Consider the following 72,089-nt stretch of genomic DNA (forward strand, 5'->3'; position numbering starts at 1 on the left):
TACCAGTAATAGTACCTCTTGCTCGTTCTCAACTAAAACAAAACACAAGAGTGTACCTTGTTAGCTAATGTTAGCTAGCTGACATTAACGTTACACATTACACTCGTGTTACTCACCGAAACCTTGTAAAAACATTCCCGCATGCTGGCTCTTACAGAAACCGACTAACTCCCCTTTTTCGTATGTACAGCTCTCAACATGCCCAGACTTGTAGTGATTTTCACTTCTTTTAATACTTTTCGCCTCATTCTGAAAGAAAGAGGTGAAATGTACTAACGTGACGGCCATCTTGGTGTTGGTGACGTGTGCAAGACCAGAGTTGTAGTTCATTGAGCGCTTCACACAAAGAAATGTGTAACTTCACAGTTTTACGACACATTTAAAAAAATTTGACTTGCAAAATTATCTTTTAAATTGACAAACATCATATGTGTAATTCGTGGCACAATTCAAGGGGGATCAAAAGATAATCTTTCTCTCTCCATTGACTTCAATATATTATTTTTCCGATATAAGGTCCCATGGAGGTCCACCGGAAGGGGAGGGACTTCGCCACTTTATACAGTCTATGGTTGATACATGTCGTCTTCTTCTGTTTGCTTTAATCGAGGCTACGTAGTTATGAAGCGCCCCCATCGTCAGTAAATGGAAGTACTACAAAGAACCCCGTTTAGTGCAGTTTTACAAGTTTTGTACTGCTCAAAAAAAATTACCGGGGTCCAGACCTGCGTGACCTCAATGGTGGATACGGCCATGGTGAAAACCGGCAATTCAAAGATGTACGGACTGAAAAATATCCGTTCATCCTCCCTCCAGCGAGCACCAAACCAATGTGCCTAATATGCAAAGAAACGGTAGCTCTTGTGAAGAGTGGCAATTTGAAACGGCGCTATGAAACGAAACACAATTATTTTGAAGCGACCTTTCCTCAAAATTCAGCGGTAAGAACCACAAAAATAAATGGGATGAAATCCTCATATCAAGCTGCAAGCAGGACCTTTGAAACATCTACATTACAACGAGAAAAGGCAACTGAGTCCTCACTCAGAGTGGCATGGGTGTTGGTTAAACACAAGAAGCCATTCTCTGATGCAGAAATAATAAAAGAATGCTTGACTGAAGTGATGGAGACCATGTTTGAAGGCAAACAAAAAAGGAAATAACAGGTCAAATCAAGCAAATCCCCCTCTCAGATTCCACAGCAACCAGAAGAACAGAAATACTGGCTGGTGATTTGATTAATCAACTTTGTGATGGAATCAAAAATGCAGGGTGCATTTCCTTAGCTGTGGATGAGTTGCAATTGTTTAAAAGTTTGAATGACCGTATTAAACTGACCTTTGTCTTATTGAACATTTTCTTTGTGGAACCTTTAAGATTTGTATTTGAGTACCCCTGCTCTATAGTAATACATCTCCCCGTCATTTCAGATGTAGCACCTCCCTCCTGCCCTGCAGTATCCAACTCTCCTGCAAGTCAAATCACCTGACCTTCCCACCCACTTAGTCACCGGCTTCCCATTTCCCTAATCAGCCTAGTAGTAGGCCTACATATGCAAGCTTGTCTCCACTTACCTGTTTTACAGCTTTGTTATGCTTGCTTACTCCATGGTTTGATCATCCGCGCCCTGCCCCCTCTAGGAAAGGCTTTTTGTCTGACTGTCCACCTGGTTTTGACCTTTGCCCGTTTACAGATTCAAGTAAACATGAATACCTAATGGATGTCCTAATGCATTCTGTTGCATTTTTCAGTATGAAAGCCTAAATCATGTTTTGTGTGGGCAATCAAGTTTGTAAAATCAATCTAACTGGCATTATTTTAATTTTATTGGATTAAAAAAAAAAAAGAAGTTTTTTTCATATGTTTTTTTTTTCAAACTCTTGATATAATAGTAGGAATGGTTCCTGTACTAGCTCGTTCTCATTAGACCTACGGGAGATAAACTGTAAATGGCGGAGAGGATGTGGAACTACCAAAAACCTGGCATGCGCTCATGAGCCATGTGCAGCTGCTCACTGAGCAACAGGAAGCAGGAGGAGTTCAGTGACCAGGACCCTTGGACTTTGTTCAACACTCAATGTCAAGGGGAGTCAGTTCGTTTTTATGACATGTTAACATAAAAAGTATTGGAGGGGACAAACTTCCACATTTCATTTTTGGGTGGGTGACATTACGCACTTGGACAGAATTGATTCGCAGGCATCAATCAAAAAACACTATATTTTTGAGTGTTTTTGAGTAAAGACTAGTTCTATTAATTGTACAGGAGCAATAAACCTCCCTAATGTGGAGAAATCAAAACTACTGTTATACCATGGTATGCTCTTTATTAAAATGGCAAAAAAAGAAATTAAATAAAAGATATAGGCTACATACACATATGTTAGCAGGCAGAGCTAATGTCACTTTCGTTTTTGTAATATGACTGTATAATATAACATATATTTTATTTAGGCAGTCGATGTGGAAGCTGACCCTACTTGAAATGAATCATGCAACATTCAAAGAAATGTTTCTCTTACAGGTGGGTATGTAATTTTGGAGAAACCAGCTCAAGTGCGCTAGAATTTGAAAATACACAACCGGAAAAAAATCTGCCACTTCCTTACAGAGCCCCTCCTCCAACACACACGAACATGCACATGACCAATGAGGGCACGAGATAAGTTTGTGCACAGATGGAAGGCTGACAGGCAGGTAGGCCATCCAGTTATCTTAGCCGGGCCGGCTAAAATGATTGGTCGTGCTTTTTACAGCGCTACGGCTTCCACAGATGATTTTTTTTGTATGTATTTATTGTCAAAGCATTTAATATATTCATTGTCACAGTTCATATTTTTGTCAAATTTATTTATTTGAAATATTGCACCCTCAGCTGCCCTGATTTGGAACTTTTTGTTTTTGTTGCTTTTACTGACATTCGAGATCGAGAAAGAAAGAGAAGCCCTGTCTGTCATTCCCTACTGATGGCTGCTTTTAGCTGATTCATCTTGTTGGGGTTATACGAAACCTAGCCTAGCAGGGTTTAAGGGCAGTCGACCCTCATTATTCACTTTTGCTTTCTTGACCAACATCAAAAAGATTGCTACTGAAAGCGTAAAAGTGACATTGCTTATTCAAACCGTTGCGATGTCTGTGTTTTTTTTGTAATCATTGTTACCTGCCAAGTATACACACACATGCTGTTAGTTATGGCAGTTTCAGTCGTGATTATAGATCCTTTTATGTAATCTTGCTTTGTGTGCCGCGTAATGGAGCCTGCAATATGCATACAGTGTTTCCTATAAAGAGTTCTGTCATATTGAAAAATATAAATTAATTTCACACTACCATGACATTGTGTCAGAGTGTAGCCTAGCTGGATTTGTGCATACGTGTCGAGGACAAAAGAGAGTTGTGCAACCTTAAGGCCCCTTTCTTTCAAACTACACTGGATAACTTTTTTCTGAAGAGCAAGTGACAGCAAAGGGTTAGGCAGAACACAGCTAACATCCCCTACTCCACAACAAGGACTTTGGACAAGGGACTGTGAGAGGACTAGCTAAGACACAGACTAAAATAGGAGTAAGGATATAAGTGAGGACAGGAACATGTCAACGCTTATGGTTACATCACCACGACTCACCCTCTGTTGGCCTCCTGGGGAACTACAAGTCTGATACACACAAGTGAGTCAACAAAATGGCTGACCGTACTGTGAAATGTCAGAAGAGGACTAACCATATTGTTAATATAATGGATTGGACTATATAAAAATATACTGTATGTCATGCCTTCCTGTCTTATTGTAAGAATCAATACAATCATAGAGCAAACATTAAAGCTTTTTTATTTGAAACCCTGACTAAAAGAAGAAGGATAAAGAACTGTACAATCACTAGTTGGTTTACAAATATCCATATAATATTGGGTAGGACTCTTTTCAGAATCAGAATCGGTTTTATTGATAAGTAGGTTTACACATAAAAGTCATTTGGTGTAAATGGTGCATACAAAGACACAGAAAGACGAATACGTTATTTTTTTAGAGAAAGGAGCAAAAAATAAAACTATCATAGCTATTTTAAATGCAATTATTATATAGAATAATTGTAACAACTCATATGATTGTCTTATGTTCAATTTCTAACTTAAAAAATAAATCACCATTGAAGCTAAACTCACTCAAGGTCACGTGTCAGGAGATATGACACATACAGTACCAAAATAAAACTCCCCCATACACTTCTATAATATATAAATTACAGTGACACTTTTGTCTGTAGTTTAAGGCAACAGACATGTGTTTTCAGACTTTTGTCTAACAGACTCCTCCTCCATTATTTAATCCCTCCCCTCTCTTTCTCTCCCTCGCTCAAAAATCACAAACCCCTCCCTCCCATGCTCTGCTCCCTGTTGTCCGACTCCCTTTTTCCAACCAACGGCTCAGTCTGTGTGAGCCTGTGTGAACGGCACTGCAGTTACTCCAAGCAGAGACTGAAATCACCGCCAAACAACCCCAAACAACCCCTCACATCCTGGAGCTGTTCATACCTACCTCACCGGCTTCAGCTACCGACTTCAACAACGCCGCAAATAGAGCGACTGAAAAAAAGAAGGAAGCAACGATCACACCGCGACGGTTGGTCAAGTGCCGACCAATGGCGGATTTTTTGTACTCAATAAGAGGCGGAGTCTATTTGTAAGCGAGAAGGGAGAGACTTGGTTGTTGTGGCACGGATCACTAGTTGTTCCCTGATAGCAACATCCTGGCTGCAAAGGGTTTTTACTTTACACAGCAAGATCCGGAAGAGTTCAGCTGCAGGAGGAGGAGGAGACCAAGTGCTACCCACCGACCAGAAAATCGCGGGAACATCGGTGACGCGAATAGTCGGTGAGTCATGGTACTGCAACTAGCATGCTAACTAAGCATAACCCTAACCCAAGCTACTCCCATTAGTGTTTTATATTTAACACTAAATGGATAATATGGATTTATGAATGTAAACATTAAGTCTTGAATTAATTTAAATAAAGTTAACTTTAGTTTTTGAATAGCATATTGCACAGCGAGCCAGGTATCTTGGATTGTAGCATTGGTCAGTTAGCAGCCGCTAATGTATTATTTTCCTTGATAATTCATTACATTAATGGCATTTTAATGACTTTTTACATTTTTATGATAACTTCAACACATTTTTTAAAAAGTTTAAAGTTATTGTTAAAAGACTATTTTCAAATGACAAGATTATTTTCTTCTTAAAGCCAGCCTAGCGAGTATTGCAATCGCATTAATGCTAATATAAAATTATTTAACACTGATTAAATGCATTTCAATTATATTACATTAAGCAAACTATTTTAGTTATGTGTCCTGTTTTGTTACATCAAAAAGATAAACCATATTTTAAACATTGCTGCTCTCACACTACTTCCCGCTCAACAGGTTAACACACTTGTTTAAAAAATGCTTGTATAAAAATGCACACTAACATTTAACACCATGACCTTTATTGGGTCTAGGAGGTGACACCTTCACAACACTCATATTTGCCTATGTCTGATACAAGTAATCAAAAAACGTTTTAATGTAATTCAGTCACATCTCCAATTTCCAATGGTACATTGGACTTACTTAAGAACTGTGATCTATCTGTACTAATGTCTTACCCCAAGTCCAACTAGTCAAGGCACTGTTGCTAAAAAATGAGCATCAAGCACATGCACATGAGGACTATAAAGGAGCGATAAAGAAGAGATATTTTTGACGTGATTATGCCTTCACTTAGATAATGAATATTTTGTGGGTGTTTGAAAAATAAAAACTTTGCCTTTTTAACTATTCCCTTTTGTAGAGCTTTAACAACACATGTGTGGCCCCTTTAAACAAAAGCTGCTATCATTTAATGCAAATTATGATATACTTTCCGCTGATTGAATATTAACAGTTAATGGAGGTCTTACTAGCACATCATTGAAAAATTGCCTAAAGTGAAGAAGAAGCTGCTGCATTGCCAACAGTGTGCAGTTAAATCCCCCTCTTGGTCTAAAGTGGTACAGTCCAGTAATTTTCCATGCACCACACTGTTCCACTGTGGGTGTGGCTTAATGTCTGGTAATACAAGACTTTAGCAGTTTTCCTTCTTGCCCTGTTCTATGGGTGATCAAAAGAGAGAAAAAAATATCCACAACTGAATCTTTGCTCCTTGACCCTGAAACCATAAGTCAGCCAGAGTTTGGGGAATTTAGCTGTTTTTTCTTTTTGTGTGTGCTTTTTTTAGTCCATACAAATTGACCTGTTTCAGGTTTGCTACACCTTTTGAGAAAATGGTCGATCCCTGCCTTTTAGTTTTACCTCTCCCAGTACACCCAGTGGCAGTGCTCACATGGTGCACTTTCATTACACAGTGCTTTTTGTGCTGAAGAGGAAACCACCATTGAAGGCTCCTCCCACATTTTTCAAAAGCTTTACTGTGGATGTTAGAAGGCTACATTTGTTTACCACTCAACCAACTGATTAGATCATACTATTCATCGCACAACTACAACAATTTGCAGGGCTAGCTACATTCAAATGTATACTTAATGATAAATGTAAGAAAAACACGAGGTTCTGCTTGGCTTTAGTTTTGAATTGCAAACTCCAAATGTCCTTCATGTGGAGAAAAAGAGAAGGTTATGTGCCCTGCAGTGACTCCTTTTTGAGTCCTGGTTTAAATACAGGTTTGGGGCCAAAAAGTGTGCCAGTGTTGTGAAGCTGTTGGCTCATGAGCTACCAAAAGTCCTCAGAAACCCTGGCCATATGAGTGTTTTACCTCTCAACTCAATCCTTATTTTATAAATGTGTTCATTTTAGCTAAATGTACACTAAGAATGTATTAGTTTGCATTTAATGTTAAAACAGACTGCACTCTTTGTTTCCCTTCTAAAATAAACGTAAACATAATACGTTTGTTTTTTTATTTCAGCTTAATGTTTTTTAATATGAAACATGTTTTTCAATTTGGGAGTGATATCAGGTTCCAATCATGAGTTTTTACTAACATTATTCTTTTGTTTTATTTTTTTCTTAAACCTAAACAAGTCTAAACCAGTTTCAACCAGTTCCTGCCGGTTTCTTTGCTTCAGGGTGTAAAGATGAGAGTGATATACAGTCATGGTCACCATATATATCTTAGTTGCTAGCTGATACTTTTAACTAGTATTTTTCATTTCACATATAGGCTTAAACGTGTGTGTATATTTTAGAAGTGACTTATTACAAATGCTATCCTTGTATGTGAGTTTAATTTAAAGGTCCCATGCATACTTGCCAACCTTTAGACCTCAGAAATCGGGAGCATTTCAAAATGCAAAATTGGGGGGGGGGGTGGATGCCGGAGTGGATCGCCGGAGCTGTTAGATTGACATTAACATGCTTATTGTAGTTGTAAGTGCACTGCCTTGCGGCCTGTAGCACCGTCCTTGATGGAGCATATGTGTGGGCAGGAAAGGAGTGAGCAGAGAGTAGAGTAGTTGTCGATCCTTGTTCGGTTTTCTGTGACTATATCTGCCTCACCCTGTCAGACTTTGTGTTGCGCGCACTACTAAAGAGACGTGTTACCATGGAAACCAAACAATGGTGTAGCTGTATTAAAGTCAGAGTGGAAACAGTCGTGTGTAAATCTGATTTTGTCAGAAATCGGGAGAAATATGACCCCAGGAGGAAACCGGGAGAGGGCAATGAAATCGGGAGGGTTGACAAGTATGGTCCCATGTCATGGCCATTTCTACTGATCATATTTCCATTGTTGAGGTCTACTAGAATAGATTTAAATTGTGCAATTTTCCAAAATCACATTGGTTTCTCATACAGTATCTCTGTATAGTATGTGTATTCACTCTCTGTCCTAAACGGCTTGTTGGAGCTCCTGCCCCATCCCCTCCCTGTGAGTCCAGTGTGCTCTGATTGGTCGGGACGTTGCGAGGCTCGTTGCGAGGCTCGTTGCGAGGCTCGTTGCGAGGCTCGTTGCGAGGCTCGCCGCTGCTGCGAGGAGCGGACAGGTTTCCGTGTCGGCGATACAGCGAGAACAAGCGAAACTCATCCTGAGCACACAAACACTCACAGCGGAAGTAAAAATAATAAATGTGGCTTGATATTGAGTAATAAAAAGGTTTATAACGCTGTGAGAATGGGTCTGCGGAGAGCATTTCTCCGCGATCCCAACTCGTCTATTACCAGCGTTCAGGGAGCTCGATGCAAGTTAATGGGGAATCCCTGTTAGTTAACCAAGGGATGTGTGGTGTGTGAGGTGCTCTGCGGATTGGTCCATTTGGGCCAATCCGGTCATTTGTTGTTGATTTGGTTGTTCTCACGTCACAGAACCCAGGAAGCAAACAATGGAAAATGAGAAATCTCCAACGAGGCATTTTGGGGCAGCATAGACAGGTCTTTTCTGTGTTAGAGTTTTACTCGCTACAGGGTGTACGTTGAGAGTTTTTGACTCTGCAGACCGTTTACATCAGAGGTGCCCAGTACGTCGACCGCGGTCGACCGGTCGACCGCGGGGGCAATGCTGGTAGATCGCGAGTCATTCATAAATAAATAAAAATCCAGCTCCGTTAAAATAGACAAAACAGGTTTTGATCCCTCCTCCCTTGGCCTCCCTGCCACTTAATTCAGGAGTTGACTTGATTGACAGAAAAAGCGACCTATTGCTTTCCAGTCTGTTAACCCAGAATGCAAAGCGATACAAAATCAGTCAAGTGCCGGGAGAGACAAACAACAAAATGAGTGCGGGAACGAGCAAAAAGCTAAAGACATACCACTTCCACACAGAATGGGAGGGAGAATATTTGTTTGTGTCACATTCAAAGGTTATTTGCCTTATTTGTAAAGCAAGCGTCGCTCTGCCAAAGAAAGGTAACGTGGAGAGGCATTATCGGAGCGTTCACAAGGCATATGACAGCGACTTCCCTCCGAGTAGCGAGTTGAGAAAGAGAAAGGTCATGTGTTATTTCTACACAAACATTATCTCTTAGTCTTAGTGTCGCCAACTCGTTTCTAACATGCAAAAAGACAAACATGCGTCTATGGTCGGTGTATTTTCTATCTTTCCAATCGAGACGAGATCTCTCTCTCTCGTCTGTGTGCGAGGGGGCGGGGCAGTTTACACACACGCAGCTGCTACATGCAGCAACACACGGAGGAGATGGTGGAGAGAAGCGCTCCAAGGTGTGGTTACATGTTACCCGTCTTGAGGTGGACAATGCTCCTTGCCAAGAGTGTTTATCATGTAAGGGCGGGAACACGAGCAATTTGTCTAAACATTTAGCAAAAGTGCTCCACATCCAGACGGAGGAATGCACCGGGTTCGACTGTCTTTCGAGAAGCTCTGTAGCCCCCCCATCCACGAGTAACGTTTCCACGTCAGGTGTTATGTATGCTAGCAGCAACACACGGAGTTAACTACATTATACAAACATGGGTTAATGATTAGAGGTAACTGAGTTATTTATTTTGTTAAAGTTTCAGCTATTCTGTTTACAGTTCTGTCATTACATTATTTAATAAGATTTGTTAAAACATTGTTGTTTCTTTTGATGTGAAATATTATTTATTTAATTCGAATAAAAAGCAATGTTAATTTTGTTCACAATTTGTTTAGTTAATTTAATAATATATGTATTTTTGAATCAAGTATTCATCTTTATTGTCTTCATTGTTAGTTTCCACATGCCTAAAACAACCTCAAGCTCAATCTAAAAGTTGATGGCTAAATAAGAGCGTTTGAGAAATTGTGCAAGGCACACAGCAGTAGTCCGAATAGTCGATTAATCGTTTCATTAATCTATAGATTAATCGATAATCAAATTAGTCGTTTGTTGCAGCACTATTGTAGTTATCCCATGTAAAAATAAAACGTGTTATTCAGCAACCCTTGCAATTTGGGATTTTATTTTTGGTTGGTAGACCTCGGTGAGCTGGTCATTTCAAAAGTAGCTCACCAGCCAAAAAAGTGTGGGCACCCCTGGTTTACATGCATAAAAACCTTCATAACACACTGGGGACAGGTAATAACCGGAAAAGCATGACATGGGCTCTTTAACACACAAATGCATGTATGCGTTTATACATGTGACAATTCAATGATGTCATCATGTCTTTTAAATAAATGTGTCACAGCAAAACTTTGATCAACATTTTTTATTCTCATATTCCACTTTAAAATATGCTATTGATATTATACGTTCAGCCTAAACAATTGCTGAGAGCGCGTTCAGGAGTCAGGCTTGCACATACATGCACCTATGTCTCCCACTCTCGGTTTTGTATTGTTCATTATGTTTCACTGAGTCCGTCTCAGTTTTGGGAGCCTGGTGTCTGAATCTTTTAGTGCTATTCAATCCCCTCTGTGCAATATTGCCCTATTTCAATTCAGGATTCAAAGTCTTTATTGTCATAATGCACAGTAGCTACAGTGTAGTTATGGTAATGGCACTTTTAAGTCAAAGCTCCTCCAACAATGCAACATAGTATTTAAAGAATATAAAGCAATAACACACTTTAAATGAATATATCTATATTTATATAGTTATAAATGCCGTTGGATTCCCGTAATGGGCATAGCATTGCAATGTGAAAAATGCTCATCTTGTCCAAGAAGAAAAATGAACACTCGGTTAGCCTTTTTGCCTACTGGGATTTAAATATGTTTTATACACAAACATTGTAATGGCTAAGTGCATTGGTGTGCGAAAACCTGACGATGGTTAAATCCAGATGGGTCATAGCAATCTGTACTGGTTCCATGCGGTAGCTCAGGTGCCAGAAGCGGCAGCATAAAGAGGGAGCTGCAGTCCTCCCGGCAGGGTTCCAAAAGCCCTTGCATGAAGACCTGACTCACATCAGTAGTAAATAGGATATTGAATAGTGGATTCTCCTGATGTTGGAAAGGAGGAATTACCGGATGTTTTAAATCCCAATGCTTGTCTTGACAAAACCCACCCCTGTGTGGCTTTTAAACACCTGGACTGGCCAAGTTGCCATCCCTTCATGAGGTACCAGTAATTTGTTCAGGACCTTTGCCCCGACCAATGGGGCTATCCTGACCTTCATCACTTAATTAAAAAGAATACGAGGCCATACACATGGGCTTCAGCACGTGTATTTCGGTTTATTCAAGGCATTCATTTTGTTATTCTACAGTATTGTTGTTTTATAGTTATTTGTATATAACCCAATTTGTGTTCTTTGAAATTGAAAAGGATATTGTGTTTGTTACTTACGTTGCAGTTGTATATGTCTTAAGTGTAATTTGGCTTGGCTTCCTATTTTGTATGGACATGCTTTTATTTTGAAGGAGAGTTAGCGCTGTTGACAGGAAGTTGTTGTTGCTATGGAAACAACGTGACGGACAAAAGGAGCGGAGATTAACGGAGAACAGTAATATCTAGATATAAAGACGGAGAAAGTAAACGATAAAGTTTATGGTTAAGTGTTAGTTAGCACCCCCCGAATAAGCACAAGCTCTTACGTTGATATTGGAGATTTCAATAAATTCAATTCAAAAACAAAAGAACATCCGAATAACAAAATTGAAAACCGAATAGTGGGCCAACGACCGAATGTTTGGATATTCGGGTACAGTCCTAGTGTTCCCCCCCCCCCCCCCCCGTAAAACTTTGAAATGTTTTGTAGAGCCGCCACTTCATTATCCTCGTATTAGCATTATTAGCATTAGCATTCGCCCAGTGTGCACAAACGCAGAGAGACTAACTTATGGCAACACAAAAGAAAACATGAGAGCGGTGGAGATGAGGAGGTGTCGGTGTTCTGGCGATTTACTCGGAAGGCTTGATGATCCTGTTGCTTTTATCATACGAAGCCAGATTAAATTAAATAACTACTTCTCAACCCTTATACTTTTCTCCAAAGTGCCGTGGTTCATTGTTAATGAATGTGTTTCAATAGCATTTACTGACCACTGCAGTGCTGCCCGCTGTTTGGCATCACAACGCTGTTATGAAAGTTTCTCTTGTATAAAATGGGTGATGTTAGCATAGCGACCAAAGCTAAACTGACTATCTTGACTACTTGTTGCTATCCTATTGTGGCATAAGCCGTTTTCTACAGGCAAAATTTACCGGCATATTTTTCATTATGATTCTACTTGTGATAGTCGGACATGGCAACCTGTGCAGCCCATGTAATGATTCCATCCGATAGCTGCTATAATAAAAAACAAAACATCTGCCTGCTCTCCACAATGATCAATGACAGCGAACGGATGGTCAAAGTAAGGTACAAATAAACGGAATCAAACTAAGCTTGGTTAGTGTTGCCTGAATTTATAAAGTGTTTTTTATATAACTGTGTGGTTGCGTTCTAGTCACTTTGGTCAGCGCTACTGCTTGTTACAACTTTCATTTGCCATACTCGCCATAAACTGTTATTGCTCAGGTTGATCCCGCCCCTGCCCCCTCCAACGTAACCGTGACGTATGCAGTTTTCGGTGCTTAGAGCCGGCTCCGCTGCGGTGTGAACAGGAAAAAACGTTGCTTATCAGGCTCTAGCTCCGAACCGGCCCTGGAACCATGTTGATGTGAAAGGGGCATGAGAGCTGTATGTGATTTTAGTGTGATTCAGATGCTATTCGACAAATTTGTTGTAAAACCTACTGACGCGGACGCCTGCCGACAGGTGACATTTGTTGCTTCAATGCGAACTCCTAGGGCATGAACCAGAGCAATTACAGCTGAGCGCTGAACCGCCACGTTTACTAGACAATGCCGTACTTCATCACAGCGTGGTATGCTACCTGCAGCAGGACAGACCAGATAGCTCAGACCAGACCTGATTTTGGAGCATTGTCTCCTACACATTACCATCCTTTACCAGCTTTCTCCCTGAAGAAGACAATCTGTTGAACGTGGTCTGACACAATGAATAGCACATTGAGTACTGCCTATATTTTGACTTTTTTATATATTGCTTTTGTTTTGCTTTGTATTGTTGTGTTGTACAGTAGTATACTGAAAATAAGGTGTCTTATTTTTTAAAAGTATGGTCCAGTGTTCAATGAAACTCGATGCTTCGAGACACTTTTAATTTTATATAATTGTATTTTATATAATTGCTAATTATAGCAATAAGTCAATATTACACAGATGTTTAAAATGACAATAGAATTGTATTGTTAAACAAGATGTTTCCCGTTTCAGATTTTAATTTTTTTTTTTTTTTAATTCAACAAAACAGTGTTTAACATTAGTTTTTTTACTAAATGGAGCAACACAGTGCAGCTTTAAGGAGTCAAAGTCAGCCGTTGTTGTGGTAAAAGGGATTATTTTAGCTGTAACTGCGTAAAGCAGCAGCAGCCATTTTGTGCTGTAGCTTTCACTGCAAGTAATTTATCAAAGGGGAAGGGGTGGGGGATGGGAAAGTGTTGAGTAGTTAGCTTGTTGACCAATTCAAATCATTAAGCTCAGGAAATGTATCTGTTTGTAATGCCAGTTTTTCACTGAAAATGTACAAAACCTTTTTTTTCTCATAACTTCTTTCTATAATGACCAGATGTGGGTTTTGGCAGAGAGAAAAAAGAAGCTTTATAGCATTTGGCTTGGCCTTTCACAAAAACATCACAATTTTTGCCTATATTTTCATGTAAAAAAACATCTGAGAAATGTGCCATGGTTAGGCTTAAAAGATGAGCGGTTGCTACAAAGACAGAAATACTTTTTGATCGAGTGTTTCCCAGAGAATGCGCTGCTCTTATAGGGCCAGGGATTTCTACCCATTTAGGAGACTAGAGGTCACCAAGAGTGTTTTCCTGTTCCATATTTGCTAAATTGGTTTTCAAGATATAACCAGTGTCCAAATCATTTAAGTAGTTTTTTGTACTTGTCATTTACCTCTATAGCTCCTCCCTTGTTGGTGAGAACCCCCTTCTACTGAAATGGTTTAGTCCATGCTTGGCTGTAGAACTCCAGACAAGCAGACTGCTGGTGTGGGGGAGGGGAATTAGCGCTCGGTGTAAAGCTGTGGACTTCAGCTCTGACTTATTGGTGCTAGCTATAGCTTATGCAATATGATTTAAACTGTACTTACTCTAAATGTCTTCTTTAGGTTATAAGAGTTTTTACCACAAAATGTTGTGCATTTAAGTTCTGAAATTACCTAAAATATTACTATTACTTCTGGTAACCTAGGCTACTTTTATTTCATGACTGGTGTTTTATGTTTATACTTTGGTAACATGTATTGTTTTTTGTTGCTTTGATAGTGACATCCCTGGTCTGCGCATGTCTAAAGTAAAATCACTATGTGCTTGCTTGATTCACATGGAAGATTCTGGTTCTGCATACCCACACCCCCTCCCTATATACCCCTCCGTCCCTCTGCTCAGCTTCTGCTAATATCCATTTGCTCAAAAGCAAAAAAAAATCTCAGTAGAAATCACACGTTCAAGTTTAGGCAATGGTAAGCTAAGAAGCAGTGCTTTTGAACGATTGATGAACAGGTTAACTACGTTTCCTTTTAATAGTAATATTTGGTGAGTTTAAATTGTTAACCCTCATGTTTGTTTTTGTCATTCCTATACTTAAAACACTGTTAGATTTCACAGATTCATACAGTGGCCTTAATACAACAGAGGAACTAATTTAGCTTCTAAAATGGATTAAGTGTCTTTCATTGAAATCAAAATTCTAAATCACATGTAGAAAGTAATATCTAAGACTAGTCTGGGTTTAGGAAAAAGTTGTCGGGGGGGTAATACCCACCATGAATGTACGAAAGACTGGGATATATATAACCACGAAACAATGTCACTGGAAGATCAATAATCAACTGCAGCTTGAAATAACTCAAAAGTCTTCATCTTGTTTCCTGCTTTTACGAATAGCTGCAAACATGAAGCCGGCTGATGGTATAGGAAGCAAAAGGTGATAGTTTACAGGATTGTGTTCAGAGTTCTTAACACCATAAGTGAAGATAAAATGCAATGGCAGCAAATTACTTTTCCTGACAGTTCACTTAGCTCGTGTATTTATACATATATTGATGATCGAGCTAAATCCTCATACAGCCTGCATTGGCACCACTTGCTTTATTCTTCCTACCTTGGAGACTGAAGCCTCTCTTTGCATGCATTGAGTGAAAGGCAGGGTATCCCCTTGGTTGTCAGTCCGTCACAGAGCTAACATCTAGACAGCCAACATTTCCACACTCACAACCATACCCCTGGGCACTGTTTTCAACTGACCTACATGATTATTAACTGTGATCAGAATCAACCCCAAAAAAAACATACTGATTACTGAAATCACCGCTTGTAAGTATGAGGTGCAATCAGTAGCGGAGTGAATATAAATATGGACTAGTCTGACCATTATTATACTTTGAGCATGTCTTGGGAGAACGGTTGACAAAGTAATGTTCGAATCAAATCAATAAAATAATAATATGGATTCCTTTTTTAAAATAGGAAAACAAAACCAAATGTTTACAGCCAGTGCATGTATTTAGCCCTATTTGGTGGAACAGCTTCGTAAGCAGGCAACGTGCAACATTTGAACGGCAAAATTTGCTCTTTCCTTAACCCTAAACCTCCAATTCAATGTCCAGGTGAGAACTACACCTGGACCTGCACATAAGAATAACTCGTAGGTTGCTGCCACACCATGTCCCTTTGTTGTTCTAGCTATGGCAAGCTCTATTGGCTGTGTGTCGCTGTGCAGAGTGGACCAGGTGGCCATTTTGAGATTCAGTGGATCCAGATGCAGTCAGTGAGTGTGGGGGAGGGGAGGACTGCGCACTGTGCGCAGACTTTTTGGAATGCATGATCTGCTCTTACTGTCTGACAGTTTCTTTCCACACAGTATTTAGCCTGCATACAAAAATGTTTAATATTATACAACTGTTAAAGTTTTTTTTAATCTTAGGACCACCATCATCCATATTACTTTCTTTTGGAAAACAGCTAAGTATAAGGTTTACTGTTTGGCATTTGTGTTGAAGCAGTAACTGCAGCTTGAAAGAAAGAAAACAAGTATTTTATAACCAGGTTATCTACATGTAGGTTCATAAAACATTAAGCAGTTCTGAATGCATGTGAGGCGAAAAAAAAAGAAAAGTATTTAGTTTTGTTTACTCTCAGTCATAGCTTAGAAAACAGTGAAGCTAAACAAAGATTTAGAGCAAAATGACCAAGATAAACATGATCTCTTTTAGGTGTCAGATATAGATCCATAAATCCAGTATGCAGATACTCTCCTTTTTTCTTAGGAGGCGGGGTTTGTTACAGGATCTGCTCAGCCTGTGCTCAGCATGCTGCTCGAAGCAGCGCTGGTGGCCATTTTGTGTTTCTGCAGTAACAGAAATGAGGGCAGTTCAGAGAATGCACCGCATGGTTTTATTGACTTCCAAAACAGGGCTTTTAATAATGGCAGATGAAAGTTGCAAAAAAGTTGATTGTAGTAACGCATTACATGTCCAGTCTAATATAATCGTTTCTGTTTTAAATCCCAAAGTCAAATCAGGAAATTACTTAAAATAAACTATTTTCTAAAGAAATACACTGGAAAAAACGTATATAAGAAAAAGTTATAATTCACAAAATACGTTTTTAGGTGGGTTTATTGTTCCCCTTGAGAAAGCAACCACCCCCGTTTGGAATGGTTCAGTCTGCTTTACAGCAGTCCTTCCTGCTGTGGGAGAGACAGGGTGGGAGAGGCTGCTAACTGTGTCAACCAGGGCTCTAATTTCATGCTGTGCGTAGCTAGCACAGGACTGGGTGCCTAAAACCAAAATGTATTGCAAGTACATAAAAAAACGTGGTATATCTTTTACTGAGACATCTTTAAATCTCCAATGTGGTCATTAAGTCAAGAATGACAGGTCGTTACATTTGTTATATTAAATGAAAAATGCATTTTTACAAAAGAAAATCATAAACAAAAACTAGTGATTAAGCACATTTTCAAATGAAATTTGACTATCAATTACTTGAACCATTTTTCCTTTTATCTAGTTTGTTTTTAACGCCCCTCCCCCACCCACCCACCCCTCCCCCTACCACCCCTCCCCCTACCACCCCTCCCCCTACAAGAATGGTTGAGTCCATGTTTGACTTCAAGAGGTTGTGAGAGGAAGAGAGAGTGTGTGTGTGTGTGTGTGTGTGTGTGTGTGTGTGTGTGTGTGTGTGTGTGTGTGTGTGTGTGTGTGTGTGTGTGTGTGTGTGTGTGTGTGTGTGTGTGTGTGTGTGTGTGTGTGTGTGTGTGTGTGTGTGTGTGTGTGTGTGTGTGTGTGTGTGTGTGTGTGTGTGTGTGTGTGTGTGTGTGTGTGTGTGTGTAACAGATAGAAAGATGGGGGAGGGTGGGTGCAGCTGCCTCTTGAGTGTGCTGTGTGTGTGCAGTTTAGCGCTGGCTGCGTGCTGCTAGCTAGGCCCTGACTTTAGTGCACGTTGTTCTGCTTTGTCATGTTAAACTGACTTCATTTGTTTTACATGTTATACCTGCTTAAGTTTGATGGCACATGTAATACGTTTTTATCTTTTTATTTTGTTTCTCATTGTCCCCCTCCAAATTGTCATAGCAACAGCATAAATATATACGGGATTGTGTATAAATAAATATCTTCAAAGCCTGTGTTTTTATCGAATCAGTATTCACATATCATTTATAGAGCAAGAGACATTCGTAAAGGTGGATAGGCTGTATAGCGGGATTTTTTTCTGGGGGTTAAAGGAGGACTTGGTTTTGAGCTGTTTCAACTTTAAACATTAAAGATGACTTTAAAACCCTCAATGCCAGTGTATTAGCAATTTCCATCAAGAACTGAGGAAACATGCTGTGGATTACCTCACCGTTGGAAATAAAAAGGGATCCCAGCCAGAGGGATCCTTGGGTTTTTCTTTTTTCTTCCTGCAGTTTAACAGCAAATGTTAGCATAAGCTCGATATATATATACGAGGGTAGATATGCAATATCATATGACATTGTCAGTAAGCTTTGGTCCAAAGTCTTGAAGTAATTTAGGGGATAGTTGACTGACGCGACGTGGTGAGCAGCGGCACGTGTGCCCGGTTTAATAATAATAATACATTGGATTTTATTGCGCTTTACATAAAATAAGTTGGTGCATTTAGTGCACAGCCCCTCCAGGGACTATGTTATATGTTTTCGGTTCAGACAAATTATGTCTAAGTTTCAGAGGACAGGGGAGGCAAAATACATTTGAATGGAAATAGTTTATTTACAGCAGTGTCAGGGTTTCTTATTTTGACTTTAGTTTAACTGTTGAGAAGAATGTTATAGCACAAGCAGACGACTTACAACAATGCTATGTAAATGGTTCATTGAAAAATCGTTTTATATTTTAACCTATTGGGTGGGGAAAATAATAAACATTAAGTTCAAATGCTGCAGTATTCCTCTTTTGCAGTGTTGTCCTTGATTTTTTTTTTTTTTGTCATTAACCTTTGCTTGCCTATGGTGTTTTTTTTAGATAGGAAAGTTTCCCCTTCCTGTTACCCGAATGGTTTAGTCTAAGCTGGCTGTAGATTTCCATACTGTGGACTAGTTTGTGCTAGAGTTGGGGGATGAGTGTTGCCAAGCAACAATCATTGCAGTGTACTTACCCTCAGTCTGTGCGCTGCTAGCTAGGGCTGGTGTTGAAATCACCACGCTGTAGTTAAAAAATGTTTTACCCACAATATTTGTATAAAGATATGACCTTCAAATATATTATGAAGTTGATGTAAGAAAGAAAAAGTTTTATATAATGCTCTGTCAGGAGTTATGAACAGACTTTTTCTTTTTATAGGTTAAATTGTTTTCTATTCTAGGCTCATGTGGGCAACACATCCTTAATAGTACCATCCCCCCACCCCCCCCCCCCCCCCTCCATTAACAAGATGGACTAGTCCTAAATGATTCCCTCCTCATTTCTTTTGTGTTCCTTCTGGCCTCTCAGCCTGCTTCCACAACCAACAAATACATGGAAGGCCTCAATCCCACACGTACTGCTAAAGGTTGATTTTTTTCACTCTCTTTTAAAGCATGTTTAACATTTCTGTCTGTCATTTGGAAGTAACTCAATGTTTGTCATTGCATCCTCACTCTTGTTCTGGATTAGATTGTGATACTTACTCAGAGTGCTATGCTAGTCATAGTACATTGAGCTTTGGCTTGTTGTTAATGTTTATTGTGAGTTGTTTTTTTAACACGAAACATCACTTTCAGTCTTTCTTTGTGTTTCAAGGAGTTTACTGTAAATTAATTCTAATGTAGCTGACAATGGAAAATACATGTTGTTAGCCGCAGCGCTGTGCACGATAGCAGTGTGGCGCATGCTATTCAAACATTGTTTGGACCTCGTTGCACTTGAATCTTTAGGCTCAGGATCTGAAGGTGTTAATTGTAGTCATGCCTGTTCTGTGTACAACATGTGAAGTATGTATTTATAGCAGTGTCAACATATTTGTAGTTGTGTGATATTTCTGTTGGTATGATAATCTCATAAATGTCACACATGTTTAAAGCGTCTTCAGTGCTAACAATCGTTTATATATGGGATTATGTATAAATAAATATCTTCAAAGCCTGTGTTTTTATCGAATCAGTATTCACATATCATTTATAGAGCAAGAGACATTCGTAAAGGTGGATAGGCTGTATAGCGGGATTTTTTACTGGGGGTTAAAGGAGGACTTGGTTTTGAGCTGTTTCAACTTTAAACATTAAAGATGACTTTAAAACCCTCAATGCCAGTGTATTAGCAATTTCCATCAAGAACTGAGGAAACATGCTGTGGATTACCTCACCGTTGGAAATAAAAAGGGATCCCAGCCAGAGGGATCCTTGGGTTTTTCTTTTTTCTTCCCGCAGTTTAACAGCAAATGTTAGCATAAGCTCGATATATATATACGAGGGTAGATATGCAATATCATATGACATTGTCAGTAAGCTTTGGTCCAAAGTCTTGAAGTAATTTAGGGGATAGTTGACTGACGCGACGTGGTGAGCAGCGACATGTGTGCCCGTTTTAATAATAATAATACATTGGATTTTATTGCGCTTTACATAAAATAAGTTGGTGCATTTAGTGCACAGCCCCTCCAGGGACTATGTTATATGTTTTCGGTTCAGACAAATTATGTCTAAGTTTCAGAGGACAGGGGAGGCAAAATACATTTGAATGGAAATAGTTTATTTACAGCAGTGTCAGGGTTTCTTATTTTGACTTTAGTTTAACTGTTGAGAAGATTGTTATAGCACAAGCAGACGACTTACAACAATGCTATGTAAATGGTTCATTGAAAAATCGTTTTATATTTTAACCTATTGGGTGGGGAAAATAATAAACATTAAGGTCAAATGCTGCAGTATTCCTGTTTTGCAGTGTTGTCCTTGATTTTCTTTTTGTATCATTAACCTTTACTTGCATATGGTGTTTTTTTTAGATAGGAAAGTTTCCCCTTCCTCTTACCCGAATGGTTTAGTCTGTGCTGGCTGTAGATTTCCATACTGTGGACTAGTTTGTGCTAGAGTTGGGGGATGGGTGTTGCCAAGTAACAATCATTGCAGTGTACTTACCCTCAGTCTGTGCGCTGCTAGCTAGGGCTGGTGTTGAAATCACCACGCTGTAGTTAAAAAATGTTTTACCCACAAGATTTGTATAAAGATATGACCTTCAAATATATTATGAAGTTGATGTAGGAAAGAAAAAGTTTTATATAATGCTCTGTCAGGAGTTATGAACAGACTTTTTCTTTTTATAGGTTAAATTGTTTTCTATTCTAGGCTCATGTAGGCAACACATCCTTAATAGTCCCATCCCCCCATCCCCCCCCCCCCCCCATTAACAAGATGGACTAGTCCTAAAGGAGTCCCTCCTCATTTCTTTTGTGTTCCTTCTGGCCTCTCAGCCTGCTTCCACAACCAACAAATACATGGAAGGCCTCAATCCCACACGTACTGCTAAAGGTTGATTTTTTTCCCTCTCTTTTAAAGCATGTTTAACATTTCTGTCTGTCATTTGGAAGTAACTCAATGTTTGTCATTGCATCCTCACTCTTGTTCTGGATTAGATTGTGATACTTACTCAGAGTGCTATGCTAGTCATAGTACATTGAGCTTTGGCTTGTTGTTAAATTTGTATTGTGAGTTGTTTTTTTAACACGAAACATCACTTTCAGTCTTTCTTTGTGTTTCAAGGAGTTTACTGTAAATTAATTCTAATGTAGCTGACAATGGAAAATACATGTTGTTAGCCGCAGCGCTGTGCACGATAGCAGTGTGGCGCATGCTATTCAAACATTGTTTGAACCTGGTTGCACTTGAATCTTTAGGCTCGGGATCTGAAGATGTTAATTTTAGTCATGCCTGTTCTGTGTACAACATGTGAAGTATGTATTTATAGCAGTGTCAACATATTTGTAGTTGTGTGATATTTCTGTTTGTATGATAATCTCATACATTTCACACATGTTTAAAGCGTCTTCAGTGCTAACAATCGTTTGGTCGGCCAGTCTGGCAACACATAAACTCATTATGGTCCGAGGCTTTTGTCAGCTTTTTGCCAGGATCGGGGCATCTATTAATCATCACAAACAAATTGTAGATTTATACGGGTCAAAGAAGCCACTACACGTAAGAGTCGATAGGAACCATCAAAATGGTGCTCTAATTATTTTTTGCCTGAAGTGGGCTTAATTGCTCTGCTGGTTGACACACAGGGCCAGTTTAGATACGTTTATTAAACTTGCTTGTTGCTTTGTATTTATTCATGCACCGCTGTGTTTCACTCGCATTTAGTTTTATATTTTGGTGATAAATTCCCTTTATTGATTGTAGCATAATGCATTTCCAAACAAAAGTTTTAAAAATGGATTGGCGTCACGTACTAATCAAATGTACCTAGGAATAACTGGTATCAGGGACGCTGCCTCATTAAAAACATAACACCACCTGGATGCTGTTATTGGAAGGCCTACAAGTTTTGGCAAGTTGCACATGTACCGTACAATAAGTGACTTTTACTTTTGAGTTTGTGTTCTATTTTCACATTGTCTTCTGAGAAGCTTTGAATCTGGATGAGGGGTTTCATCTCCATGAACCCATTTTCAACCATTAATGTGATATGATTTTCCCCAAAGAGAAAGGTTTCATCTTCCTCTTCACCTTGTGGTAGGAATGCCAAGTTTGTTTTTAGCTTGGCATTACAGAGGCTTAACTTTAGAGTGTTCCTGCTGCAGGGCTGACTCCCTGGCCCCCCAGTTCTCCAATTGTTTTGATTTTGAGAGACCTGCAACTTTGTGACATACGATTAGCAACTACATGGCTAGTCACTTGGTGTCTTGGTGTGTTGCAGAGTCAAACTTCTCATACAATAACAAGCACCAATGTTGCATCATGAAGGAAAGTAGTTGTTGTAACCCAGAGAGACAATGGACATCTCTCATTGTCACCCGATTCCTCCAGCGTCACATGACAAAAAAATCTTCTCATGTATGGCATCACATATTCAGACATAACATTTGACACATTAGTGAACAAAAAGGTTGTCTGGGCTGGGAATACAATTTGGAAATGAATATTCCTATGTGGTTATCATGCTGTCTGGAGTGTTAAAGCACGAGTGGGGATCTGTGTGCATCTATGCTGTTTAGGTTAATTGAGTAGGCATTTTTATTTTTAAGACTTTTAGACATAACTTGAGTTGCGCAGTTAATGCCACACCCAGCCTGTGCATATACTGATCCCATCGCATAATGGTTGTCTTCTGCATTACTCAAGGGTCTCCGAGGGTCAGCAGTGCACTCACTTACATAGCTGCAGAAAGCTTTCTATAAGCTTGACATAAGAATGCGTGCTATTGCTTGGAATGCTGCTTTTGTAGATACTGTACATATAATCTATACCATTAAACAGGACTCAAACATAACTGCCTATATATAAGAAAGGTCGCAAAGTGCAACTAAAAGGTCTGAGGATTAGCTATAGCATTTTTCTACAGAGCTGAATAAAGAGATAAATATCACTCTCTAATCATTTTTAACTTTGGCTTTTATATCTATTTGTTTAATCAAATATAATTTATACTACATATACATTGCATTGTCAACATTCTTAAGCATCTGGCTTTATAGAAAATGTAATTAATCGAGGTTGTGCTGCAACCTGATGACTGACAGAGAATCCAGTTCAGCTAGCTTCTGAGAGCTCAGTCTGGCAGCAAACAGCAGAGCTGACGGCCATTTTGAGTTACTGCACTGAAACCAGGCGCAGCAAATGAGGCCGTAGGAAGGGGGAGGGGGAACTGTGCACTGCGCAGTGTGCAATAACATGGGAATGTTATATGTACCAGTTATCGTGCTCACAACTTGCAACGCTCTTTATTTATTGATTAATATCTGATAATGCTACCTTTTTGCATGCTGCTTTCCTAGGTCAAGTTGAATGCAACTTTGCAGAAATATCTTCTCACTAGTTTTAAAATCAGGGATTGTTATCAATGCAGGAATCATGGTAGCTGGTATGAAAGCAGAGAAGGAGATATGTGTATGCGCAAGCAACTTCAGAGTGCTGCTGAGTTTTACTGTGTAAAGTCAGTCCAGATCAGTCTCCTGAGTGAAGTTGTATTTTCTTTATGCACGTGACAATCTGCCAAATTGCAAAAATAGTACACATATCTAATTCAAACATGTTGGAGATCGAGGCCTTCAGATGGCTCTGTTAGCAATGCGGTAACAGTAAAGCGAACACACTTTACGGTGTGAAGCGGAAGCAGCTCTGACCAGATAAGATTTGAGCGGTTATGTTAATGATAAGCGGCTTTGTTTTCTGTTCCTTGGCTTATACCAACAGACAGATTTAACTAGTATCTAGAATATGTCTGCTTTTTGTTGTTAACGCTGATTGCTGTGGACCAACTGCGGCTTGGGAAAACCTCTCCTGCAGTTTGAGGCCTCGTACTGTCCGTTCTGTCTGGAATCTTTTTCTTCTTCACCTTTTTGTGTGATTGGTTAACGTGTCACGTCTTAAATTGGGATCCCTTTACCTGCTCTTTGGCTTGGAGAAATAGCTTAATCATTTTGTAAAGATGTTTTGGCAACATTCTCAGAAAATACCTAATCGTTCGATATATACTTGTCTTTTGTGACTAGATGGGTGGTCAGTTCATTCTAAATAAATAAAACAGTGAGGTTTGCTGAAATGTAAAGTAACCCTCAAATACATTCATCTCCTTTTTTGAAGTCTTTTAAGGGCTCAGTTACATTTCCTATTTTGAATAGTTACGGTACATAAACTGTACTAAAAAAATCTCTCTTTTTTTCTTTCAGGTTTTCGAAGAATTTGGTGGTAAACCCAAGAGCAAGAACCTTTCGGGTTGAAGGTGAGTTACTGACAGATTATTTCAATAATTTCTGCTGCCTTGTTTTTTATATCACAGCAACTCCATTTCACTACTCAGTGTAAATTGTCTTTTTAACTTTTCATTTTCTCCCGGAGCACACATATTCATCATCATTTTGTCTGACTCTCATAAAATCTAATTTTAATCATCACATTCATATTTGCATATGAGATGAATATATATTGAATAAACATGTATACAATCTCACAACTAGCCTCAACACTACAATGTGAGAAACATTCAAATATATGTACGGAAAATCCTCCTGAATTTGCATAACCTCTTAACTGCTGCCGACACAGCCTCTAAACGCCTGTTCCGATTGGCTGAAGATTGAACCAATAGGAACGTGGGGGGATGGGAGGCAGATTTGGGTTGCTGCTTTTAACTTCAATGTAATTTCTAGTCTCTGAATCAGGGGCTTAGGTAAACATGAAATCAACCGGTTAATCAAAAGAAATTAAGAAAAAATGAATTGAAGAGATCAGTTAAAGCTTTAATCACTTACATTAAAAAGCCTTTCTTGCTTAGTGACCTGCACCTTAACTGCACCCCCCCATAGCACAGATATACCAAAAGGTGTTCACACAGGAAGGTGCTGTCTAAATGTGTCACATTTTAGTAAAGAAACAGACTGTCGGGAACAGACCAGTTTTGGAATCATATCTTGGTGACAGGAGAACCTTCTAGAAAAGAACAAACAATAAAGCCAAAGGGCTCCACAGAGACCTCTAGTGTTTGCTCTGAAGCTCCGCAGCCATTTCTCCCCTATGCAGTGCGTTAAGTCCAGGGCAGCTTCATAAGCGATAGACACTATGCTGCTTCCTATTGCAGCTAGCAATAGGGGTTTAATCTCTCCTTTCACTCCACAGGCAGCAATGGAACTTGTTGTGACCGAGGAGAAGAAGAAGATATTCCGTGCTAGGAAAACTATGAAGATCAGTGACCGACAGCAACTGGAGACCCTTCACAGCACTTTGTTGACAGCAGCTGCGGGGATGTCCGAAACTGCTTCGCCACCTCTAATGAATGGCACGCACAAGGAGGATGGACAAAAAGCAGGGTCCAAAGAGCCAAGCAACGCCTCGGACTCAGGCTCCCCTCAAGTTGCATCCCCTGCTTCTCCGTCTACTTTCCTTTCCCTAAATCTGTCTCCTTCCCCTTCCTCTTCACAAAGTTCAAAGGCTAAGGATGAGACTTGTAGTCCTTCCACATCTCCATTCCACTCCTTGAACTTAGAACTCAAAAAGATTGAGGAGGAAAAGCCCAAGAAAGGTTCGTCTTTGTCCTCATCAAAGGAATCCGTTCCAGTATCCTCAGCAGAATCTAAGGAAAACAAGGAAAAAGAATCTGAGGTGACACCGGCCCTGGAAAAGGAAGAGGTAAATGCTTACGTTTTTTCCCCGACATTGTCTCATAGGGATTTATTCAAGATTTTTTTCAGACAACCTACGTTAATGTTGAGGTGTGGATAGATAGAGAATCCAAAAACCTTCTAAGTAAGTAACCAATGTTTTATTTTGTTCTTCGCCAGGATGACAAAACTACAACAAAGGACCCCGCTAAGGATTTGCAAAAGGATTCGGTTGAAGGTTTGGCTCCATGTTTGCCCCCTCCAGGATCTAACTGCGCAGAACCAATGGATACAGACACTACAAAGGCCAAGGACACTGAGGCGCCCACAACCAAAACGAAGGTTGAAAAGCCTTCTTGCCCCAAAACTACCACTTCTGATTCCCCAAATACTCCTCCTTCCTCATCTCAACCAGCTTCCTCTTCCAACAATATAAAACAAGAGAAGGATGTCAAAAAGGATGATGGGAAAAAAGTAAAGATTGAAAAGGAGGATGGGAAAAAAGGAAAGGTTGATAAGGAGAATGGGAAAAAAGAGAATGGGAAAAATGTAAAGGGTGAAAAGGATGCTGCTAAGAAAGGATCAATGAATGAGGAAAAGATGGATGTGGATATAATGAAAGTAGAGACCAAAAAGGAAAAAGCTGATGTTGGAAAAACCAAAAAAACTTCTCGACCATCTTCCACTCCACCATCTAATACAGGTATGAGAGAGTGAATTGCAACAATCTTCCTGATAGCTTCAAGATAGTTTCTCTACATTGATACAGGGTATGAACCACAAGCAGTTATATTAGACATGTCATTTAATATTGTATAAATGCAGACCTTGTACCATTGTAGACTTGGAATGTAAAGCAATGGAAAGGCTTTCTGTTAAATATGTTTTGTCTACAATCCGAAGCCTGGATATATGTTCGTGTTGTTTTAGAAATAAGTTTTGCATATGGGTGACTGAGACATCCTTAAAGCAAATCAATATAAAGTATTTAGGGAAATTAAAAGCTCACATAGAATAACAGATCTCTTTTTCCTTTATTTCCCAAAGTGCAAGAGGAAAAGGGCTCCACCTCCGGACTGAAGCGCACTTTATCAGAGGGATCTCAAAATGATGTAGAAGCCGTGAAACGTGAGGGGAAGAGACCCAAAGTGGAGCGTGAGGAGTTGGAGGCACAACTGGAATTAAAATTCACTACAAAGGCTGGCAGTCACGATAAACTTGAAAAGGTTTGCACCTACCCTGACAAACATCATGTTTTCTCTTCAGTCTAAGTGAACTTTCCTTGGAAACCAATGGATACATCTTTACTTAATTGTGCCTTTTAACCCCTTCCTCTAATATTGTTTTCCAGATTGTGCAGCATCTCGTAGAAGAGCGGTTGAAGGCCTTGGAGCAGAGCCTTTACGATAAACATTTCCATGAGCTGAAGGAAAGAGTCGACAAGATTGACTGTGCCACTAAACACCAGACCGCCATTAACACACTCCAAGTAAGTAGACTGTAACATTGTTAAGTAAACCTACATTTAAACACAGTAGTGTAAGATGCTCTTTTGCTGGTTAGTGCTATGTAGTTAAGTGCCTTCCTCTCTACTGTTTGTTTAGGCCAAGATAAACCGACTAACGAAAAAGTTTGGTGAGGCCAATCAGGCGTCAGAGAACAAAAGGAAACAGGAGGTAAGACATATTTTTCTTTTGTTGCACGCTAAACACTCCTACACACCAGGGTTTCCGTTAGCCGGTAATTACCGTTTTTTAGCTGGTAAAATTGATTAAAAACCGGTAAATTCAAAACCTGCCGGTCAAAATGTCCGGTAATAATTAGGGATGCTCCGATCGATTGGCCGCCGACCATTATCGGCCGATATTGACTCTTAATAGTTTGATCGGTGCTCTCTATGAAGGCCGATCAGGAGAGCTGGATCTGATCGATATGGACATAAACGCGAGTGAAGTATAACCGGACGCGAGAGAGAGAGATCAGCTGCTGAGTCTGACGGAGACACACAGCTCTGCATGATCACCTGAAGCCCCGCCCACTGTTTAGCGAGCTGCATGAGAGGGCTGTCTGGAGAGAGGGAGGGAGAGAGAGGGGAAAAGAGAGGATCCGTTTCTCCCGTGTTATTATTCAAAGTTAATGTAAACTTTTGAATAATATACTTCATCTACTACAAGTAGTTTGTTTGAATGTAATAATTATGTTGTTTGTTGTTTGTGGAATCATTTATTGAAGAATGAATCTGAATTTTTCGATCTGTTACGATTATAAACTGAAGCAATATAAAAAAGAGCCCCATTAACTGAGTTTTAAACATCAGCATATCCGGTCATGTCCGGTAATGTCCGGTAATTACCTGCTAACGGAAACTCTGCTACACAATTCTTATTATTATTATTGAAACATGACCGGTAAGTTTCAAATTTGTCTGGTATAATAAATTATTTCCAGACATTTGACCGTCAAGACAAAATCCTAGCGGAAACCCTGCTACACACCTAGTATTCCAGTGTTTGTTTCTGATATATATCTAACACTGTCTGATTTCCACAGGCGCTAGCTGCTGTATCTGCTGCTGTATCTGTTGCTGTATCTGCTGCTGCCGCTTCTGCTGCTGCTGCTACTGCTGCTGCTGCTGCCAAGACTGTGACTGTTGCAAACAGCTCTCAAACTCAACGGTAAGTGTCTGCATGACCTCCATGTCCTTGTCTGGGATTTATTTGGTATTGCCAGACCATTTCAACCTCTGACTAAATATTTCAAATCAAAACATTTATTAACATTCTCAACATAAATGCATTAAACATGCTATATTTGAATCATACAGCAATACTTGCTGTTTGGTTTTTGTCAGTGAATATCATTTGGTCTTTGTATGAACGTGACAATACCGGACTGAAGCCAGTACTACACATGGAGACGTTCACAGCATGTATAGATGATATTGTCCGGGGTTGCTATCTGTAATCACAGATACAGAATAAAGATATCTTCCAAATACCGTTTTGGAAACCAAGATTCCATGCCCCTTGTTCGGTTTGTCTGGATCAGCTTTATAAAACTCTTCCAAATAGTTCTTAAGACTTGTTTTGGAATAAACAAACACACATGACAGTCTGTGTGTTGCACCTGCACAGTAACCCCACCTGGGTCCAGGTCCTGAGTCTTGTGACGTTCTACAATGTGAAGCCTAAGCGTTTCCTCAGGCCGTGCAGAGTGTAGTTAAAACTGCACCTCTCCTCCCAACAGCGTGCTCCAGCAGAAAGTAGAGCTGCAGCCTGAGGGGCCCAGAGAGGAAGTGGCGCCCTCTGGTGGAGAGCTACCTGTTCTGTCTATCAAGAAGGAGAAAGAAGAACAGGAAACAGAGGAGAAACATGACAATAAAGATACATCAAATAATGTCGATATGGCAAATGAACTGGCGGAATTAAGTGAAGGAAAATGCACGGCAGACATTGAACTCCGCTCAATCACGCCCCACATGGAGTCCGTGCTGTACCACTACTGCCAGAGAAGCTCAGGGAAACCCAGACATGACCGCTACGCATCCTATATTTTCCGCTATCTAGTCACATATGAAATCTACTGTGACTGGCTCTTGAAGGTCAATTATATAGGTTCAAATGGCAAGGACGCATTGCCTGTGAATCTAAGGAGGGCGATGAGGATGTACGTCGACCGTCGGTTCCCCATACTGACTTATTACCAGTGGCGAGACATTCAAAACGTTATCAATGAAGTACTGCGAGTTAAGAAAAAAGCGGATTTTTTTCGAGTATATGTTGCAAGATAATTAGTTCATTCTGTCAACGTTCTTTAATGTAATTAAAGTATGTAATAAAAATACATGTCAGCACAATGCCACATTCAGTCCATTGTCCTTTTGTAAATAGCTCTAAGCATGAGTGATCTTTCTAAACAGGCCAGTTCGTACCTCCATGGAGCTCAAGCAGATCCAAACAACTACTTCGCCCTCAACAGGTGGTGAGTAGCAGATCTTTTTTATACTTGATGTTGTATTGCCTTTGTCGCCAAACACAGTGCACATGTGCCTTCATCAACATTAACACGGTCGCTGAATCAATTTGACCTACGCTGCCCATCTGCTTTAAAGACTTACGAGCAAATTCATTCAAAGTTGGTGTGAAAACGTCGTACGGAGCTGAGTGCCACATACAGGCTTAGAAAGTGAGAAAGAATTGACAAACTCATTGTTGGTTTTGGTCTGGGATTTATTGACAATAATAGTAATGGAACATTTACAGACTCATTCTTTAAGTGTCCTGTCAGCTTGTAATTTGAATTTGACGGCAGTGGATGCGTACCTGTCTTTTGTCCATGAGATGCCAGGATAGGTCTTCACTTCAATGCGTGCTGCTCACAATAAAAAATGTATGGATATTTTTGATAACTGATCCATTTCTGGTTACTGCACCCTTAAGTTGACTCTTAAGCCCCGGCCACACGAGGACGATAACGGTCGTATCTGCTACAGTTCACTATCAGATAGACGGTTCAGCCACACATGGCCGACATGGAAACGCAGATAACGGGTCCCAAGATGGGTAGATCTGCAAACGAACCGCTCTGGGGGGGCAAACGGCTCCGTGTTTATGCCTATACGATAATTTCCTGCTGCGTGTGGACGGAAGACTTTTTTGATTACGATTGCGGTCCGTTTGCGTTATCGTCCTCGTGTGGCTTTAGTAAAAAGGAGCAGGCCTGTCACAATAACTTAAAAAGAATAGAGAAAAATATATTTTCCTAATTTTTTGACAATGTCACTGGTATACATGGCATAATAATGCATGTAAACCTTAAAGATAACATTTCTTAAGAATATTTGGATGTATATTTTTCTCTTATAAATCTTATTTTTATGTCAAATGGAATGCATTTAAACACAACGAGCAATATCAAGGTCAGCAAACATTCAAGGTCGTGTCCATATATCGTAAGATTTGTTTACAGCCTATAAGCACAAAATACAGTTCATTTGAAATCCTCAGTTTCACTTCATTTGACTTTCCAAAAAACTTTTACTTTTTCCTATTTACAGCAAATCCATTCCTGCTTGCTTCCACCACAGGTCTGATCCATACGCCCACCTCCACTGCCATGGTTTCACAGGCTCCCATCCTCCAGCTGATCACCACCACCTCTAATGCTGGCTCCACCCTGACCGGTGGCATCACCACCCAGAGTTCCACCGGCACGCTGCTGAAGACGCCCAGCGGGAGCAGCATGATGGCAGCGGGCCAGCCGCTCCTCATCCAGCTGCCTTTATCAATGACCAACGGCCAGGGAGGAATGCTCGTCAACATCCCTGTCTCCTCTCTGTCTGCAGCCACGTCCCACAGCAAGGCCAAAACCACGACTACCACCACCACTTTTATACTCAAGCCTGCTTCCGCTATTACCACTTCCTCGGCCTCTGGTCCCACTGTCGCTACCGTCCCCTCATTCCAGGCCTCCACTGGCATGGTGTCCCCCACCCAGATCTCTATCGCCCGGGCTGTGTTCCAGGGTGGTGCTGGGGGAATAACCACACCCAATGCAGGGGTATCTGTGACCACAGCCAGGGCCCCGGCTCAGTCTGTGTCTGTAGCGGGAGCCATGTCTTCAGCCTCTTCACCGGCAGCTTCTGGGCCCGCTGCTACAGGATCCACCGCTCCAGGACCGCCACAAGGGACGTCCCTCACATCAAAGACAGGTAGGGTGGCACTTTGATTAAAAAGGCTGTTGTCTTTCAAAAGTGTATATTGTGTCTCTGCGGCAATCTGCAACTTGTAAAACTCAGGCTGTCAAGCCATTAGGCCAGTCCCAAAAACGATGCAACTTGACATTAGCCATCAAAGTGATGTCTCTATAATACTTACAATTATTAACCATTAACAAAGTGTAACAAATATCTGGTCCAAATATCTGTGTTATCTGTTTTAAGATGTTTTACAAGTGATTTCTCAAAGGTTTACAAATATTTTCGTTACTAACAAATACTTAATATACTTTATACAATGTTATAATGTTTGTAACGGTAAATCATAGCCCTAATAATTAGTAATATTACCATTTGATCTATTACTGTTATTCAAAGTTTGATTGACTAGCAATAAACCCTTTGGTTATTCTAAAGGGTTACCAGACATGTATGTGTATTGTTACCTTGTCATCTCAACAGTAACTTGTGTTGCCTGATCCATTGTCTTTATCCTGGCAAAGTATCAGTAAAGTATTTAGTATTAGTAAAGTTCTTTGTCGATTTTTGGGTCTCAACATTTATCCCTTTTATTTGATTTCAGACAACCAGGCTACCGTTTTTACTCCGTCCAAAGCAGCTGCTCCAAGTTCGCGACCAAAAGGCTCCGTCATCGACCTCACTGAGGACGATGATGATGTACAAGGTCAGTCACCTCTTAACCCCCATAAACAAAATAGATTTTTATTTTAGGATCGGTATACCTTAACACGCACTGTTCCGAAAAGCAGGCTTTAGTTATTAATGTAATTTAATTACGTTGTTCTCCTTGTTGTCCAGTGACCGGAGTGAAGAACGCCACAGCTGCAGCTCCCTCACCCACCCAGCGTCCGAATCCCGTCCTCAGCACCCCTTCCAGTAAGACCCCATTATTATATCATATAATCAAGACATGAAAGGATCACTTTGTACATACATGTGATACCATAAACCAGTGCTTCCTCCTCTCTATGGGGCACCATTATGATTTTTAAGAAATATAATTACATTTATTTACACACATAAATACTATGCGTTTTACATCTGTAAACTCTGTCCTCAGGTGCAGGAGCGAGATCGTCCCCGCAGAGCAATCCTCAGCTGACGGTCCACCATCGCCCCCCACTGGTGAGGATCTATATCTGCACATTACACATTTTGCACAAATGTGTTTTGTAGCTTATACGTTTTGTTCTGTATATTGTTAATTGCATATAAATTAAAACGTATTGATACATCTGTGGATCCTATCCTTAAAGGCTGCCTAGTAAGGCTACCAGTTGATCTTGCAGTATAAAAGCTTTGTTGCCAGCTGTTAAGTAGTTGAGAAATTATTTTTCTCAGCTGAAACCTCAGATCACGTCTATCTGGGTCAGATTGATCCCTATAAACGGATGATTATTAAAACCATTTATGTTTCTCATGCAGATAACAATTTGATTGACTTTGGTTATTTATTACATGAATATAAAGTAATGAAACCGCCAGATTGGGTCAATGTATGTATCTCATGTAATATGTACAAATTAAACTATAGTACAGTCGAATCAAACATAATTAATGTAGTTTAGTGCAATTATAAGCTGTTGCCTGAAACCATATTGCACTCTCCATTGTATTGTTACATTTTTAGCCAACATTATCATATTTAGCCCATTTTGCTCAAGGAACAACTCATGACACTAGTTTTGTCTTTTTTAGGACTCTCCTCTGAAATCCCGCGCTGTAACCACTACTACGCCGACACGGGGCTCTATTGTGGTGCTGCCCCCGCTCCCCGCTGCACCTGCACTGGCACGCTTACCCCCCGAGGCGGAGCGCTCCTCTCCTCCGCAGCAGCCTCAGCTGAAGCTGGTGCCCAGCCAGACCGGCATAGTGCTGTCCTGGTGTGTGTCGGAAACGGATCGGACCTGTGCGGCTGTGGACAGCTATCACCTCTATGCCTTCCATCAAGACAACTCCAACAGTGGTACAGCGCAGCAGCACTGGAAGAAGATTGGGGAGGTGAAGGCCCTCCCGCTGCCCATGGCCTGTACGCTGACCCAGTTCCAGTCCGGCTCCACGTATCATTTCGCTGTTCGAGCCAAAGACATTTGCGGGCGCTTCGGCTCCTTCTGTGAACCTCAGTGCACAAATGTCATCAATTCCAACTCTGGCTGAACAGTGAAGGAATGGAAAAAAATGTCTTTATGACTTCCTTAACGTCATTTTGTGTTAAGAACTCAAATAATGTGCGTGGAACTCTTACAGTATCTGTAAATACTTCTCTACATAACAATGGGACTTCTGACTGAGTTTGAGGATTGAAGCAGCAAACTGTTGGTTTTGTTTGGTTCATGTATGAATTGTATTTTATGTTACTGTTGTATATAATTGAATTACTTTACCTCTCCACCGGGTCAGATATTTATGTTGTTATCCCCTGTTACTCTGATCCGGATGTCTTCTGCTTGAGTTGAGAAGAGGTGAAAGGATTATCCTTGTAAATTGCACAGAACTGTATACATGTGCGGTAGAAACTGAATGATCATTTTTTTAAGTTTTGTCTGGCAACCAGACTTTGAAAAACACAATAAAATGTTTTATTAAAGTCTTGGCTTATTAATTTAATGACGAATCCCATTATCTGTTTTGAGGTTCATAGCTCTATCGCCAATAACAATACCAATCTACCACATTGAATGCAGAGAAATTGGCACTCTGGTAACAGGATACAGATATGTTGGTGAACAAAAGTAATTTGTTGACATTTACATATCCAAATGATTAAAAGTATTTGTATTCCCAATGCATTGTGATGCAGATAATTGGGCTGATTCTAAACCATCTCACGGCTGCTCAGTGGAAACATATTTATTATATGTTGGCTAGTTTGTAAAGTCTCAGATCTGCTCCTTGACTGAGTAAGAAAACTGACTACTAATGGTTTCTGACTCAAAGGTGTTCATAAAAGGGCTTTCTCGTCAATACTGTGATCTTCTTTCCCATTAGTATCTTCATTTTTAATGTCTGTACATATATCCTCTGTCTCTCAAAGGATCACATAAGTTCTCATAAGATAAGTTGTCACATTTTCAGGGGAAGACAACAGTATTCAGGAGTTGTGTTTACATCCTGCATTTCCTCCACAGTGGTCTGTTTCCACATTGCCTCAATTTTAGTATTTAAGAATTTTATTTGCCAACAAATGCAACCTACTCTAATTCTGATCTACTACTACTGGTACAACTGATCTCATAAATGTGCCTTTCAGTTGTTTTATTCTAGATCTAATTATTTAGCAGGTTCAAATAAAACACAAAATAATAATATTTTATTAATATTTGTTTAATGTTTTGTAATTATATTAAATTGGTAGGCTATAATAACAATACTTTTAAGATAAAAATTACATTGAATTATAAACTGACCAATTAAATCTCATGATTGCTGTGAGCTTAAAGCTATCGTATGCTAAGCTTGTATATCTGATAACTCGCAAAAATGTGGCTTAAAACTGGAGCTTCTGGTAACCAACCACAAAACTGACACATATGCAAAGTAGAAATGTCACATGTTTTAGTAACGGCAGAAATCTTACTTCTACCTTAATTCTAAAAGATACGTTTGTTATTTTTATTATTTACAGATAGACTCCAAAAGGGACTTGAGCACCTGCCCTTTTGAAGTTCCAAGCCAATTGTAAAACAGAGTTTTCAACACAGAAGTGCTTTACTGCTACTCAACGGTTATGCAAATCCAATAAAACAGAGGGTTACGTATTGTAACCAGTGTTGGTACGCGTTACAAAAGTAACAGAGTTACAGTAATATCTAACTTTTTGCTGTAACGAAGTAATGTAACGCATTACTAATGAAATGTGGGTAATATATTACCCGTTACAATGCTCAGTAACGCAGTTACAACACATTTTAACCCGAAATTAAATGGTGTTTTGTCAGGGTTGCCAACTTTGGGTACCTGGCTGGACTGAGATTTTGATATCATGGGTTTAATTACACATATGCGCACGAAATGACTGCTATCGTGTCAGCAGCGGGACCTTAGCATATATATACAATATATACAAATACACAATATTGGACACAGACTATAAAGGGTAAACAGTTTCATTCACTAATGAAAGTCAAACACATGTTTGTTTCCACTGTTTTATTGTGTGCCTTTTATTGTTTGCCATAAGCAATTAATGGACTTATAGTACGATAAATAAAAATGAACTCGATAAATTGCCATTTACATGAGGATGTGACTAGCAGTTTGAAAGGATGTACTTGAATTATTATTATATATTATCATTATGTCAGTGGTCTAAAATGGTCATACAACAGTGCCAACAATATTATCGTTTATCGCAATAATTTCCGGGAAAATGTATCCAACAAAATTATTTATCGTGAGAGGCCTATACATGAAAGACACACACACAGACAAACCTACAGACTTACTCCAAACTGCCAAATATATTAATTAACACACTCTCACTCTCATATACTCTTTGACAATATTTTGGCCTAGAAGAACAATAAGCAGCAGACTTTTACTTTTTTATCATTTCTACTGGACCTGGACTGGATCTGCGCATGCGCAATACGGGTCGGCAGTTGCGGCTCCAGAGTATTTTTGTTGTGTAGTAGGGATAACCCAAACAGTGGTGGGGCTCAAGTCAGTATTTGCAATAGCCGTGTTCACACCGGAGTACTTTTCCCACCTTAGTTCCGATATAGTTCCGAAATGTCGCGTTCACACCAAAAAGAGCCGGAACTAAAATTAATTCATGAGAACCTTTTCCCCCCCTTTTCCGTCCCTGCTAGAGAGCAGGGACTCTCATGCGGCTCTCTTGTGAGAAAAGAGCTATATTTCTGATTGGCCGGGTGGATTGCAAACCACGCCCCGTAAAACTCAAAAAAAGTGTTGTGAAGCCACCATTTTATTATCCTCGCATTAGCATTATTAGCATTAGCATTAGCCCAGCGCAGAAACGCAGAGAGACTAACTTATGGCAACACAAAATAAAGCGGTGGAGATGAGGAGGTGTCGGCGTTCTGGAGATTTACTCGGAAGGCTTCATTAGAAGCTGCTTGGAGTCCCAGCAGCTTGGTTATGGCTAGAAAGGATCCGTCTTGTGTAAAACTCTCGCGAGAGTTCGGCTGAATGTCACGTGGCTGAATGTTTACGTTTGGCAGGCAGCCTTTCAGTTAGGATCGTTAACATCAGTTGGCCACAGCAAATGATGGTGAGAAGCTAAACTATCTATTAATTATGTCAATGACATGTGTGATTGACATGTGTGATTGTTGAAAAGCGGTCTTGCTGGTGTTCAAAGAAGAATGACAACACTGTAGATCACCAACACTATGGTTTATTTTTTATTCACAGGCAAGTCAACGTTGTCGCAGTAAAAGTCCCAAGATAGCTCCTGGTGCAATAAAATGTTCCCTTGCAGTGTTTTACTATTATGTCTGATGTTTCTCTATTAATATTGCTGCTGCATTAATGTGTATGTTGCATCATGTTACTGCTGTAGATGTGTTTCCGAGCCGCTCCGATTAAAACGAGAGTTACAACGAGAACGTGACGTCATATTTACACTAGACGGATCCTTTCTAGCCATAACCCAGCAGCTTCTACTGAAGCCAGTCCCCAACTCCGGGGACTTCGGGCCGGGGATTTTGGGCGGCAGTATACGCCGTGAAGTGGTTTGCGGCCTGCCAGTAAACCCAAAGCAGAAGAAGAAGAAGAAGTGACGTCAGCGGCTTCATTTGCCTAATCCAGAGTCATAAGAGGTTTCTCAATACTCAAATTTCCCCTCCTCGACTCCACGACTCCTCAGTCCTCCGGTAGTGACCCGGAAATGAATTGCAGCGCGGAATTTTGAAGGACATCTCATTTCTCTAAATGCACTTCGAGGACCGAGCGTCGAGCATCGAGGAGGCTCTCTGGAGGAGCTCTAACCGAGGAGACACTGATGCATCCTCCACGGCTCCTCCACGGATGCATTTCCGGGAACGGTGGAGGCGTGACGCACGGCCGGACTTATCTCAGCCAATGATAGCTCTGAATGCATCCCTTGGATATTATTTTAGCAACTGTCTGCTTACATCGCAACGCGATGTTTACAGTGAGAACAGCTGTGAGGTCCGTGCAGAAAGCAAAGCAGTGTGTAAAATATATATCACTCAGTATAACAGTCCTACATTACTTTCTGTATTTGTATGCTGTAGTTTAGTAGATATCTACAAACAAAGAGTCAATATTTTTCTAAGACCATTTAGTGCTTCACATAATAAAATACACAACGGCTGTAGCCTGATTATGCTTTAGGAGCAGTAGGTGTGTGTAGGTGTGTTTGTGGTACAGTGTGTATGTGTGTGTTGTACAGTGCGTAGATGCGGCGGACAGACGGGTCTCAGTTGGTTTGGTGTCCTATGCTTACTTTTAATACTTGTACAACTTTTGGCCCGTAATTTCAATTCCCCATTTGAGCAACCAGAGAGAGAGAGAGGGGGGGGGGGGGGGGTTGGGGGGATATCCAGTCTCTGATTTTGTTACGTTATTATGAGAGTGCTCTCATACTTGTTTGATTCTGAAATTGTATATATTTATATAAATATGTATGTGTGTATACGTCCGCATCTGTAGCCTGTTATTGTCTTATTATACCGCACTGTCAATGCATTAAAAGTAAATATATATAAGTCGTCATGAACACATCTGTCCATCAGAGTGCTGCTGTGCCTCCTGTCATCATTAATGGACGTCTCTTTAAAATGACCGCTCAGAGGAGAGGAGTTCTCATTTCTCTAACCGCCTGCTGCTTCCACTCCTCTCTCCTCGGTTCCCCTCCTCAGTCCTCCGCTCGCATCTCCTGTGGGCGGCACCAAGTCTCGAGGAGAGGAGTCGAGGAGGGTAAATTTGAGTATTGAGAAACCTCTATAGAGAGATAAGAGTTACGGCACTCCCATAGACCTCCGTTGTAAAAATTGGCGGGGTATGGACATCGAAATAGTTCCAAATATTGTCATTTGGGCGTTGGACCTCATTCACTTACATTACATTACATTACATTACATTGCATTTAGCTGACGCTTTTATCCAAAGCGACTTACGGCGCGTCGATTAGTTCCAGAGGTAAGTTGCTGAAATATCGAACTCTTTTGAATTGTCAACTGTCTATATTGTCTCAGAGGCCCTTTATGATGCTTATAACTGGTGTTCATTTGTATATGCACAGCGTAATTATCTATATTTTATCTTGGTTTTTACAACCAATTTTGCTAGCATTACCTGCTAGTTAGCTAGCGCGACTTCGTCAGCTTTGAAGGTAAGATTTCAGTAATGAATCGCTAGCAGCTTATATGATGCTGGGTAACTAACAAGCAGGATTTAGATTGATCAGGTGTTTTTATTGTTTTTTATCTGCTGAACCTGACCGTGTCAGCCATCCTTAGTCGGCTTTTTCTGTATGATATGTCTTAACTGCTAGCACTAGTAGAAATGAGGTGGCGTTTGTGATAAATATTTCATTTAATATTTCATTGCATTTTGGGATATATACTAACATTTCATTATGTGACATGTTTAATGTACTTCGTTTTTTTTTGTACTGTTCCGTGTTAACTCATCTGTACTGTACAACTAGCCTAGCGCTACTTTTTAATGCTTGATGGTATGCAAGGATAGATTCCTTTGTATTGTAATATACACACTAGTTTAATGATTGTTCTTCAAAGGTATTATTCAGTCTTCAAAAAATAATAGCATACTGAACAGGCTACTCTACAGCAGTGAATGAAGGATGAGCCTAAAACATGTTCATGCATCCAAAATGTTTATTTTTAACAAAATAAACACTTAAAAAAAAATAATAAGCACTTTTTTATTCAGCCTCATATGTCAGCCATGGCTGTTGCTGCTGCTGCTGGCGGAGGTGACAGCGCGCAGTGCATATTGGAACTCTACAGGTGTTGGGACAGAGTTCCTCAGACGAATGGACAAAAATGTGTTTTCCAGGCAATCTTGAGTGAAGCGGCTTGTGAGAACAAATTTGTGCCCTTGTCTCAACAGGTTATGCTGGACCTCCAGGAATGTTGTTGTGGCCATCACCAGTCCTGTCTGGAATGGTTTCCATCTGCCCTTGGGACCGATCTTCAGGCCCCGAAACAGATGTTTTTTTTTTGTAAATAGTTGCTTACCCTAACCCTTTTTTGTAAATACACTGAACAAAAATATAAACGCAACACTTTTGTTTTTGCTCCCATTTTTCATGAGGTGAACTCAAAGATCTAAAACATTTTCTACATACACAAAATAACCATTTCTCTCAAATATTGTTCACAAATCTGAAAAAATCTGTGATAGTGAGCACTTCTCCTTTGCCGAGATAATCCATCCCACCTCACAGGTGTGGCATATCAAGATGCTGATTAGACAGCATGATTATTGCACAGGTGTGCCTTAGGCTGGCAACAATAAAAGGCCACTCTGAAACGTGCATTTTTGCTTTATTGGGGGGGTCTGGGGGGGTCCGAAAACTAGTCAGTATCTGGTGTGAGGGTTAGGATTAGGGTTAGGGTTAGGGTTAGGGTAATGTTGTGAATCGAATGGCCTATGGTGGTGGCGGGGTTATGGTATGGGCAGGCGTATGTTATGGACGACGAACACAGGCCACTCGATTCACAACATTGCACGGCTACTCCACGGATGCATTTCCGGGAACGGTGGAGGCGTGACGCACGGCCGGACTTATCTCAGCCAATGACAGCTCTGCATGCATCCCCTGGATATTATTGTAGTAACTGCTTTCATCGCGACACGATGTTTACAGTGAGAACAGCTGTGAGGTCCATGCAGAAAGCAGAGCAGTGTGTAAAATATATATCACTCAGTATAACAGGCCTACTCTCTGTATTTGCTTTAGTTTAGTAGATAACTACAAACAAAGAGTCGATATCTTTCTAAGACCATTTAGTGCTTCACATAATAAAATACACAACGGCTGTAGCCTGATTATGCTTTAGGAGCTGTAGGTGTTTGTGGTACAGTGTGTAGGTGTGTGTGGTACAGTGTGTAGGTGTGTGTGTTGTACAGTCCGTAGATGCGGCGGACAGACGGGTCTCAGTTGGTTTGGTATCCTATGCTTACTTTAAATACTTGTAAATACAACTTTTGGCCCGTAATTTCTATTCCCCATTTCAGCGACCAGAGAGAGAGAGAGAGAGGGGGGGGGGGGGGGGTTGGGGGGATATCCAGTCTCTGATTTTGTTACGTTATTATGAGAGTGCTCTCATATTTGTTTGATTCTGAAATTGTATATATTTATATAAATATATGTGTGTGTGTATACGTCCGCATCTGTAGCCTGTTATTGTCTCATTATACCGCACTGTCAATGCATTAAAAGTAAATATATATAAGTCGTCATGAACACATCTGTCCATCAGAGTGCTGCTGTGCCTCCTGTCATCATCGATGGACGTCTCTTTAAAATTACCGCTCAAAGGAGAGGAGTTCTCATTTCTCTAAACGCCTGCTGCTTCCCCTCCTCTCTCCTCGGTTTCCCTCCTCAGTCCTCCGCTCGCATCTCCTGTGGGTGGGACTAAGTATCGAGGATAGGAGTCGAGGAAAGGAGTCGAGGAGAGGAAATTTGAGTATTGAGAAACCTCTATTGTGAGATCGCTCCTTTGTGCCATGCCGATCATCGTGTTTTCCTTTTTTGTGGATTATAGCCTAAAAAGGCCTACAAACATTTCTGTTTTTGCCGCCGACCGGCGCAGGAGCAACAGCCTTTTTTTTGTATCAATGAACTACACTATTGCCTGGATTAGGCGGTAAAGGCAATTTCAATGTATCGCGAGTGCACTTTTTGTTGGGTTTTGTTTGTTTTGTTTGTCTCGAAAAACTTTGAATACATTTGAATAACGCAGAAAACCTGTCTTTGTTTATTATGTGTGCATATAGAATTTAGTTAATACATTTCCGTGGGGACTATTTTGTGGGAAGAGCAGATTATCCGTTTATTATTTCTGTTTACCTTTTATAATATTTCATTCAAGAACCCCTTGTGCGTTTAATTAACAGAACTATTTTTAGATAGTTGATCGTTACATGTCTGTCCCATAGAAGAACATGACAGCGCAGCGCAACTATACTACGGACGTGACTGCCCTGGCAGCGACATCAACATAGCCTGCTTGTGCTACCACACTTTCCCCTCAACATATCGTTAAATAACGAAACTTGGAAATAGTGCCAATCCATACAAAGTGTAACCACATCATTTAAATATGAAAGCAATCTTTAAAAAATAACAGCGTTGGTTTAATCTATGACTATTTTGACCATGTTCGTGCTGTTTTTCCCATAGAGAAGCATTGCCCCGGAAGTGCGTTTTGAACTATCCCGGCATACATAAACCACGTGACCGGCTGGCGGCGACATCAAAGAGTGTCGTAACTCTTTCTCTCTAGGGCTCTGGCCTAATCCACCCTCAGGGACATATTCCGGTGTGAACGAGATCTGTACTTAGTTCATCAGAACTAAAGAGTTCTGATGAACACGATCAGAACTAAAGAGTTCTGATGAACTAAGTTCTCATGAACCTTTGTGGGAAAAGTACTGCGGTGTGAAAGCGCCTATTACATACACGCTCCCCTTGACAGTGAAACGCCATGCGTGAGGTTTAGTTTATTTCCCTGTCTCAATCCAAATTGAACTGTAGTAAATAAAAAGGGCGATCTGGAGCCAATCTTGCAATTTCCCCACAGGTGAAAGAGTTGACATGCTGAAAACCCAACCCCTGCAGGGGTGTCTGCAGGATTCCCGCGGGGTCTTAAAAAGTCTTACATTTGATCATCTGAATTTAAGGCCTTAGAAAGGTCTTAAATATGACCAAAAAAATAAGAGAGGTCTTAAATATGATTTAGAAGGTCTTAAAAATGATCGGATTTGACAGGTACTTCTGTGTTGCGATAGCGTCTAAATGTGTTTTGGGGGAAATGTCCGGGCTGCAAAGTGTTAGAAATTAAAATCAATGTTTTGATGGTATAATGTAGCTTAAACATACCGTCAGTTTAAACGCTCTTTTATACTGAAAAACCAGAAATTCTTGTGCACAAGCAGTTAAGCTTTTATTCTGAAAATCCTTCATCTACGGTTAGCATTTAGCATGTGGCTAATATACGATTTCCTAAAGAGGTGAATTGAGTAGCGAAATGATATGGAGTGGTGCAAACCGAAGCCTACTGATTTAACACTACAACTATAGATGTCGAGATATTACCATGCTGAATATTAAATGAAGGTACAGTTTATTTGAATACATTATTGTTTACAGACGAGAGTAGCATGTGACAACATCCGGAATGACCGGAAACCAAACGAGCCGAGAAGTATTGTTTAGAGTATTGATTACAGCGTTTAGAATGTGTTAAATGAAAAGTGATGAAAGAGAATATGAGGAGAAACGGCGTGTTAAGCATATATTGAATGTGAAAAGAACCTATCCTCTGTTTAAATGCAACAACGGACATTGGAGACGAGGCGAGCCGGCTGGCGGGGAGGAGCCAGCAGAGGATATATAACAGCGCCGGAGGAGAGATCCGGTCTCTTCTCTTCTTGCTCAGGAGAGCCAGATCACAGCTGTTTTCTGCCGGAACAATATTCTGTCTGTAACACTACCGCGCCTTTTTTAATTAAAGTATCCCATTTGAATCTTTTCAGAGACTCCATTTAGTCTCATTTTAAAGCTTCTCTCCTGGACGCGAGAATAAAGAACATATTTAACAATTGGCGAGCCAGCCAGGAGCTCGCAAAACCGGGAGAGACTACAGCAGGCTGCTTGCTGGACCCGCTGGCATCCGTTCAACACACAGAGAGCTCAAATCAACTAGGTAAGGAGAAACCTGTTATATCGAATTCTTCAATAGTTAATGTAGGACAATGTTAGTTCTGTGTGTTTGACGGCGGCCAGCGGATCCTGAAAATAGCTGTGCAATTTAAGTTAAAACAAGCCTAAATTGATAAACATTGGTATCCAACGTGGCGTTGCTTTGTTACAGGCAGGGTGAGTTCAATTTCTTTTTTTTCTATTTAACCCTGCATGCTATTCGTTTGTCTGTTATTACATGTCGGCTAGAGGCCAATCACTATATGTGTCTTTTGTTGCGTTTTACGTTTTACGTGAATGGTTTTAGGCCATTAAGCAGTCGGGACTGCTTGAGGCAAAGACACAGCCAAAGTTTGAAGCTAAGGTTATTGGAGTGAGTGTTTTGTATAACAACAGTGTGAGGCTGTTTTAAAAAAGTCCTTTTTCAAGGAAAAGGCCTGAGGAGTTTGAAGCTTTCAGTGGTTACTCTATTTCTGTTTTTCAAGACATTGCGTTGTGGATTACGGCAGGAAGTGCGACATTCGTGCGTTAGATAGACGATATTCTTCTGATTGTGTTTGCTTAGCCTCCTATTTGTCCCATAAATAGCGTGTTTAAACAGAAGAGATGACCATACTGGCTCTTAAAGTCAAAACATTTACGTACATGGGTAGAGGGCTATGACGTAAGGGTATGAGGCCCATTTATCATTGTAAACTAAATAGAAATGTTATTTTAAACTACAGTGTTGTGTGTTGAATTTACTAGACAAAATATCACCTCACCAATTTCAACTCCAGGTGTTTTCTCAAATCCCTTTGTTCTTCAGGTCAAAGGTTGGAAAACCAGTTGCCATCTTGTCTTGACCTCATGTTCACGGTGAGCCACACGGCAGTCACCATTTCATGAAATGCTAATTGAAGTACTCTGTTTGCTTTAACACACTGAGGCTAGGCATTCCATCTTCTAAAGAACATCATACTTCTTGTTAGAGTTAGAACTATTGGAAGTACTTCTCCTGGTAAATGTGTATTGGCGGTTTTGTGAATATTCTTCTTTGCAAATGTGTTTTGGCGGTTATGTGCTGTGTTGTTTAACCATAGTGTAAATTCCTATTTTAAAGATATTTTTGAGGAAACTAAGTTTCTCCTTGTTAAAAACGAGTCAGTTTTGAAACAGCTATTCCCTAGTGGATTAAGCTGGAATTTAAAATAGCGCACTCTGGTGGTAGTACAGAATTATTACCCAAATAGCGGAAACACCATAACATTGTGAATTTGAACCAAATTCATATTTCAAAGTCAAAACCATACACGGTACAACTTTATTTTAACATTTCATATTTTAATTTTGCATATTTTTTATATATTAATTAACTTTATTAATATTTTACCTTAAACTTAAAAAAAAAAAAATCTATAAAAATAATAAAACCTTGAGCAAGAAAAAAAAAAAAGTTAAAGTTCGGACGAACAGCAACGAAGGTGCTAGTCAGAAGATTAGTGCTTCATCTTTGATAAGTTCATAAATAATTAGAGAACATGTCACCAAAACAAACTAAGTTGAGACTAGACGCAGGGCCAGGCTCAACTGCAGATATCAAGGAAAGGGTAAAAATCAGATCCGATGCTTTAACAGTTTCAAGTAAAAGACAGAGGACATGGATCAAAGCCGGACAACCCTCTTGGTATGGACCTGTAAACATTGCTATGAACAGAGGGTCGCTTGTCTCAAACCAGTGAAGAAGTCAACAAGAACCCAGCTGAACTAGAGAGTGACTGTTAGCGGGAGAACAGTGACGGAGCGACGGAGACTGGCCCAACATTTTCCAGCCAGTACATAGATGGACCCCGTCAGAAGACCGGGGCTGTGTTTAAAGGGGAACTTCATTTATTGTTAGCCAGAAGTGCAGTTTTTAATCAAACAATTATTTGATTTATGGAGTCAGATTACATTTTTCTCATAAACACAATTTTATAATAAGTCTGAAGTATCTGTTTTAAGGCGTGAGCTGCAGATTAAATAACATAACACTGATTGAGAGCTTGGATGAAGAAGTTGTAGGGTTTTTACAACAGTTTCAAGAATCAGTCTTTATTTATTTATTCTTGAGTAACTTTACTGATTTATAGTGTTGTGCGTAAGGCAATATCTCATTTGAGTGAGGGGCACCAGCCCTTCATGCAGGTTACTCTCTGTGAGAATAGTTCATATTTTCCCTCCAGTTTGGAGAAATATTATTTTATCATATGTTAGTTCAGCAGTGTCAACCAATCCTCTAATCCTAGAATTATTGAGACGCATTAGCGACACCAGGGGTATTGTTTTTCGCAGCAACGATGATGCATAATACCATTACAAAAGCCATTATTGAAACAAGTAAACTATTAGAAGTGCTAATTGCTGATTTTTTTTTTTAGTGAATATGCATTTATACCATCAGAAAACCATAAATCATACGATATTTTTGTACCCCTTGTGGGTACACGGAGAAGTTATATTTATTTAATGCAACGTTATGGGTTTTACATGTCCTGTTCATAATACGGTAATCATTGCAATATTAATTGAGCATTTTAGGCTCAAAGGAGGGAGTGTCATGATTATACAGATATGTTGATTTCAGTGACGTTGTAGTTAATAAATAATAACATGTAGTCAACAAGAGGTATGCCGAAGCTCGGGCCTTCTCCAAGGAGGGAGTGGTCCAGTTTTAGATATTAGACAAATAGAAGTGGATGAATATGTCAGAACTCTGAGTAATATTATGCAAGTTTTGTCTACACAGCAGGCTAGGAAAACTACAGAGATACCAGACGAGACACCAGAAGAGACTCCTGTTCGGCCAGGTGATTGGGTGAGGGTGAAAGTTCACAAAAGACACTGGGTGATCTCCGGTGGACGGAAGCGTGAAAAGTTGTAACGAACTTCAAACGCGCTCCGGTTTAAAGGTAAAGAAAAAGGAGCAAATTGACACCACCTCACACATTGTCACCCTTCACTGGCAACTTCCAGAACATTATTGGGAGTTAGGACTGATTTGGCAGAGCTGGAACAAATCAATAAATAGAAATAAGATAAAGATAGAAACAGCTCAAAAGACAAATTGTCTATAGATTTTTATAGATTGTACATTAATGTGAAAACCTATTTTTTGTTTTACATCTGTAAAAAGAGTCCAATTTGTTATGTTATTTTTGTACTCATTATTTAAATTCTGTAACGGACACAACCAGGGATAAAATAGAGATGATGAGAACAAAGCCAAACCAATTGTGGGGTCCCCTAGGGATAAGAGGCAGAATAGCATTGTTGATTGTGCTCATTACACTAGGCACCTTGTTGGTTGGATGGGGAGTACAATATTATGTAAGACATGGATCCATTAGTTCACTCATAGAGAATGCCCACATCACTAACAAGACTCTAGCTGGGTTTCAGAGACTTTCACTTATCCCCAGAGCACAAAGATCAGCTGAGCAACAAGAGGAGGAGTTAGAAATACTCGGTCCCAAACAAGAGGTGGTTATAATCAAGATGATTCACCCCCTTATATGCAGTTCTTGTATCAAATGATGAGATGGGTTTAAGTGATTGGGATATGTAAGTGATGGGGATTTACAGATTAGGGGAATCTCTAAATACACTGGATCCATGTTTTAGTCCGTACCAGAAACACCCCCTGTTAAGCTATGAACAACCGATCGGTGACCTGAGCACAATTATTGAAAATGATTGTTAGACACAGGCTACTAACCCACAAGTACAGCTTTGTACGTACAAACTCTATGAACAAGATTCCCCAGCAGATAGTGGCGACATTGCAGATATGTCCAGTCACAAAAGTTACTACGGTTCTAAATAACAGTGAGATTTAAAGTGATGGAGAAAATATGGAGACGTTCTTTTATAGTGTGTGAAATATGTGGTGCTTGAAAAATGTAGGTATTTAAATTTATAGAAGAAAATGGTTTCCTGAAAGAGTTAATTGGAATAAACATGTTACAGTGGGTGAAGGCAATGTTTAGGGATATGGTAAAATTATTAGTAGACATGAATTGTGTTTAGATGACATTTAACAACTAAGATGGATAGTAAGATTAGGAAAATAGAGTGGAAAAGGTTGGATTTATTTTACCTCAGTGTGTTAGAATTAACTATAGATAATGCGTCCCGAGATCTCTCTCTCTCTCTCTCTCTCCACCTGTCAGAACGCTACGACCCCAACTTCCAAGCAGACAAAAGACCTCACCACGGAAGACTCCTCCTCCTCCATCGAACAGACAGAGAACCAGAGCTGAACCAACAACTCCAACGCTGCATCCAGAACTATCTCCACCTGAGGCACCAAGAACCAAAACCAGGTGACATAAAAAGGCACACTCTCATCGGTCCCCCACAGGACATGAAGTTCCAAGCTGAGCCACAAGATTTGGGCACAAGAGCAGAGTGTGGGACATGAGAGCGGAATACGCCCTCCAAGCAACCAGTAGAGACTGTAAAGGAGGAGATGAAAAGCAAAGCAGATGGGACACTGAAAAGAGTTACAGCGGAAGGATCCAAGAGCAGATGGACTGAGGAGAAGGTGGACGGAGGAGAGGAAAGAACGGAGGAGTTGGCATGGTCCAGCAGAATGTGAGGGGGTCGTGGCTTGACAACCAGAGGGGGAGAGAAGGAAAACGGGAGTTTGTGAGTTTACACATAAACACACTTATTCACCAACGAGAAATACGTAAAGAAAAAGATTTATTAGCCATGAATTAATCAATTGGTGAATTTATAAAGAAAAAAGAGGAAACTATTAAATAACCCTAAAAACACACTGAGGGTAGAACATATTATTCAATCTTTTCATCATATGAACAAATTATTCTTTAAGAGATTTTTATTCATGTGTGAATTTGGGTAAGATTTAATTTGTTACAGTATAGACCTACAGTTTAAAGGAATGGTTTTAGTAACCACTCTATAAAAGCAGACAAATCTTTATTTGTATGGAAAATGTTAAAGGTAGAGCTAGTACCAAGCCAAAGATGGTATTCCAATCTAGAGTATTGATTTCTCCATTGTAGCATGGTTATTACCTCAAGAGGGAAGATTAAGGTGGAAATAACATTTGTTTTTCGTCCAAGATGTAGAGTTTTAAAAAGACACTGGGCAAAGAGCGAAAGCAAAGTTTAATTTTTTTTTAAAACTAATGTAGTTGGGAGCAATACATGCAGGGCCTTGGAGCACTCATTGTGATGGTGCATATTTGTTACAACAAACATCGTTTAGGGAGAAGGGGTCGCTCAACCCACCCTGCAGATGTTTTAAATCTTACTTGCAGCTTCAGAGGGAGCGCACGGCACCAGAGTATGAGTTATAAAAGACAAGCGCCACCAGCTCCTAATGGTCATCCATTCACCAGATGACCTGACATTTAGAGATGTTATTTAAAGGAGAAACATATCTGCCATTAATGTAAATTCCTGAATTAAACTACAAACCATTAATGAAATGACTTCTGTTTTTAAAATCCTTGTTAAAGGAGGGAGTAATTATCACATGCTCGGGCACCCAAGGTTCCACACACTGTAAAAGGGGTTAGCATACCTATTTAAGTAGAACAGAATTGAAAATAAATTAGTATAATGAGTTATTGATATTCCACCGGTTCTCACACCATTTCAGGGACTTTATCACTGCATTAGAACAGACCACCCAAAGGTACTGAGTAGGAACTTTTAAGTGATGAAACTCTACAACTGTTGTAACTGACCAAAATCTTCTCCCAGAAATGACTGTCTAGAATGCCGTACCCCAGAGTAGAACGCACAACGGCCCCTTCTAGAGAACATATTACTTTCATACCTTAAATGGTATGAAAGGAGGGAGGGTAAATTTCTCAGGAGGAGACAGTTACAAATGCTAGCAGAACAAGACGACCCACCCCGTATACAGATGTGGATGACAATGATGAGTTAGTTTAAATGATATGGATGTTCGGAGATGAGATTGATCAATGAATGTCCAGCCGATGTGATTCTTTAAATGATGAAATCATGTGAAGAAGTGAGCAAAATTAAAATGGAGTGAATCCATTTCAATTTACTTCATACTATTCCAAGATAGTATATTTTTAATATTTTTATTATTCCAATTAATTTGACACTATTCTAAGATAGTCCATTTTATTTGACTTTATTATTTTATACTATTCTAATATGGTAGATTTCATGTTGTATAAATCATTGCTATTCTAAAATGGTTTGTTTCTTTTCACTTTGTAAAACAAGTGCCTTAACACTGAGTGTGGTATGAGAACGGTTTCTGTGAAAGGAGGGAGGAAGAAATGTTCTGATACCAAGCCATTGCTGCTATTTTGAAGAATGATATTGAATGCAAACACTAGAAGTTATACACAAGGGACAACTTTTAGGTTTGAACCAGGCAAATAAATTATTTTGTATTTTTGTAAAGTTAAGCCTATTGAACCATTCCATTTAGATTGTATGTTTGTAATATGAGATATGTACTATGCGAAGTTCAGATGAAGAACTCATTGATTTCAGTATTATACACACCTTTTAGGTGTGTAAGGAGGGACTGTTAGAAATTAAAATCAATGTTTTGATGGTATAATGTAGCTTAAACATACCGTCAGTTTAAACGCTCTTTTATACTGAAAAACCAGAAATTCTTGTGCACAAGCAGTTAAGCTTTTATTCTGAAAATCCTTCATCTACGGTTAGCATTTAGCATGTGGCTAATATACGATTTCCTAAAGAGGTGAATTGAGTAGCGAAATGATATGGAGTGGTGCAAACCGAAGCCTACTGATTTAACACTACAACTATAGATGTCGAGATATTACCATGCTGAATATTAAATGAAGGTACAGTTTATTTGAATACATTATTGTTTACAGACGAGAGTAGCATGTGACAACATCCGGAATGACCGGAAACCAAACGAGCCGAGAAGTATTGTTTAGAGTATTGATTACAGCGTTTAGAATGTGTTAAATGAAAAGTGATGAAAGAGAATATGAGGAGAAACGGCGTGTTAAGCATATATTGAATGTGAAAAGAACCTATCCTCTGTTTAAATGCAACAACGGACATTGGAGACGAGGCGAGCCGGCTGGCGGGGAGGAGCCAGCAGAGGATATATAACAGCGCCGGAGGAGAGATCCGGTCTCTTCTCTTCTTGCTCAGGAGAGCCAGATCACAGCTGTTTTCTGCCGGAACAATATTCTGTCTGTAACACTACCGCGCCTTTTTTAATTAAAGTATCCCATTTGAATCTTTTCAGAGACTCCATTTAGTGTCATTTTAAAGCTTCTCTCCTGGACGCGAGAATAAAGAACATATTTAACAAAAGTAACCAGTACGGTAAGAGCCTTTCATTTCCCCCCAACAATTTGTATTGAAATAAATCAACATGGAACCAGTAATCACTAACTTTATTTCCCCCGTCCCCTTATCGGAGAACACCCAGCTATTAACCTAGTAACCATGCTTCAGCTAGCGGCAGTCAGAAACTCAGGTATTTCGAATCTAATTACAAATAAATATGGGGAAGTTCAACCGTATTTGTTTGGAAAACATCGAATTTAGTACTTGGTTGAAACCAGTGAAGGGAACGTGTTTGAAGCCCGCTGCACCTTTTGCAAAATAAATTAGCGTCTGTTTTGCTAATGCAGCGTTAGCTAGTGCAGCGTTAGCTAGTGCAGCAGCTCCCACAACAACACCGGGGGACCTGCGGGCGACGTTTGAGTCTACTACATCAACCCTAAAAGTGGAGGTGCTGTAGACGCTAAATACCGTAGTTAAAAACCAATCATACAACAGCAACAATGAAAGATTGTAGCCAAGGCAGCAGAGCTCTTGACACACACACACACACACACACACACACACACCAGGGCTGCTCGATTATGGCAAAAATCATAATCACGATTATTTTGGTCAATAATTGATATCAAGATTATTAAATACAACTATCCATTGACTTTGAAAACATCCTTTTATTGAACTTTAAAACAAATAATAATTTGAACAGTATCTTTTTAACTTTTGATTACCCTGAACGTATAATTCAACTGAAAAACCAATGCAAAAATTATTAAATAAATGATACATTTCAATAAATAATATCAAAAATAATAAATACCAATAAAAAAGTTCAACAAACAAGCTACTAAACATAAATAAATATAAATTAGACTAAAATAAATTAGATCAAATATGTTGTCACACAGTAGCAAAGCAAAATTATCTTTTTTTCCGATTATGTTGTTTTCGTAATTGTGGCAGGCCAAAACAGTAATTGCGATTAAAATACGACTAATTGCACAGCCCTAACACACACACAAGCACACACAGAGACACACACACATACTCATTTTTTGTCTAACACGCTAACACAGTTCTGTACTGTTATGCTGTTATGTTCAGTCATTGTTCTTATGTTGAACATGAATACATTTACTTTGTAAGTAATTATGGGACGTATTTCTTCTTTCATAGCAATTTTCCTTCATACTTTTTTGCCGTGAAATAGGTCTTAAATTCTATTCAAAGTGGTCTTAAAAAGGTCTTAAAAAGTCTTAAATTTGAGTTGGCGAAACCTGCAGGAACCCTGTGTCTGGGGGTATTCTCCCCCAGGAATATTTTTGAAATACTAACATAAAATACACATTCTGGTACTCTCTTGAGAAGAAAAAAATTAATCTAGGTATTACTACACGAGATATTAAAAAAAATTCATGCCATTTTAGTTTTTTGTTACTTTGTTCTGAAAGCTGAACCTGCTGCTCACTGAGAGAAGAGGCTGTGTGAATTACTTTACATTGTCGACAAGGGTGGATAGCCTCCATTGTTCTGTAGCTGTGTCCCAATTCAGCGGACGCATCCTCCTGAGGATGCATTCGGAGACCGCATACGTCACTTCCGCCAAACGAAGGCTGTCCCAATTCAGAAAAAAGACAAGACTCCTCCGAATGCGGCCCGCAAATGCAGCCTTCTTTCCCCAGATTTAGAGGATACATCTGATGTACACTCCGCGGTCTACCATATCCCAGGATGCAATGGGTGACGGTGACGAATGAGTTTTAAAAAAAATATATGGCTTGTAACGTCCCATCAACGGCTACAACGGTTTCAGCTGGATTCGTTTTTAAATGTACTCACCCAAATAGTAAACGACATGAAAGAAAAGTAAACCTATTTAATTTGTGTATTTAAATATACGGGCAATTGGAGATTTCTTCTTTATATTACATGTAAAATAATATGAAGTGAAAATATTTCTAAACCCTGTTTGGTTTTCATATTGTTGGGATTCATTATAAAGCTAATTTATTTATTTAACTGCTTTTGTTATACAAATCTCACTGCAACTATTTTGTTTTGATAGGGAGCAAGGAGCAGACTGCGCAATTTATCCAGATGCGCGGGGACAATGAAGCCCTCTTCACGGGGGCCTGTTGCGACCTCGGGAAAATAATTTAAACATAACACCAAAATAAGTACAGCTAGATCTGACTCCATATTGAACAGTTTTGAAAACAGTTTTGAAAACAGTTTGAAAACAGTTTGAAAATATTTTGCCTGGTGTCAGAAATTATTACCGGCACTTGTGACTGCAGCTGGTTGCTAGGTGACGGGGGCGGCAAAATGTAGGGGTAACTGCCGGTGACGTACAAGGACATGCTCCGTAGACCGTCTCATTTCGCAGTCCGCGGAAGACCCAAGCTGGGTCCTCCGCGGGCTGCGAGGCTGGGTCCTCAGGAGGACCCAGCCTCTGAATTGGGACACAGCTACATGAAAGACAGCCCACACACCTCATCAAATAAAAAAAATAAAATAAAAAAAATCATCAAACCGTGGTGTCTTATTTCATTACGTGTTGATTTATATCAACACGTAATGTTGTATCGATGTTTATAGAGATGTACTACAGCAAAAGTATTCTCCGTCGGGACTTCCTGCAACAACACCACGCCGTTATCTTGATTCTGATTGGCCAGAAGACATCAAAGATGTACTATTGAGAAGACGATCAACGTGACAAAAGTTTTCAAAACCTTTTCTCGTCTTCGGTATTCTTGTTTTTGGCATGAGAATAGTTTGGGCAGCGTGAGAGCGTGAGATTGAGAGTGAAAGCGTGTGTCACACGCCAGATGCGTGAGAGTTGGCAACCCTGGTTTTGTTTTATAAGAATGTGCTAACATAGCGAGATATTCCGACACCAGGGACAAATTGTGCGGGTAGATTAGATTGTGTGTTTACCCTTTAGGCTTCGCGTCGGGATCTTCGGGGATGCATTGGCATGCATTGCACCCCCAATTGAATGTTATGCACCCTCTATTCAAAAAAGAGAACGGAGCGAAAAATACAAAGAAAAAAAATTGTGTCAGGTGGCCGTGACCTGCTCCACTGCGCGTGCATCATTTCCAAAGTGCTTCCACAGCAGTGACACACATCTGTGGATAATCATTTATAGTAAAATGGTTAAAGCAACCATCACTAAACGCCAGCAACACTGAATCTACTGCAGACAGTAGCAACAGGTCAGATGGGGACATCACGTTACCCTCCGTTGTGGACACTAGCTTACTCCCGCCTGACTCACCGCTCTCGCCCCCGGAGCAGCAGTCTTTGTCGCCCGAAACTACGCCGCCCCTCTGAGTCTGCGGCCCGCAGGTGCCAGGACACCCAAACCAGTCTCACAAAAAAAAGTGTAATAACTACGTTTGTCCCATAGACTATATATATAAATGGACGTAGTGTCCGTGACGTCAACCATAGGATTCTGTAGAGTTGCCGAGAAGCCCTTAGTAGGCGGAGTCGGCCACTAACGCTTGACAGCGACGTCAGAGTCTAATCCCGCCTGCTCCAAATAAGGGCAAAGAAGCGGAGCCGAGGCGGGACCTGCTGCCTCCGAACTGGAAGTAAACAGAGCTAGCTCAGGCTAAGAAGCTAAGCTAACATGAAATACATGCATACCAAGTTACTGCTAACAGTGTAGTTCCCCTATATAAACGTTACATTCATGATCAAATGAGACAATCTGCAACAGAATTAGCTATATTTTGTTATTCTTAATGCTTGTCATTCACACGTTAAGAAAAGAAGTACCGATACATAGCAGAACAATTGTGGCGATGTTCAGCTTAATGAGCCTTGTTCAACATAATTTATTTAGCTAATACTACAGCGGGCGAACCAAGTCTGCGTTTCGCTGCATTCCTTGATCTCCAGTTATAACGTCGGACTCCATCGCCCGGACCTAACGGAGCCGCAGTGGGCTAGCTCCGGGACGCCGGCTGGAGCTAGCCTCCTGCGGCTTGAGTCCGTTAGCTCTGGCGGCCACCACTGGGATAATTGTGTCCCCTATTAACATTTGCTCCCGTTTAGCATTATGGGCGTCATAGCCATAGACTATAAAAGTCTTACCCAAGGCTGAATCATAAACTAAAATGTATAAAGGGTTACGTCCTTAGCTGGCTAATAATAAGTAACAAGATAAGCTACAAAGCACACAAACACCTGCGAACGGGATTAACATGTATAATATTATCATTTTAGACTTCTTGGGAGTTCTGTTAGTACATTCAAGCGCACAGCACAACATTTTAATTGTCTGGTATTTTTAACAATATTCCCTAAAAGGCACAATCACCATGAAGACGGCTAAAGCTAAAGGGTCAACAGTACTATGACTAACTAACGTTGTAGCCTCTATGGTTGTAGCCTAGCAGATTGGACACGTTGCTGTTAGCTGACAGTGAGGCATGTACATGTCCATCAAAGTGACCACGCCCTAATTTATGCAAAAACTTTAAGACCTAATATAAATAGGGTCGTGTTAGAAAACAATTCACTCACAGATTCATAATCATGAAGGTGGAATCTAACTATATCGATAATAATATTTATTGCATCCATGGGTAGAAACATGTTTTTTTCTGCTGTAAAGTTGGGCATTTTAACATGGGGGTCTATGGAAATGGCTCCTTTCTGCAGTCAGTCCCTAGCGGCCCATGTATGAACTGCAGTGTGTTGCACTTCCGTATTGGCATCCTGGCTGTTCCCCAGAGTTTGCCGCTTGGTTGGTCCACAACGTAGGACGTAGTATTTCTAAAAAAACGCCTCTGAAATTGTAGGATCCCTACGTTTTTTGTTCACCATTCATTCCAATGGCGAAAACGGGAAAATAACGTATAGATGCAACAATTTTAGATGCAGATTTTGTTAAACTAATACGTTTGCGCTGTGGACCAACACTATAAATTGACGGGGAAGGGGGTAGCAATAAAGATAACACCATTAAACAGTTACTCAACGTACCAGAAATAATATCGATAGCAGCATCCCTAGCAACCACCTTGGTAACAATTAAAACGTTGTATAGACACATTTTCCTGAAGTAATCTTCATAATAACTCGCAAACTAAAGATCATGTACATCCACTGCACACATAATCTGAAATAACAACTCATATTTCTCACATCAAATGACATCAAAACTTTAATGGCCAAACTAACCTTAAAATAGGCATTTTCCACCGAGAATAAAACGAAGTTCCGCCATGTTTTTTTCTGCAGGGAGAAATTTTAAGATCATGTGACATAGACGCCAGCCATTGGAATGAATGGTGAAAAAAAAGGGATCTTACAATTTCAGAGGCGTTTTTGTAGAAATACTACATCCCAAGTTGTGAACCAACGTAGTTATTACACGTTTTTTTATGAGACTGGGTTGGACAATCAACTTTCCTGCAATGTTAACTATGTTGAAGCACTTATTTTAACCGATATTATACATATTTATTATACTCTTCTAAGATGTATGTAGATAGAATAAGAAATGTGCAGAATATGACAGTTTAATGGTGGAGGTACACACATATTGATAGATCTCTTGTTGAGGAACCTATGACCCAAGTTTGTCATCATTGCATAACTACAGTTAGTTGTGTATGATATTTCAATAAACTTTTGAAAATCTTGAAATCTTGAAAGGGATGTGCAAAATAGCCGTCATATACAGTTTTTGATGAACAATTAGAGAATAACGAGTAATGAATATGCTTTATAGGGATCTGCAGATAAATGTTTAGTCTTCTCAAGCACCAACTATCAAATATCTCTCCTGGTTGTTGGCACTTGACAATCACCTTTCCCTGAATTTTGCTCAGGTGTAACTAAAGTCTGATTTAAGGGTTGTTTATATTTCACATCGTTAATCCAAATCTGTAAAGTAACTAAAATAAATGTAGTGGAGTAAAAATACCAGGTTAACCTTAAAGAAAGCCCTCAGGATTATAAAAGACCCCCATCATCCCAGCCACAAACTGTTCTGTCTGCTGCCGTCTGGCAGGCGGTACCGCAGAATCCGGACTAAAACCACCAGACTCAGGGACAGCTTCATCCCACAGGCCAGAAGACTATTAAACACCTGAACTTTGAAACAAAGTCCATAACATTCATCTGGCTGCTACTTAGAAATTATTTGTCTAATATATCATATTCCAATCACTTATAGACTCTTATGGCACTATTTAACATTTTACTATTTTTCTTTTTGAATTTACTTGCACTATCTTTTCTGTGTATCTGTTTTATTGTGTTGCACTGTTGGAGAAGCCTGTGACCTAAGGGGGGGTCTTTACGTTCGAGTCTTGATTTGGATAGTGTGCCGTCGATGGGTTTCATTCCATTTCAAAGTGCTGTTTGACGCGTGTAAACTTCGCGCACTGCCACTCCAACATCCAATCACAGAGCTTGAGAACTAATCATGGGGTTTGTCAAACAGAGCACATGGTGTAGTCCTAAACGATAGCTGGGGATTCTGGGTAGTGTAGTGTCTTCTACCACCCTTTACTCAGAACAAATATTTGTTTCTCTGAATCGAAGGGGAAAAATACAAAAGCATTGCACACAATTTAAACCAATCAACGTTGTGTAACAAGGATAATCTGGTGTTTTTTAGTCGATGAGTAGTGCAGATATCACTGTAAAATCAATCTGTACTTCCGGGTGTACAATTCTCCATTATCCAATGGGAATGGACGCTCACATTGCCTTTAAGGGCAGGGCAGCCGACACAAACGAATGCCGTGCTTCCATGAGCGTCAAATCCCGCCGCAGATGGGAATACATTGCAATCAGTTGAAAGCTATTTGCGTCCCTTTATGAAGCTGGAGGAGCCTAGGAGTGTCACAACTGCACGCCTCGGGGACCCTGACCAAGCGTCGCTCCCGGACGTGTATGGAGTGAGAGTGTGTTGGAAAAAAAACGTAGGGATCTTACAACTTCAGAGGCGTTTTTGTAGAAATACTACGTCCCAAGTTGTGGACCAACGTAGTTATTGCACGTTTTTTTATGAGACTGGGTTGGGATAACACGGCAAAACAGAGCCTGCCCAGGTATATCTAAACAAGTACCCGCCAGTACAGTGGGGTAAGGCGGTCATTTTGCAGCTCGTGGCATAAGAATAGACAATGGCTAGAATGTTCATGTGAAAATAGTGCCATACTCTGCCATGCATGTAGAAATGTTGGGTCAAAAATAATGCATACAATAGCACAGATGCCTTCACCACGAATGGCTACAAAAAGATCTCATATCCCAAGCTTATCAACGAGCTAATGTTGCAGCTGAAATGTTCTCCAGGTCACAAAGTCAACCTCATATGATGATGTGATACCAGTTTTCAAGCACAGTAAATATTCTCTTCCCAGCGTATATGATGGGACCAAGGTGATGATGTAGTAGGCTACATGGTTTTAATAATACTTTTGCCTTTCAATGTTTGCCATTTCAAACCATGAGCTGGTTCAAATAATATTTGCCTTGATTTACAATATGTTCTCATTTCTTTTATCAGTACAGCTTTGAAGCTTTAAGCTTTTGTGCTTTTCCTTGCCATAGTCCACTTTGGACTATATGACATATTTCAGGATTGCACTTTTAACTCACTTGAAATGTGTGAAACTTGCTTGGTTTCAAAACATAACAAATGCCATAATCTGTTCATTGGGGACCATCAATGAGTAGTATTACCAATCCTGTTTCAATTAAATTAGTATGCATAAAAAGTGACAGGAACTGTGACAGGTCACACCTGCTACTACTATAAATTGACAGGTGCCTGAGACTGTGACTACTTATTCTAATGACCCCTTTGTTTGCTAATGACCCCCACAATGACCCCATTGTTTCGAGGTGTTATCTATAATGACCCCCATATTGACCCATTGTTCAAGCTGTTATCTATAATGACCCCCATATTGACCCATTGTTCCATGTGTTATCTATAAAGAACCACTGTTCGAGGTGTTATAACATGCCGCCCTGATATGCCCCATTGTAGTCTACCTACTGTTGTCAATCGAATTAGCCTTCGATGTCAATCTATGTGTTAATTAAGACAGTTTCGATGAAGTTGAGCAGAAGATAGTGAGTGTGTGTGAGTAGTAATAATGATACCCCTTTCGTCTCATTAGTATGCATAAAAAGTGACAGGTGGGCCTGCCCCCAATTATGCTAATGAGCTAAGTCCCGCCTCCCTTTGTTCGAGTTGGATGTCAAACCTAGCTGTGAGATCCTTTGATGTGAGGGGTTAGGTGTCATCATATGTAGGTGTGAAATACCCCCCTGTGTAGCACCTTTGTTGTCTAATCCTTTGATGTGAGGGTTGAGGTGTTATAACAGGCAGGTGTGATTTCACACCGGTGTGTTATAAGCCTCTGATGTTAATCTAGGTGTTGATTAAGGCAGTCTCTTTGAAGTTGTGCGTGAGACTTTCTCGCCCCCATCCCCTCACATCCCTTTGTTGTCTAATCTAATTAGCCTTTGATGTCTGTCCTTTGATGTGAGGGTTGAGGTGTTATAACAGGCAGGTGTGATTTCGCACCGGCATGCAGTGGCGGCTGGTGTAAAATATTTTTGGTGGGGCTGTTGATAGTAAAACATTTTTTTGAGAGAAATTACCCCTTAAATTGGGACTTCTGGTGATGTAATGGCCCCATAAAATCGTGGTTCTTGGGCCAGGAACAACCAGGCTGAGTCGGGCTGAGTATGCTAAACTACCTGCGGTCAAGCCAGCCTCGACTCGGGAAAACCTAGTCAAGCCAGCCCTCACGTGATATTGCGGTGCGCGAATATCCTATGCATTACGGTAGAGTCAAAAAAAAAATCATCCCTCTGTGTTTTGATGAGAATAAAACAAAAACTGTTTTGTATCAAAGACTCATTTCACTTCAGGGTGATAGCAGGACATCCCATCTAGTCACTCAGAAAAGATCAGGACATTCTGATGTAGAGTTTCAAAATAAAAGACCTTTGAAATCTCTATTGTATGAGCTATCATCCCTGTATTTAGATGAGAATAAAACAAAAACTGTCCAGTATCATAGATCCATCTCAGTCCAGGGTGATAGCAGGACACCCCATGTAGTCACTCAGAAAAAATCAGGACATTCTGATGTAGAGTTTCAAAACAAAAGACCTTTGAAGTCTCATATATGAGCTATCATCCCTGTCCCCAAAGGTATGTTATTTTGAAACTGTACATCAGAATGTCCTGATTCTTTCTGAGTGACTACATGGGGTGTCCTGCTATCACCCTGGAGTGAGATGGATCTATGATACTGGACAGTTTTTGTTTTATTCTCATCTAAAAACAGGGATGATAGCTCATATATCAGACTTCAAAGGTCTTTTATTTTGAAACTGTACATCAGAATGTCCTGATTTTTTCAGAGTGACTAGATGGGGTGTCCTGCTATCAACCTGGAGTGAGATGGATCTATGATACTCGACAGTTTTTGTTTTATTCTCATCTAAAAACATGGATGATAACTCATACAATAGAGATTTCAAAGGTCTTTTATTTTGAAACTCTACATCAGAATGTCCTGATTTTTTCTGAGTGACTAGATGGGATGTCCTGCTATCACCCTGAAGTGAAATGAGTCTTTGATACTTGACCGTTTTTGTTTTATTCTCATCTAAACACAGAGGGAGGATTTTTTTTTGACTCTACCGTAATGCATAGGATATTCGCGCACCGCAATATCACGTGAGGGCTGGCTTCACTAGGTTTTTCCGAGTGGAGGCTGGCTTGACCGCAGTCTAAACTAGAGAGAGAATCGCTTTCAAGGGGGCTACAACTACAACAAGATGAACATATTTGACCTTGATTTAATTGTAATACACGTTTCAAAATGATGCCGAAGTAACAACATACTGATACCGGATAGTAAAAACCATGAATTAAGGCTTTGACAAGTCTGCAGACAGACGGCAGGCGAAAAACCTTTTAAATTTGTGTTTTCTAATGGAGATTTGGCTAAGCTAACGTTGTAAATGCTCCGACCGTCCACACTCACAACAACGGCCTATACAGACATAAATAAACCAGCGACTGTATTCGCCATGACACAGACAGTATGTGGTTTGTACTTGTTTAACCTTTGTCTAGTTTCTGAAAAGATATGAAGAGCTGTGAGCTCTGAGTGCTAAGAGCTAACAGCTGTGTTGTTTTTCTGGGGAGCTCATTGAAAATGACGTCACGGCTCCGCCTACACTGCGTTACTATAGATACTACCCCAGTTCCTCACGAGTCTAAAAAACAACTCACGTCAACGCACGTAAGCAACGTGGGCGCCAACGTGAGCGCTCTCGTGACCAAAATATTTGACGGCGCTGATTGGCTGAAATTATGTTTCGGCGGCACAGTTTACTATTGAGACTTTTGCAACGTGCTGGTTGCTGCTGTTTGGCTCGGGGGCAGCGCCCCGTAATGATAAACTAATGCCAAGGGCAAGGCCAGGCAGGAAACATGTGACTTATCAGTAACTTTAGACATCGTAACACAATTTTAAACAAGATTTTATTGTAGATTATACATTTTACTGATACCAATTGTATGATATTTACCTTGTTCATTAAAAATTTGAAATATGAAATATATATATTTAAAAAAATAATAATATTTGAAATATATATTTTTTAATTTAATATTTAATTTAACACTTTCATGTATGCAACACTTAACAACTGGTAGAATATCAAGTAATTTGTAAGGAATTCGGTTTCTTTTAAAGTCCTAGGCAGATTTTGCCTTTTTTCTATTGCCAAGATACTTTTAGACACACTTTGAGGTATGCAAAACCTTCAAACTAGAAAATGAAGTACATTGTCTGATTAGATCTTTTCTTAAAGACTGTTTCTCTAAAAGGTAAGTTTGTGATTTTAACACCTTTTTACTGACACTCGGCAGATTTGTGTGTAATTCTCTCACAAATTAAGTGTAAGATACACTTTTTATGTATGCAAAACCTTAAACATTTTCGAAACCAAGATACTTTTGTGACACGCTTTTATGTAGGAACATTGTACAACTGGTAGAATATCAATCACTGTGTAAATTTTATTTTCTTAAAGACTGTGACTCTAAAAGGCAAGTTTGTGATTTTAACACTTATTTACTGACACTAGGCAGATTTTGGCTTTTTTCTCTTTTCTTGTGTTACTAAGATACTTTTAGACACACTTTGATGTATGCAACACTTAACAACTGGTAGAATATGAAGTACTTTGTAAGGAATTCGGTTTCTTTTTAATGGCCTAGGCAGATTTTGGCCTATTTCTCTTGCCAAGATACTTTTAGACACACATTGAGGTATGCTAAACCTTAAAACTAGAAAAGGAAGTACATTGTCTGATTAGATATTTTATTAAAGACTGTTTCTCTAAAAGGCAAGTTTGTGATTTTAACACATTTTTTACTGACACTCGGCAGATTTGTTTGTAATTCTCTCACAAAGGAACAGTAAGATACACTTTTTATGTATGCAAAACCTTAAACATTTTTGAAAATAAAATACTTTGTCTGAATACATTTTCTTTAAAGGCACTTGATTTTAACGCTATTTCAGTGGATCACTCTAGTTTTGTTAACATCAATGCTTTTTTCTCTTTTCTTGTGTTACTAAGATACTTTTAGACACACTTTGATGCATGCAACACTTAACAACTGGTAGAATATGAAGTACTTTGTAAGGAATCTGTTTTCTTTTAATAGCCGTTTTTTTAAACACTTGTTCAGTTAAACAATGTTTTTTTTTTCTGATAACCTTACATATTTTAGTTATTTTCTGCTACCAAGATACTTTTGGATACACTTTGATGTACGCAACACTTAACAAAGGGTATAATATGAAGTACTTTGTAAGGAATGGGGTTTTCTTTAATGGGTTCAAAACTTTAGAACTGGATAAAATATTAATTAATTTCTAATGAATTGAGTTTCTTTTTTGATTTTCAACATACTATTGTACACAATGACTTTTCTATATATATTTTTTTTCTGACAAACTATACTTTTGACTTATTCCGTAAAATCATCACAAACTATTACTTATTCTAAAATTTGACCTCTTGCTGTTTGGTTGGAGATGATAGATGAAAAAGCTACAAAGCTTAAAGAACTTTTTTTAAAACTCTCAATTCTACAGATGGCTCCCCCCATTCAACTCAATAAGTCCCACCCTCAACTCAGCAAATCATCTAAAACTAAGGACCCACCTAAGATGACCGTTGAAAACTAGCCAAGGATCTGAGAAAAACCAAGTCTCCCCCCGCGAGTTGCAGCCAGGAACAAACTCCTGGACTACCATCATCACCACCATTTTGGACACCCAAATCTTGCAGTACTACTGCTGCTGATTTTGCTCCTTGGGCCAAGACGTCTCTGTTTATGGACACAGTGAAATCGGTGTTGGTTGATATTGTGGAGAGGGTGATACAGCGGTACAGAGAAGAAATCATTTAATATAATCACACAAATTATTTATAAGTCATTTAATATAATGTTGGAGCAACACAGTGGTGGTGGCTTAAAGCCCACCTCCGCTCCGCACCGTCCGTTAGATGAGTCTGGTCACATTAATAAGAGAAGGAGTTCAAAACACCGGAATAAAAGTTATAACAATAATCTGATTTTAATGGTAAAAAACAACAATACAAGTTACAGAGTGCCCCCTAAACAGAGCACTCTGCGCTCCCCGCTCTACTGCCGTGCGATACAGATATCGGGACCAACCAGTCAGAAACAGGGGGCATCGTGCATGAATAAACATCAGTATTCATTGACATATTTGCCCCCCCAAATCCCTAATTGGTCGATTTCACTCCTAAGCGAATCAGAGAGTCCGTGGGGAGGAGTTGCTCACTCCCCTAGGTGTTCTTACTGGTTGGATTCACTTCTGGTCGGGCCCAATACAGCGGATCAGAGTTCTGGGAAAAAGTATTTTACTTCTGAACAGAGCGTGAGAGCTTCGGAAGTAAACAAGGACAGAGTCAATCTTATCTTGCACCTGGATTCACTCCTCTACTTTCCTCAGGAATATTTCACACAAACTATTCTTTCCCAGACAATCAAACATTGTACACAGATATATTGATGCCCAGAAAGGACCTTGAAAAGAATATGTGTGTGTGTGCTGGTATCTGGGTCAGTGAGTGTAAGTGAGAAGGTTATATATATAGGATTACTTGAAAACAGTCCCAAATAGTACAAGTTCACTTCAATACAGTTTAAAAATAATACATGTTTACTTTAATACAGTTTAGAACAATATCTGTTCACTTTAATTCCCCCATTTGATCTCACCTCAAGAGATCAACTTATACTAAGCATTTGAAACATAACCACTGTCATTCTTTTCTACTGTGTCTGTCCCCCAACATTTATCTAAATCCATCAGAATCTGGGATTTAGAGCAATTTAAACCTTTAGGAACAGTCCACCATAACAACTTCTTATGACAGTGGAGGGAGAAACAAATATGTTAAAAAAATTAGGCCTTGTCGGCTGAGTCATCGTGGTCTTCCCCCTCCGACGCGTAAGCCAACAAGGGCATTTGGTACGAAGGGGAAGGGGCAGCTTTTCCCTCAAAAAATGGGTTATTAAAACAAAGTCCCTCAAAAAATGGATTATTAAAACAAAGTCTCTCCAAAAATGGGTTATTAAAACAAAGTCCCTCAAAAAATGGATTATTAAAACAAAGTCTCTCCAAAAATGGGTTATTAAAACAAAGTTCCACACCGGCTATATCAACCTGTTTCAGCGGAAAGTGGAGTCCCCTGTGCCGTCTTAGCTTGCCGTGTCTTTGTCCCCCCAGCCCGCTGACAGCGGCTTCTGGGCTGCCTGCTAGAGAGATGTCTTCTGGATCCTCCTCCTCCGGCCCGCTGATGGTGGCTTCCGGGTCGATGCTGGAGAGATGTCCTCCCGATCCTCCTCCTCGGCGGACGGCATGATAGGTCCTCTGGGTCACTCGATGGGGGCCGGAGAACCTGGGGTTGAGCCACTTAGGCCTGGACGAACTCTGCTGTGTTGGCCTCGTGCTCCTCGGGTCCCCCTTTGGCGTCAGCAACCTGTGTGGAGAAGTCTGATACCCACCCCTCAAGTTGCTGGCAATAAGGTTTCGAACTCATGAACTCTACTTCCTTTCCTACGCTCAGGGCTCCTGGGCCCAGGAACTGATGGTCATGGGTCAGCTCAAATGGGGAGAAACCTGTCCCTCGGTTAATAGAGCTCCTGATTGACATAAGGGCCAGAGGCAAGGCGTCTAACCATTTCATGCCTGTCTCCTCACATGCTTTGCTGAGTTTCTGTTTGATGTTCTGGCTTATCCTTTCTACCCTTGCCTGAGATTGGGGGTGATAGACGGCTCCGAAACTGTGTCTTAGTCCTAAGGAATGTTCTACTAAACTGTGTCTTAGCCCTAAGGACTGTTCTACTGTGCGTAGGTCATGGTTCTTAAAATGAAATTACTAAATTGAACAATAAATCCATTATACCCCTCCTGGAAACATTGTCCTCCAAACTATAGAGACCATGTTTCCCAAATAAGATACTTCAGAGTACTCATCTTCCCCTACAAAAGTTATTTCAAAGTCCTATGACTCATCATCAGGAAAACTTTCACCTGTCAAAAAGAATCAGCAATGTTAAAAATCAAGTTACATAGTCATCAAGCCATGCAGGGATCATGCAGAGTCAGACAAAGTTCATGCGTCATGTCTCACAATGGTTGAACTAATATGGCATAGTCAAAAATCCATTGCCAAAATAAAATCACCTTTTGTCGGTGGGTCCGTGTTAATGTAACAGACAGGAATTGACAAATCAATTCACATTCATTCAGTCTTTGCAAAGTCAGTCTCGAGATCTCATGTCCTATAGTGCACTTTGATATTCTACCAGCTAGAGTTTTTACTAGTGACATCATTGTGTTGATGTCAAACAATGCAACAAAGTTTTTCCTGTGTTCGCAGCACAATTTTCTTCAGATGTTTAAAGAAACAAATGATCAATAAACTTTATTAATATACTGCCGCTAGGAAACACAAAGCCTGACAAATGTTCATGCAAGGCATTCTTAAGTGAACCTGCGGATAACGGCCTTTTACATTAATATTCCAAATGAATCAATAACAATAATCAATTTTATCAATTTGTTTACGACATGCAAATCACTAAAACTTTTTCCAATTTCAGCATAGGCCAGTATCCTTTGTCTACAAAAATCTGTCATATATGGAGCGCCATAATTTATTACTTCACGATTACAACTTTAATTTTCAAGATATCTCTAATTTTTCATTGGGACAGCTGCTTCCCACATTTCCTGAAACTCGTTAGCCAAAAATGTAACTTCCCTATAGTATTACTACTGCTGTTTATTGACACCTAATCTATATTAAAATGTTTAATAGATCTATTTCAGAAAGTTGTGCATATTATTATCTTCTTGCATCAAAACATTATTAGGATCTGTAAAGCTCTACCATATATTTCTTAACTCATTATATTGCTTTTCCAAAATTAAATTAGCTGTTTTTAATTTTAATTTTATTTTAAACTCTACATATTGGACTACAAACAACAGTTATTTCCCCATAAAAAGTTCTCCTGTTGTAATATATGCCACAATGGTGAAACCAATACCTCAAATTGAAATACTATATTTTGTTTAAAACTAGCTTACCCTTCAACATAACCTATATAAATAAATATTTGTCTGATTTTATTGAGTGGTTACTAAAACTCTCCCTTTAAACTGTAGATGAATACTGTAATAACTTAAAACACTACCCAATTCTCACATGAATAAAAACTCGAAAAGAATAATTTGTACACATGATGAAAAGATTGAAGAATCTGTTCTACTCTGTACTCCTAACTCCAAAACACCCACTGCTGAAAGTTTAGTGAATATTTCCATCATGTCTCCCCCTTTATCCCACAGTACCTTCAGTGTGTGTTCGGATTATTTTCTCCTTTTACTTTAATAGTTTCTTCTTTACTGCTATTTTTAATTTACCAATTGATTGATTAATGGGTAATACAACTTTTTATCTTTACTAATTTATCAAGTCAATTCAATTTCTTTAAATTTGGTTCTTTAAAATACATTAGTAAATACCTTGTGGAGTATTCACAATATAACTAATCCTCTCTAGGATATGAAATCCGTTCATCTTTAAGCAGATACTATTTCCCTATTTATTTTTTGTTCATGATAACAATGGTATAACGACCACACGTTTTACCCATAGCTAGTTTCTATGTCAAGATTATTATGTGTGACATAATAATCAAATGTCTTGTTTGCTAAACAAGGATATTAAACTTTAATATTTTCAGCATTCCAAACCATCGTTTAGACAATCAGCCTCTCTTCTTAAACACTAAGCATATTGTTCTACACCACCCTCTGGAAAACTCTTGCACAGTTATGCTGTAAAATCCTTGCATGATTTCTTCAGAGTCTGAACAGTCTAAGACAAGTTTGTCTCAAGATCTTGTCATAATGAGAACAGTCAGTGATGCGTTGTCCTCTGCAGCTGTAGTCAGTGGCAGGGTCCCCAAAAAGCTAGAAACGGCCCTGGTCAATGGGCTTCAAGGAAACTCTCTCTGGCATTGGGATGGAAACTCTTGGATCAATGTGGTATAATCAGCAGACACACGTTGTACGAAAGACTGGGATATATATAACCACGAAACAATGTCACTGGAAGATCAATAATCAACTGCAGCTTGGAATAACTCAAAAGTCTTCATCTTGTTTCCTGCTTTTACGAATAGCTGCAAACATGAAGCCGGCTGATGGTATAGGAAGCAAAAGGTGATAGTTTACAGGATTGTGTTCAGAGTTCTTAACACCATAAGTGAAGATAAAATGCAATGGCAGCAAATTACTTTTCCTGACAGTTCACTTAGCTCGTGTATTTATACATATATTGATGATCGAGCTAAATCCTCATACAGCCTGCATTGGCACCACTTGCTTTATTCTTCCTACCTTGGAGACTGAAGCCTCTCTTTGCATGCATTGAGTGAAAGGCAGGGTATCCCCTTGGTTGTCAGTCCGTCACAGAGCTAACATCTAGACAGCCAACATTTCCACACTCACAACCATACCCCTGGGCACTGTTTTCAACTGACCTACATGATTATTAACTGTGATCAGAATCAACCCCAAAAAAAACATACTGATTACTGAAATCACCGCTTGTAAGTATGAGGTGCAATCAGTAGCGGAGTGAATATAAATATGGACTAGTTTGACCATTATTATACTTTGAGCATGTCTTGGGAGAACGGTTGACAAAGTAATGTTCGAATCAAATCAATAAAATAATAATATGGATTCCTTTTTTAAAATAGGAAAACAAAACCAAATGTTTACAGCCAGTGCATGTATTTAGCCCTATTTGGTGGAACAGCTTCGTAAGCAGGCAACGTGCAACATTTGAACGGCAAAATTTGCTTTTTCCTTAACCCTAAACCTCCAATTCAATGTCCAGGTGAGAACTACACCTGGGCCTGCACATAAGAATAACTCGTAGGTTGCTGCCACACCATGTCCCTTTGTTGTTCTAGCTATGGCAAGCTCTATTGGCTGTGTGTCGCTGTGCAGAGTGGACCAGGTGGCCATTTTGAGATTCAGTGGATCCAGATGCAGTCAGTTTTTGGAATGCATGATCTGCTCTTACTGTCTGACAGTTTCTTTCCACACAGTATTTAGCCTGCATACAAAAATGTTTAATATTATACAACTGTTAAAGTTTTTTTTAATCTTAGGACCACCATCATCCATATTACTTTCTTTTGGAAAACAGCTAAGTATAAGGTTTACTGTTTGGCATTTGTGTTGAAGCAGTAACTGCAGCTTGAAAGAAAGAAAACAAGTATTTTATAACCAGGTTATCTACATGTAGGTTCATAAAACATTAAGCAGTTCTGAATGCATGTGAGGTGAAAAAAAAAGAAAAGTATTTAGTTTTGTTTACTCTCAGTCATAGCTTAGAAAACAGTGAAGCTAAACAAAGATTTAGAGCAAAATGACCAAGATAAACATTATCTCTTTTAGGTGTCAGATATAGATCCATAAATCCAGTATGCAGATACTCTCCTTTTTTCTTAGGAGGCGGGGTTTGTTACAGGATCTGCTCAGCCTGTGCTCAGCATGCTGCTCGAAGCAGCGCTGGTGGCCATTTTGTGTTTCTGCAGTAACAGAAATGAGGGCAGTTCAGAGAATGCACCGCATGGTTTTATTGACTTCCAAAACAGGGCTTTTAATAATGGCAGATGAAAGTTGCAAAAAAGTTGATTGTAGTAACGCATTACATGTCCAGTCTAATATAATCGTTTCTGTTTTAAATCCCAAAGTCAAATCAGGAAATTACTTAAAATAAACTATTTTCTAAAGAAATACACTGGAAAAAACGTATATAAGAAAAAGTTATAATTCACAAAATACGTTTTTAGGTGGGTTTATTGTTCCCCTTGAGAAAGCAACCACCCCGTTTGGAATGGTTCAGTCTGCTTTACAGCAGTCCTTCCTGCTGTGGGAGAGACAGGGTGGGAGAGGCTGCTAACTGTGTCAACCAGGGCTCTAATTTCATGCTGTGCGTAGCTAGCACAGGACTGGGTGCCTAAAACCAAAATGTATTGCAAGTACATAAAAAAACGTGGTATATCTTTTACTGAGACAATCTTTAAATCTCCAATGTGGTCATTAAGTCAAGAATGACAGGTCGTTACATTTGTTATATTAAATGAAAAATGCATTTTTACAAAAGAAAATCATAAACAAAAACTAGTGATTAAGCACATTTTCAAATGAAGTTTGACTATCAATTACTTGAACCATTTTTCCTTTTATCTAGTTTGTTTTTAACGCCCCTCCCCCACCACAACAGCATAAATATATACGGGATTGTGTATAAATAAATATCTTCAAAGCCTGTGTTTTTATCGAATCAGTATTCACATATCATTTATAGAGCAAGAGACATTCGTAAAGGTGGATAGGCTGTATAGCGGGATTTTTTTCTGGGGGTTAAAGGAGGACTTGGTTTTGAGCTGTTTCAACTTTAAACATTAAAGATGACTTTAAAACCCTCAATGCCAGTGTATTAGCAATTTCCATCAAGAACTGAGGAAACATGCTGTGGATTACCTCACCGTTGGAAATAAAAAGGGATCCCAGCCAGAGGGATCCTTGGGTTTTTCTTTTTTCTTCCTGCAGCTTAACAGCAAATGTTAGCATAAGCACGATATATATACGAGGGTAGATATGCAATATCATATGACATTGTCAGTAAGCTTTGGTCCAAAGTCGTGAAGTAATTTAGGGGATAGTTGACTGACGCGACGTGGTGAGCAGCGGCACGTGTGCCCGTTTTAATAATAATAATACATTGGATTTTATCGCGCTTTACATAAAATAAGTTGGTGCATTTAGTGCACAGCCCCTCCAGGGACTATGTTATATGTTTTCGGTTCAGACAAATTATGTCTAAGTTTCAGAGGACAGGGGAGGCAAAATACATTTGAATGGAAATAGTTTATTTACAGCAGTGTCAGGGTTTCTTATTTTGACTTTAGTTTAACTGTTGAGAAGAATGTTATAGCACAAGCAGACGACTTACAACAATGCTATGTAAATGGTTCATTGAAAAATCGTTTTATATTTTAACCTATTGGGTGGGGAAAATAATAAACATTAAGTTCAAATGCTGCAGTATTCCTGTTTTGCAGTGTTGTCCTTGTTTTTTTTTGTTTTGTCATTAACCTTTGCTTGCCTATGGTGTTTTTTTTAGATAGGAAAGTTTCCCCTTCCTGTTACCCGAATGGTTTAGTCCAGGGGTACGTAAATACAAATGTTAAAGGTCCAAAAAAAAGTTTTTAATAAGACAAAGGTCCGATTATTACGGTCATTCAACATTTAAAAAAATTGCAACAAGATTCTTAACACGAGGTTGCAAAAACAAAAATAATCTGTATGCAGCAGTTTTCATTGTTATTGCGTCTGTGCTTGATCCCTCAGAGTCGCAGAGCTGCACAGTTATGAATAAAGGCAGCCGCACCCTCTTTCATCCAGCATTCCCATCATTGCTTTATAAGTGTCTTGCCCCCTTGTGTGTCCACTGAGGTTCGTCAGGCCCAACACATCTTCAACAAACTCCCCCTTTGCCTCATCATAAAAACTCACAAACACCAGCAACTGAGCATTGTCAGTGGTGCCAGTGGACTCATCCACAGCTAAGGAAATGCACTGTGCATTTTGTATTCCATCACAAAGCTGATTAATCAAATCACCAGCCAGTATGTATGTTCTTCTGGTTGCTGTGGAATCTGAGAGGGGGATTTGCTTTATTTGACCTGTTATTTCCTCTTTTTGTTTGCCTTCAAACATGGTCTCCATCACTTCAGTCATGCATTATTTTATACTTCAGTTATTATCCAGTGGAAAGTCCTTACCTACTGGCCTAGTGGTCACTTTTTTTTGACTGAGCAGTGTAGTTTTACACAGTCTTATTTGACTTTCTCAGGACTTAGAACAGTTTTTGGGGGAAAGACCCCCACAAAGAAAAAACACGTAAGGTCATCATCTTAACAGTTTTGTATGCTCATCCTGTGAACAGAGCATCATGTCTATTACAGCTGAATGCGGCGATTACCATTTTGTTCAGCAAAACGCCTCCAAAGATCCAAAGCTTTAGTGCGTTTTGATTCAATGCTGAGTACAGCCAAACTTGACAGTCTCTTCTCTGTCATTGTAGACCGCAAATAACTCATTCCTTCAGTACTTGGGTCCGAATCAGTCTATGGTCCGAATGCTTCTCGTTTTGCGCCGTACCGTTCAAATGAAATCGCCGCCAATCATATTTCAACGCTCGCGCCATGGGTTGACGTGCGTTACAAGACGTGTGTCTTGTGCTGCATTCACTTGCACTCGGACATTAGAGACGTTCTCTCATAAATGTCTGATGAGCCACAACTTTTCTTTCAAAACAAAGCTGCCAACTGGGGTGGCAGCTGGGGTGGCAAGGCCTATTTTTAGGGTGGCAGTTGCCACGCCATGCCGCCCCGGGGTCCCAGGTAGGTGAAACTAGGCTGCTAGCTACAGTACAGATGCAACTAGATGAGCTGTTAACTCTCGCTCTGACTTATTTTTTTTTAAACACACATTTTTCCCACCCGCATTCCGTGAAGACCCGCCCTACTGTGCCTCTGATTCGCAGACTGTTGGTGGGGGGGAAAAAACGCTGATGGGATGCTGAATGTGATTGGACCAATGCGTTGACAGACACACACAGACACACACAGACAGACAGACAGACAGATAGAGCGCTGTTTGTACACAACGGAGAATTTTGACTCGTTGCGTTGTCTCAAA

General features: G+C 39.8%; 1 protein-coding gene and 1 long non-coding RNA gene across 5 annotated transcripts; both read left to right on the forward strand.

Moving 5' to 3' along the window:
• Positions 1-4,395: 4,395 nt before the first annotated feature.
• Positions 4,396-34,057, forward strand: LOC307044372 (activating transcription factor 7-interacting protein 1-like). 4 transcript variants are annotated; one of them, XM_079689542.1, is made up of 14 exons: positions 4,396-4,883; positions 24,306-24,358; positions 25,252-25,761; positions 25,914-26,436; positions 26,781-26,959; positions 27,085-27,222; positions 27,338-27,409; positions 28,284-28,408; positions 29,653-29,714; positions 30,790-31,443; positions 32,033-32,134; positions 32,269-32,346; positions 32,531-32,595; positions 33,169-34,057. In XM_079689542.1, exons 3-14 carry the CDS (start codon positions 25,258-25,260, stop codon positions 33,625-33,627), a joined length of 2,961 nt encoding a protein of 986 aa, XP_079545668.1. In that variant the 5' UTR covers positions 4,396-4,883; positions 24,306-24,358; positions 25,252-25,257; the 3' UTR covers positions 33,628-34,057. The 4 variants fall into 4 exon arrangements, with proteins under 4 accessions (XP_079545668.1, XP_079545666.1, XP_079545669.1 ...); XM_079689540.1 differs by having other exon boundaries at positions 4,396-4,873; XM_079689543.1 differs by having other exon boundaries at positions 4,396-4,873; positions 30,820-31,443.
• Positions 34,058-38,152: 4,095 nt separating this feature from the next.
• Positions 38,153-39,961, forward strand: LOC307013311. Its single transcript, XR_013800938.1, has 2 exons — positions 38,153-38,598; positions 39,535-39,961. It is a non-coding gene; the product is annotated as an uncharacterized lncRNA (long non-coding RNA).
• Positions 39,962-72,089: the final 32,128 nt, after the last annotated feature.

Source organism: Notothenia rossii (assembly GCF_949606895.1).
Source record: "Notothenia rossii genome assembly, chromosome: 1".
In the NCBI taxonomy this organism is placed as follows: domain Eukaryota; kingdom Metazoa; phylum Chordata; class Actinopteri; order Perciformes; family Nototheniidae; genus Notothenia; species Notothenia rossii.

Coding starts and splice junctions, on each gene's coding strand:
- LOC307044372 (XM_079689542.1), top strand. CDS start 25,258: ATGGAACTTGTTGTGACCGAGGAGAAGAAGAAGATATTCCGTGCTAGG. Junction 26,960..27,084: donor GTCACGATAAACTTGAAAAG/GTTTGCACCTAC, acceptor ATTGTTTTCCAG/ATTGTGCAGCATCTCGTAGA. Junction 32,596..33,168: donor TCCACCATCGCCCCCCACTG/GTGAGGATCTAT, acceptor TGTCTTTTTTAG/GACTCTCCTCTGAAATCCCG.